Source organism: Branchiostoma belcheri, unplaced genomic scaffold (genome assembly GCF_001625305.1).
Source record: "Branchiostoma belcheri isolate BF01 breed outbred unplaced genomic scaffold, Haploidv18h27 scaffold2, whole genome shotgun sequence".
In the NCBI taxonomy this organism is placed as follows: Eukaryota; Metazoa; Chordata; class Leptocardii; order Amphioxiformes; family Branchiostomatidae; genus Branchiostoma; species Branchiostoma belcheri.
This window is the reverse complement of record NW_017803490.1, coordinates 10,327,774-10,392,655: the sequence shown is the minus strand read 5'-3', so window position 1 is coordinate 10,392,655 and position 64,882 is coordinate 10,327,774. Positions and strand designations below refer to the sequence as shown.

Below are 64,882 nucleotides of genomic sequence, written 5' to 3'. Positions count from 1 at the left end.
ATAAGTGCGCATTGTGCTTTACAAAAGACTGTCTCCTAGGGGTGTCCCTACCTGACATGTGAAGAGACTATGGATATAAAATGTCCACCTTGGGTTACTAGTATTTCAATGTCGTTTTTCAGTAACTATGTCTACATGTACTTGATGTTCTCCCGACTGGCCTTTGTTCAGCAATGTCTAAATCATGTCCAGGGCTCGAAATACTTTTTTCAGCCAGGTGGCGCATGTTGCCACCTGAGTCAAAAGCCAGGTGGCGCCATCAGTATTCAAGTGGCAACACTTCCAAGTTATCATTTTCTTCAAATCTGCTACTTATATCTATTACATTTTCTTCTAGTTAACTATTTAAGTTTTATGTTATAAAATAAAGTAATGTAAAGAACACAAAAGCTCTCAAACAACGTTTTAATAAAGGATGCCACCTTTACATGTCTTCATCACAGGGCTGCCGCCGTGGGAATGCCACGCCTCTACATGGCGGCACACTTATGCGGGTGGTGTTATGTGCGCCATGTTCTTTGTTTGCCCAAGGATAATGTTACTCTCATCTGCCAAATAAACATACCCCCCGGAATAAACATACCCCCCGGACAAATCTTCAAAATCTAATAAAAAATGGTATTAGCTCCCTTGATTTAAAAAAAAATTGGGCATAGGTTCCCCGGATGACCCCTAACCGGGGGCCAACGGTGCTTCCACAACTTCAACAAGTGAAAAATACATGATACAAATTGTACATGTATCTATTACCTGGAACTTGGAGCAAGTATTCCTAAGGTGTTATGGACATTAATATAAACCAAACTTTTTAACCCAATCATATTTCCCAAACAAAATCACATATTGACACAGCTGAAACAAATAAAAATGTGATTATGTCTATAAACTCCTACTAAAAAAAATTTGAAAGACACTCAATAAAGAAAGTAAGAAAGAAAGAAAGCATGCTCTTAATATCTGATTCTCCCAATTGTAAAAGCCCCCACAGCATCCAACCGCACATTCATATAAACAACATTATATTCTGACACTAGAAACCAATAAATTCGGAAAATTTCAGGACCTGTACCTGGTTCTGGATACCAGAGTATCAGTACCGAATAATTTTTTGCTAAATGATCATTGCTGAATGCTAATGTATAAGTAACCAGTACAAAATTTTTATTTTATTTTTTTATAATTTTTTTTATTTTATCCTATTTTTATTGTACAATTTTATTCTATTTAATCCGTTCTATACATCATCAAACTTCTCCTCTACTCCTAGGGCTACCAAAACCAAAACCTCAGAACCGAATATATTAATATATTAAACTGTCCAACCAATCACATCGCAGGATTTTCAATTTGCTCCCTCTAGCGGTTTTGGCCAAATTGCAGGTCTCGCGCGAACTCTCGCGAGCTTCCGCGTGGTTTTGCAACAATCAACATGGCGGCGGCTCGGCTCGGCGATTGCCGAAGTTTCTATGTTTTTCCTTGGTATTTTACACGATTCAAGCAAAGAAAACAAGTTTATCACAAGACCAAAAGAGTAATACAGCACTGGAAACCTAATGGTCCGTTTTGTTGGGCAGTAATTTCTCATTTCGAGTGAAAATTTACGTGCGTCACAGTGACCATGTGGTGTAAAAATCGGTGATTTTTCGGCTCGATACAAACCAAAAATGGCCCGTAAACTTGTTCTTTATGATTTCTAGATGACTTTCGGTAGCAAAAATATGGGAAAATATTGTTTCAAAATGAGAGAGACGGAGACTAAGGTAAACTTCTTTTATTTGAAGGCTGGATTTTCATTTCCTTGTACTATGTAACAGTGGATAAAGCAAACTTGCACCACGTGCATGTCGGCAAAAAATTAGTTGCACAACACGGTGTCGCAGCAGTGACGTCCCTGCCGCAAATTATAGGTGGCGCGCTGCGCCACCTGAGTTTAGGAATAAGTGGCGCCAAGCAAAATCAGGTGGCGCCGCGCCAGTGCGCCACCGGGTATTTCGAGCCCTGTACCATATTCTTATCCCACTGTACATTACTGTAACAGTGTTCCATTCATGCAGATTCATGATTGATTATACTAACTTATTGATTGTTGTTCTTTTCATACCCAGAACAAGTCAAAACGTTCAGGGTCTGCGAACACACCTGTTGCCATGCCCAGTCCTGCTGTACCCAACATGATGGCAGTGCTCAAAGACATGAGCAATGTGAAGCTGCGATCCGTGGAGAGGTGAGTTTTCTGTAGGCTCAGGTTTGTGCAGTCCTTAATCTTAAGACAAGCAACAAGTGAAAGATGTTGTACAAAGTGCCATGTGTTCGAACTAGTAACTTTTGAGAGGATATTATTGTCTTTTGAATATCTGCAACATTGTGTAGTGTTTTCAAGTTCTCCAGTTCTCCCTTAACCTTGTCTGATGTCCAGGACCAGTGTGTTGAGAACCCCCATGCTGACCCTTAGCCTTGTTTACAGGAACCCCCATAGTGACCCTTAGCCTTGTGTTCAGGTCCCCTGGAGGCACCCCCATCAGGCAGAAACTAAAGGAGTCTGATGTCCAGGACCAGTGTGTTGAGAACCCCCATACTGACCCTTAGCCTTGTTCGCAGGTCCCCTGGAGGCACCCCGATCAGGCAGAAGCCTAAAGAGTCTGATGCCCAGAACCCGGCCGCACTAATCGCCCAGGCACTGAGGAGGAAATTTGCTCACAGGAACCCCATACACATCCTTACGCAGGTTCACAGAACCCCCATACTGACCCTTAGCCTTGTTTGCGGGTCCCCAGGAACCACCATACTGACCCTTAGCCTTGTTCGCAGGTCCCCTGGAGGCACCCCCATCAGGCAGAAGCCTAAGGAGTCTGATGCCCAGGACCCGGCCGCTCTAATCGCCCAGGCACTGCGGAGGAAATTTGCCCACAGGAAACAGATCGGTTCGCCTGACCAACTGGACAAGGAGAATGACTGGCCGTCACCGGAGACTAGCGGCAGCCCGAAGGTACCTACATCATTGTTAGTGATAGTTTAATCATCAGACAATATAAATTTTTATTTGTGTTATGATGTTTCCAACATTGAAGTTGTGGGTGTAAAGATTCAAAACAGGTCATTGTAAGCTTAAGTTTTTTGGTGAGTTTGATCTCCTCTATTAGCCCCAAGAGAATGAAGTTTTATTTTTGGCTTGTCTGTGTTTTTGTGTGTGTGTCACGTGTGAGTGAGTGTGTGTGGATAGTGTTCAGCACCAAGGACAGACATGTGTATCTGTGTGTGGGTGCAATTCCTACAATACACAATACAGCATTGCCATATATATCCACATATGAACTGCTGTCTGTGGTTCAAAAAGCAGTATGGGTAAGGGGGTGAAGTCTGCCACCTCTGATTTCCTAGAATAATTATAAGTTGTTGCCATTTGTTTGTACAGTTTGGGCGTTCGCTCCTGAAGCCTGTGAACAGGAGAAGAAGCAGCCACAGCAACTCTCGATCCAGACTCCACTCCGCACCGTCAGCAGTACAAGTCTGATAGCAACCTGCTCAAGTAACCATTTGCCACCAAATTTATACTAGTTAGGCCTAGGGAAAAATGCTGTGTTTCCTGTTTCAGTCCTGAAAAAAAATTAATGTCAATGTTGGAAAACTGATTGTAGTCAGATGTCAGATCATGGAGCTAGAAATGGTCGATAAGCTGGAAAAAGTTATGTTCCTTGGAGGGGTTCACCCCCAAAAAGGCTAGTGTCGGTTGGGATACATGAAACACAACAATTTTTCCCTAGGTACTAGGTAGCAACAAATTTGTACCAGTTATGGGTCTAAACAGCAGATCAAAGGTTAACTCTGCTCACTGTGTATTTAGATACATGTACCTTGGAAATTCGGGAAACTTTACAATGGGACTGAAAGGGGCATAATGCAGTATTTGCAAGTCATTGCAAGTAGTTCATTAGATTTTCCAAATTCTCTTTGTGTCTCTCTACATGTAACTACCCTGGTAGTGTCGTCACTTGCTGCCAAACATACTCGGGACAATCTGTTAGTATTCCTAATCATGATCTGATTATGATGTACTGACCTGACTGTAACATAAGTCTTTTTTACAAGCCATGGGATCACTTAAAAATGTAGTTTTTTCCAGTCCCTTAGTGGGACATAGTTTGCTATTTTGTTGTTTTTCTTCCAACGAAGTGGAACTTTCTCAACAATCCTTTACTTTTGATAAGATGACTTGGCATCCAAGATGGAAAGTGTTTTTGCCGTAATGTTTTAACTGCGAAGCTTTAGTAATAATATCTTCTTCCTGTCTCGTAGGACATTTTGGTGTTTTTTTTTCCAAACAAATGTATCCTTCTCAACAATCCTTTATTTTTGGAATCAGTTGAAACCTTGATGGAAAGTGTTTTTGCTGTAATGTTTTAACCATGAAGCTTTAGTTATAATATCTTTTTTCTGCTGTCAGCTTGTCATTTTACCAAATATTGTTTGGTTCCTACAAGTTCAAGCAGGCTTAAACTGTACTTTCATGCTTTGTGCTTTCTTTTAAATCTCAAACTCTTTCAATCTGTCCATTTCTGTACAAATGTTGAACAGAAAAATGTTGTTCTGGTGGTCGGATGTACCATCATGTTTTTTAATGGTTTCGCTCAATTTGTTTCCTGACAAAAAATCAGAGAATGAAGGAATCGACTGAGTTGGATTTTTGCATGACTAACGGTTATGAAATGATGTATATTGAATAAAGTATACCCAAAACCTTGCATGATGTTGGGTCAAGTCTTTTATTTTTTCTTTTTTAATTCAGTAACGATACAGGATTCAAAGTAAGACAGGAGGCTTCACATATCTGTAACTTAAATACATTTTAGTCACCAGAATTTTACAGCAATACACCAGAAAGCCTTTATCCACTCTGATATCTCAATTCTTTTCAATTCTTTATTATTATTACCAACATTGCAGACATACATTATAGAATAATAGTGTTGCCTGAATGGCATTGGTATTAACAATCATTACATTAAAAAAACACAACATAACATTGAATTACATAGTATTACATATATACATGAATATATACACACTACTGATATGAACTGTATATCCCAGGCATAGCAAGTTCTGATTATACAGTCTGATGGACTGATGTAGGAAAGAGTTCTGGTCTTTTTGTTCTGGCTGGGGGATGGAGGTGGTTTTGTTTCTAAGAGAGCTTCCAGTAGTATTAGCTCTGGAGACAGGGACAATGTCATCACTGATCTTGCCTCCTTTGAGATTTGAAACAGAAGCTAACACTATACATTCATTACCTTTGCCAAGAAGGTTATGTTTTCAGTAGCGTTTGTGTGTGTGTGTGTGTTTTAGCAACATAACTCGAGAAGCAGTGGATGGATTGGAATGAAACTTGGTAGGTGGGTAGGTCTTTATGAGACCTAAAAATGATTAGATTTGGGCCCCCCTGGCGGCTTTCCTAGGTACTGCAGCAGAACTTCCGGTTTTGATATCTCGTGATCTGGAAATGCTAGGGTCACGAATTTTGTATGGCAGATAGCTCTTGGGATAGGGAAGAAGTGACATGAGTTTGGGTCCCCTAGCGGCTTGTTCTGGAACTGCACGAGCATTTGTTGAAAATTTTTCGAAGGAGGATAACTCAAGAACCGGTTAACGTATTGTCGTGATTTTTGGTATGTAGGTAGTTGAAGTGATGTTTGACATAATAAGATGACAATTATGCAAATCATGTGCTAATTTGCATAATTAATGAGGAAATCCTATAAATCTGTTCGATAGTAGAACTATGAAACACTTGTGACATGTACCTGAGCATGAGAAAACATCTGAGGATATAGATTATGTCCTCAAATTATGAGGACCAAATTTGCATAATTGATAGCATATTTTTATAATTTCATAGTTGTAACTGCTGGGAATTTCATACTTGCCACATTTGGAAGTTAAGTGAAGGTGAACATCAATAAACATAAATTATTCAAATTATGACCTCATTTGCATAATTTATGAGGAAGTGCTATGATAGGCCTTTTTGTTAAGATAAGGCTGTCTTTGGGTGGAGAATATGATCAACTGATATAATCCATGCAACTGAGGCTCTTATTTACAAAATCAGTGATTAAAATTGTATAATAACCCGCAAGGGTTGACATCATTTGGCGAAGGTATGAGATCGTGGAACTCTTGTTTCTATATATAGTAACATCACCAAGTTTGCATAACCAGTCAAGAGGAGCACACATAGAGTACAGACTATTATGACGGCCGTGTTCCATAAGGTGAGGTTCCATGATGTTTCCCCAAGGAAAGGTATACAGCAAATTCCCATTAAGAGGTTGAAAATACTTATCAAGGCTGTGTTCACTACATTTAAATACCCATATTCCTCAGGAAATGAGGAACCAAATATACATGTGACTACATGTATGTGTAGACAAGCTTCAGTGACGTCATCATTGCATATTTTTTTTACTGTGCATAATGCCATCACCAGCCAGTGTAGTCCCATGGGAAGCAAAACCCACTGTTTATAAATAGATGAAAACACCCCAATGACCAATACACGAACACTCAATCCACACAAGTTCTCAATGGTTAACACGATGACTCGAATGGTACCTCCCATATAAGTTAAACATTTGTCATAGTACACATATGTGACCACAGCCTTGACTGCTGCCAGCAGTGATATCACCATGGTGATGACCTTCAGGACACTGACCTGCTCATGTGTGGAGAAAATGATGCAAATTTGCAGACACAGCTGAGGGAGGCTTTCCAACGTGACTTCAACCAGGTGGAAGCGGTGGAGGTTTTTCTTTAAACTTTCTTTTACTTCTTTGCCACCATCTAACAGATTAATAATTTCAACATACTTCATTACAGGCAGAGCAAAACATGAGAAGTTCAACAGGCACTTCTCCCACTTCCTCAGTGACAGTTTGATATCTAGAAGGTCAATGTCATACACTAATAATAGAATGTTCATTACAGCTGGTGGGGCCATTACGAACCCTATTGTCCAGCCAAACCAGTGATAATCACCATTGCTATAATACTGCTTTGCCAGCATGATGTCTGTGATAACATCAGCCATGTACAAGAGCAGAGAGATCAGCACAAGACGCATCTGCACCGGGTTGGAGTTCCAGGCTGACAGAAAGCGGCTGCACAGTCCCGTACGTGCAGGTGGAGTAGCAACCTCTGGAATTTGGTTGGCTGCAGGTGGTGTATCGGTTTCTGGATGGTCCATGGTCAAATGGCCTTCTGAGGTGGAGAGACAAAAGTGAAAAAAAAAAACGTCAAAAGATTTCATTACACAAACCCTATTTTTTAATGCACACCAGGTTGAGTTGAATGTACAAACAGTTTCATCACTTGTCTGTGAGTATGGTTAAAACAAGAAAAGGTTCAAATCGTATAGCAAGTACGGTCTCATGGTATGCATTGGCGGTTCCTGCCGTTCGTCCTCTCTTTTTAACCTCATTGGTTCACCGAAATAAATGTAAATGATGCACTGATTGTAACTGATAATCCAGTCATTACATATACTTAACCCGCCAAATGCTCCGAGCTTGACCGTACATAACAGTTGATGTATTTTCCTTCCAAGCTCCAATTATAGGTCACTTTCTGAACACAATTTTAGCATTTTTTATTCATAACGCCTTGTAGTTGAAATCCAGAAAAAATATGAAGTGAAAGCATCTGTCACGAAAACTGATCAAGTCTTTTCAAACACAATACATAGGCTAGGTATCTAGACGTTTTCCCGTCATGCACTATGAGTCATATAAACGACTGTACGTAGCGTGGTAAACCTTCAGAGATAGTCTCGTCTCCGGTTTGTCTTAACGTTGCGTTGAGTCAATCCATCCACAAATGTGGAATATCGATGGTTAAATAACTACACGGGTTATTGACCTCAGTATTACCGGGTATTCTTTTTTCCAAGGGATATCCGACGTGCCTTTAAGCAGCAGCAAACCATTACAATTATACCTGTCCATTTGTGTTTACTTGGCCCACACGAAAATGCAACACTGTCATTGGGCATGACTCCCTTTGAAGATAGTAATACACAGAATGGAGAGACTATAGAAGCGCCAGGCTCATGTTGTAAAGCACTTGTTTTATAATGGAACTTTGACGACGCAAAAATTTCAAGAAACATCCATGATCTCTAGTTTCATAGTCATCACATAATAAAAACGGTCACAGGGTCTACTAACAGTCGTCAAATTTCCCTGCAACAGGTATGCACCACTGCGCTAATTTCCCTTTGAATATTTTATGAACCCTTTCAACCAGTGGCTGTAATTACTGTGGGCATCATTGTTACAACTGAACCATTTTTGCGACGAATTTTGCTCATGTTTCAGACAGATGTAGCTTTTTTGGTGACTCTTTTGGTAATTCATGTACATGCATTGTTTCACCAATGTACGAGGGACATTTTGACACAGTAAATTGTAAACAGTAATGATCAGTATTATAATCTAATCACAATTGATGAAAACCACAATTTGAGTTAAAACTAGCTTTCTTTCAAAAAATACATATTTTAGTTTTCTAAAAAACTGCAAGTTGTTCCTATGATCAAACTGACAAGAAAGGTATGTTATCAAACAATGATTGTCAGATAAATGTGAAACAACAAGGAATATAAGTACATTTTTGTTGGGGGCCCGTTTAAACCCCACTGGACCACACACACACCAATATAAACAGCAATGAGCCATCCCGACGAAAAGCTAAATTGTATGGCATATATTCCTTACAAACTCATGAAAAGAGTTTGTTTCCGATCAAAAAATTTGGCACATACACATATACCCATGGGGTCCATTTAGTCGCATGAGCGTTAATAGGTAACCTACGTTCTCTCACGGGCTGAAGTTACTAGTGGGGTGTCCGCAGACTTCAACGGTAGGTTTTGAAGATTCTGCTTCTGTTCTTCTCAAGACGTCCAGAAGATGAAAACTGTGAAAGTGATCACAATTCAATGATGTCACGCTTGTATTGCATGTCTTGGACTAAACCAATACGGAGAGTAAAGGGGTGTTCATTAACATTGAGTGGCCAATAAAGACCACAATAGGTGCAAGAACTGGATTAATTTTCCTTTCTCATTGATGGGCACCCCTTTGTGCGCTGTGGAGTGGCCAGGCATTACGCTCTGACATCATCATGAGTCATACCTTACTTAAAATTTTCCATCACGCAAGCCTGTTATTGTTTGACATACATCAGGTGACAATGCCTCACTCGTCTTCAACCCTATCTATAGACCAGGCTTTTTTTTGGCATTCGTGGGACGGGAGGGGGAGGGGGGTTTCATTCGCCCCCCCCTCAAAAGTCATGAAGTGTATATCGTATGACGTAATATGACGTGACGGTCATAATGTGATTTTATTGGCCAAAACCGTAATTGTATGCAACGTAACTTATTACATGGATACGAAATTGTTGACAACTATAACAAGAAGCCATAGGTGACAATTCTCCGTGAAGTATTATATATTGCAACAAAAAGAAGTAGCCATTGGCGACAATTCTCTGTGAAGTGTGATAAATCGAACAAAGAAAAATTGTTTAAACGCGCGTCGGCTCAGTCATCTTAAGACGCAACAACCAATCAGAGATGCGAGATGCCTACACGTGACGCGGGAAGGGCGCGCGATGCCCGAAATATTTTTGCGTCAATATTCAGCGCCGTGATTCAAGAGATTAATACCCGGAAACAATTTTTTCTTGTTTTGAACGCATTAACATGCATTTACGCTAATCTAGTATGATTCAGGGTTACCTTTTTTTTAACCTGCCATGGCCAGATTATCTAAAGATGTGTGTATTGTGTGTACAATCTATAGAAAGAGAAATGTACATCAGGTCCGATCATCCGATTTTCACGTTTCGGTTTTTTGGACTCGGTTCATGAACGTATTTTGGTTTGGCTCCTGGAATGTGCAAAAAAATGACTCCCGGGACTGTCTACAGGGAACACTCGCACATTCGCGGTGTATCAGGACAGCGCGACTGGTCGTCATTAGCGCAGTAACAGTTGCATAAACGGACGAAACCATTTCAAAGAAATGGGGATGTTTCGAAAATAAGCATTTACTCCAATATCAAAACAGCTACGGTAAAAATAAAAAGACGTGCATCATCCCGGACATAATGCAACACCACATGCGAAATTACACAGAAATGTGACGTACGGAAGAATGCGTTTTGGCTGCGAACATCTTCCAAAAAACTTGGCATCTCTTAACCATGGGCAAACACATCTGGAACCACTTATAAAAACCACCCCGTATCTGCATGAACTTTTTTGAACCCCACTGCTATTCCAAACAACGCGTTTTTCTGGACCATTCCAATTCGCCTCGTAATTGTAGGGGTGCGTCTGCGATATTACATTGACCGCGAAAGCAGCAACGGCAAAAATACACATTCGTGCATCAACACGGGCATGCCCGCAGACGGCGTATAAAATTGCGTGCCGATTACACAAAGAGAACCCAGTGTTTTGACTGCGAACATGAAAATTCAGCCGATTACAACACTCCGTCCGGAGGTCCTGACCTCCTTCACGGAGTAATAAACTTTAGGAAAAGTCACCTAGTTTGGTGGTTCTAGCGCAAGCCGAAATTTTTCCTTTTTTTACCAATAAAGAAATAAAGCTATGTTAAATATTGATAGCTAAGCCGACAAAGGGTTACCAGATACGATTTTTTTCTGCTTCCGTATCATCACAATCATCTTCTATCCCCTGGCCCTGCAGTTGGTCAATTTTTCGAAAGATGGCGCTTTGAAATGGTCATTCCAACACCTTTATGTCACACGTGACGTCAGATTCAGACAATCGAGACGCCCATATAAGTCAGACAAATCAGGCGTTGTGTCAATTCTTTTACTTTTTTTTTCAATTCAGTACATCATGCAAGTTTCAAAGCGAGACAATATCTGTAACATCTAAACATTACATTCACCAGAATATTTCAATTCAGTACATACAAGTTTCAAAGCAAGACAGGAGTCTTAACACATTATGTAACTTCCATCATATTCACCAGAATTCTAAAGCATTACATCTGCAAGCCTTCATCCAGTTTTGCACATGCCTCCATTTTGAGAATTTGTAACATATATTAGAACTATACATTCTTGACAAACATATATAAAGCGATCTGATTCATAGAACTGCTCAAAATCCAAAATACAGCATTCCAGTCCAAATCATTATTTACCGAGAAAGAATACATGACTATATTAGAAAGACATGTCAAGGCTAGGTTTAGTAATAATGCACGCCTATAAACCTTGTCCTTTGGAAATATTATCATGAATATACATGTGGCCAGGAGTAAATAAGCTTCAGTGACATCTTTATAGCGTATTTGGTGGATTTCTATTACTATGCAGAAAGCCATAATCAGCCAGTGTAGCCCAATGGGAAGCAAAACCCACTGTTTAAAAATAGAAGCAAACAGTCCAATGACCTGCACACGGAGACTCAGTTCACACACCTTCCCAATGGTTAACAAGATGACCAATTTAAGTCTACTCCCCTTATAAGTTGAACATCTGTCATAGTACATATATGTGACAGCAGCCTTGACTGCTGCCAGCAGTGATATCACCATGGTGATGACCTTCAGGACACTGACCTGCTCATGTGTGGAGTGAATGATGTAAATTTGCAGACACAGCTGAGGGAGGCTTTCAAATGTGGCTTCAAACAAGTGCCATCGATGAAGTTTTTTCTTTAAACTTTCTTTCACGTCTTTGCCACCATCTAACAGATTAATAAATTCAACATACTTTATCAGAGGCGGAGCAAAACATGTGAAGTTCAACAGGAACTTCTCCCATGTCCTCAGGGACAGTTTGATATCTAGAAGGTCAATGTCATACACTAATAATACATTATGTTATTATATTTAATTATATTTAGTTAATTATAATAATGTTCATTGCAGCTGATGTTCCCATCACAAACCCTATTGTCCAGCCAAACCAGTAATAATCCCCATTGTTGTAGTACTGTTTTGCCAGCATGATGTCTGTGATAACATCAGCCATGTACAAGAGAAGAGAGATCAGCGCCAGACGCATCTGTACAAGGTTGGAGTTCCAGGCTGACAGAAAGCGGCTCCACAGTCCGGTGGGTGCATCTGGAGTAGCAATGTCTTCGTCCGTCAGACTAGTGGCTTCGTCCGTCAGACTAGTGGCTTCGTCTGTCAAACTAGAGGTTTCGTCTGTCAAACTAGAGGTTTCGTCCGTCAGAGAAGTGGCTTCGTCCATCGTCTAAAAAGGACGTCTTCTGTGAAAGGCACAGAAAGTTGAATTGATGTGATGCTCAATAAAACCTAACACTGCCCTGACACTTACCATATCCCGTGCATACAAATATGTAAATTACATACATTAACGTTTAATACGCAAGAGGTACAACGTATTCGTTGTTGTAGTGCACCTTCTGATATAAAAAGAAAATAACGATATCAGAATTGAATTTTCAACGCCTCGAACTTGTGATGACGTGTCCCTGCTTTATAAAGCTACGACGCCGCACCTTGTACCCGAGTACAGTATAACCAGGCGCCACTATCGCCATTCTTGTTGGGTATGCTGTAACAACAGCACCTGTTACAACTCACCTTTCTCAGTTCACAAATGAAAATAGGAAATCAGCGGACTATTGTGTCCTGAAGATGGATCCGCTTCGAAAGATGTTGAGAGTGAAGGAATGGAGCACCCCTGTCTGATCAAGGCCTCTGATGGCGCAATACACTTACCAAATGATTGTACCTTGTACCTATTGTTTTTGCTCACGGGGGCAGTGAGTGCAAATGGATTATCTATTAAACTGTACCTCTAGATTACAACTGGTGGAGGGGCACTGTTTTTAAAGGGTTGTACAACGCATGGACTTTGTCGAACCTGCGGAGGCCCACTCCTCTACTCCAGAGTTTGTAACATTAAGGCAAAGAAGACAAGGGCAGGTCTACTTTTGTGTTTAACTTCGTTAATTTGCCCCCCCCCCCTCTGTGTAGTGGGCGATACCCGCACTGAGTCATTGACTGTATAATTATGACTCAGCTTACTAAAAATATCCATGACGAAACGTACACTTCCCACTTTTTTTATTCCGAAACATGTAATCACAAGACGTGATGACGACACACTCAAGTTTTTTCAACTTATATTAATGCCGCCACCAACACAGGGGACAATACAATACTCATTTACATCTGAGCTAAGTGAGGAAAGTCGTGTGAAGTGCCTTTCCCAAGGGCACAAGATCGGTGGCATGTCAGGACTCGAACCCGGGGCCTCTGGTTCCGAGTCGAGAACGCTGCCGCTACGCCACACGACCCCACTTCCCACTTGTGTCACCTATTTCACGTTGTACATGGTTCAAAGTGCAACAGGTGGCATAAAGTTCATCGAGATTAACAGAGTTTGCAGACCTTAAAATACTGATAATGAAAGTCCAGTGTTGCCACAATGTTTACATCCGGTTTGTTTAATGGATCCGACAGACTGAGTTACATCATAGTACATGCTTCATTCTGTATGTAAACACGGCGTGGAACAACTATGTCATTCATTATACATTCTTACAAACTCTCTCTTCCCCCTTATAATAAATTTATCGGGATTCACAGAATTTTTGTTGTACAATCTTGAAATCTTACATACCACATTGCAGATCTGAATTGAGTAAGTATTTAGTAATTTACAATCGGTGCGGTTTATGTAGCAAGTCGTTCTTTAAAACACAACATCATTGTCTCTTAAGCAAAAATGGAGATACACACTAAAAGACTTGCATAGGATATAGGACACAGGCCTGACTAAACATGTCCATGTAAGGTGTACAATGTTGTCAAAATATGTACAAATAACATCAGAGGTATCACACATTGAAAAAAGCTATAAGAAAGGTTACTGTGAAATTGGCGTCTGTGCCCCAGACTTACATTAATTTTCTATTTCCTGGGAGAACATCCTACTCGGAAAGTCTCCCAAAAGGATGTACTGCATTGTGGATACAATTGACTCCACACTATTGGCATTGTAAATATCACCGTAAGTAGAGCAACGATAATGGGTGGTACCGGTATCATGTGTAGTGATTCTAAATCGAAAGCGACCCATATAGCTCCCACCATAATGTTAGAAATCAATGTGATCGCCATACTTACTGCGTCCCCATTTCCCTTAACAGGGAATGTGCAGAATACACATGTGGCGAACTGTAGACAAGTTTCTAAAATGCCATCTTCTTTGTACTTGTTTCCGTCGGTTGTGTATACTATGCAAAATGCTGTCACTAGCCAGTGTATGCCAATGTGAATGAAAACCCACTGTTTATAAACAGATGCAAACAACACAATGACCAGCACACGGAGACTCAGTTCAAGCGCCTTCCAAATGAATAACATGATGACCAATTTAAGGCTACTCCCCTTATAAGTTGAACTTCTGTCATAGTACATATATGTATCCACAGCCTTGACTGCTGCCAGCAGTGATATCACCATGGTGATGACCTTCAGAACACTGAACTGCTCATGTGTGGAGCGAATGATGTAAAGTTGTAGACACAGCTGAGGGAGGCTCTCCAAAATGGCTTCAACCAGGTGGAAGTGGTGGAGTTTTTTCTTTAAACTTTCTTTCACGTCTTTGCCACCATCTAACAGATTAATGATTTCAACATACTTCATAAGAGGCATAGCAAAACATGTGAAGTTCCATAGGAACTTCTCCCACTTTCTCAGTGACAGTTTGATATCTAGAAGGTCAATGCCAAACACTAATATAATGTTCATTAAAATTGGTGGTGTCATTACGAACCCCAGTGTACAGCCAAGCCAGTAATGATCCCCATTGCTATAGTACTGCACTGCCAGCATGATATCTGTGATAACATCAGCCATGTACAAGAGCAGAGAGATCAGCGCCAGACGCATCTGCCACGGGTTGGCGTCCCAGGCTGACATCGAGCGTCTCCACAGTCTGGTGGCTGCATTTGGGGTAGCAGCGTCGCCCATCCAAACAGTCACTGTGGTTTCCATCGTCTAAAAGGGACGTCTTCTGTGAGGCGTACACAAAGTTGAATTGATGTGATACTCAACGAAACTTGACACTTCCCCTGAATTTTTCCATATCCCATGCATACAAAAAAGGAAATCACATAGTTACATTGATGCATCCTTTAGTAGTCGTATCGTTTTATTCACTAAGCAGGAGAATCAACGTATTGGTCGTGCACCTTCTAATCCGATATAAAAAACGATATCAGAATTGAATTTTCAACGCCTCGATCTTGTGATGTCGTGTTTCTGTTTTAGAAAGCTACGACGCCGCACCTTGTACCCAAGAACGCTATTATATAATATTAACCACGCACAAATGTGTTCACGTCTCACTCTTCTGGTATTGTTGGCAGTAATTAACAACTGCACCTATTACACAACTCACCTTTCTTTTCACAACTGTAAATAGGAAAGCAGCGGACGATTGAGCCCCGAAGATCAACCGATCGTTCGAAGAATGTTGAGACAGAGACAATGGCGAACCCCGTCAGCTGAAGCCCTGTGAATGCGATGACTGTACCTTTTTCCTGTTTATATCTTTGCTCACTCGGGCAGTGGGTGGAAATAGATCATCTATTATGTTGTAATTCAAGATTACAATTGGTGGAGAGGCACTGTTATTTATGGGTTGTGCAACGCATTGACTGTTATAGTGATCCTGCGGGAGCCCACTCCAAATAGATCATCTATTATGTTGTAATTCAAGATTACAACTGGTGGAGGGGCACTGTTATTTCTGGATTGTACAACTTACATGTATTGACTATATTGAGCCTGTGGATGACAACTCCTCTACTCCAGAGTTTGTAACATTAAGGCAATGAAGACAAGGGCAGGTCTAGTTTTGAGTTTAACTTGGTTAATTTGACCCCCCCCCCTCTGTGTAGTGGGTCATGTCCGCACTGAGTCAGACTGTTTCATTATGACTCACCTTTACTAAAAATATCCATGACGAAACGTAAACTTCCCACTTGTACATGGTTCAAAGTGCAACAGGTGGCATAGAGTTCATGGAGATTAAGAGAGCTTGCAGACCTTAAAATACTGATAATGAAAGTCCAGTGTTGCTTCAATGTTTACATCCAGTTTGTTTAATGATCCAACAGACTGAGCTACATCATAGTACATGCTTCATTCTGTATGTAAACACGGCGTGGAACAACTATGTCATTCATTATACATTCTTACAAACTGTCTCTTCCCCCTAATAATAGATTTATCGGAATTCACAGAATTTTTGTTGTACAATCTTGAAATCTTACATACCACATTGCAGATCTGAATTGAGTAAGTATTTAGTACTTTACAATCAATACGGTTTATGTAGCAAGTCGTTCTTTAAAACACAACATCAATATCTCTTAAGCAAAAATTGAGATACACACTAAAAGACTTGCATAGGATATAGGACACAGGCCTGACTAAACATGTCCATGTAAGGTGTACAATGTTGTCAAAATATGTACAAATAACATCAGAGGTATCACACATTGAAAAAAGCTCAAAGAAAGGTTACTGTGAAATTGGCGTCTGTGCCCCAGACTAACATTTCTATTTCCTGGGAGAACATCCGACTCGGAAAGTCTCCCAAATGGATGTGCTGCATTGTGGATACAATTGACCCCACACTATTGGCATTGTAAATATCACCGTAAGTAGAGCAACGATAATGGGTGGTATCATGTGTAGTGATTCTAAATCGAAAGCGACCCATATAGTTCCCACCATAATGTTAGAAATCAATGTGATCGCCATACTGACTGCGTCCCCATTTCCCTTAACAGGGAATGTGCAGAATACACATGTGGCGAACTGTAGACAAGTTTCTAAAATGCCATCTTCTTTGTACTTGTTTCCGTCGGTTGTGTATACTATGCAAAATGCTGTCACTAGCCAGTGTATTCCAATGTGAATGAAAACCCACTGTTTATAAACAGATGCAAACAACACAATGACCAGCACACGGAGACTCAGTTCAAGCGCCTTCCAAATGAATAACATGATGACCAATTTAAGGCTACTCCCCTTATAAGTTGAACTTCTGTCATAGTACATATATGTAACCACAGCCTTGACTGCTGCCAGCAGTGATATCACCATGGTGATGACCTTCAGAACACTGAACTGCTCATGTGTGGAGCGAATGATATAAAGTTGTAGACAGAGCTGAGGGAGGCTCTCCAAAATGGCTTCAACCAGGTGGAAGCGGTAGAGTTTTTCCTTTAAACTCTCTTTCACGACTTTGCGACCATCTAACAGATTAATGATTTCAACATACTTCATAAGAGGCATAGCAAAACATGTGAAGTTCAACAGGAACTTCTCCCACTTTCTCAGTGACAGTTTGATATCTAGAAGGTCAATGTCATACACTAATAATAGAATGTTCATTACAGCTGGTGGTGCCATTATACATACGAACCCTATTGTCCAGCCAAACCAGTGATAATCCCCATTGTTGTAGTACTGCTTTGCCAACATGGCCAAACCAGTGATAATCAACCTTTTTGTAGTACTGCACTACCAACATATTAAAATCTGTGAAAACATCAGCCATGTACAAGAGCAGAGAGATAAGCACAAGACGCATCTGTTCAGGATTGGAGTTCCAGGCTGACAGAAAGCGGCTCCACAGTTGGGTGGCTGGCCCCATATAAGTTGAACGTCTGTCATAGTACATACATGTGACTACAGCCTTGACTGCTGCCAGCAGTGATATCACCATGGTGATGACCTTCAGGACACTGACCTGCTCATGTGTGGAGCGAATGATGTAAATTTGCAGACACAGCTGAGGGAGGCTCTCCAACATGGCTTCAACCAGGTGGAAGCGGCGGAGGTTTTTCTTTAAACTTTCTTTTACTTCTTTGCCACCATCTAACAGATTAATAATTTCAACATACTTCATTACAGGCAGAGCAAAACATGAGAAGTTCAACAGGCACTTCTCCCACTTCCTCAGTGACAGTTTGATATCTAGGAGATCAATGTCATACACTAATAACATAAAGTTCATTACAGCTGGTGGTGCCATCACAAACCCTATTGTCCAGCCAAACCAGTGATAATCACCATTGCTATAATACTGCTTTGCCAGCATGATGTCTGTGATAATGTCAGCCATGTACAAGAGCAGAGAGATCAGCACCAGACGCATCTGTACAAGGTTGGAGTTCCAGGCTGACAGAAGCTTCTTCCAGCCACAGGCTGCAGCTGACAGAAATCGGCTCCACAGTCCGGTGACTGGAGTAGCAACTTCTTCGATCATCAGACTAGTGGTTTCGTCCATCGTCTAACTTGTAGGACGTCTTCTGTGAGACGTACAGAAATTTGAAGTTGATGTGATGCTCAATGAAACCTAAAACTTTCCATATCTCATGCATACAATGAATTAAATTGCATACATCAAACCTACATTGCAACAGTGTTTTAATCAAAAACGTTGTTCACAAAGCAGGACGTGCAACGTATTTATCCGACAATAGAAAACAACACTAATCAAAGCAGAGGCTGCCACCGAACTTTCATATTTCATTGACTTTTCCCTCCATAAGTCATACGTTTTTTCAAGGAGCCCCTCTGATGACGTGTCCCTGCTTTATAAAAAAAAACGCTGCAACTTGTATCCGAGTACTTACAGTATAACCAGGCACCACTGTGCCGACTTCGCATTCTTGTATGCAGTAACAACGGCAGCTGCTACAACTCACCTTTCTTTCCTAGTGACGACTGAAAATAGGAAAGCAGCGGACGATTGTGTCCTGAAGGTGGATCCGCTTCGAAAGATGTTGAGGGTGAAGGAATGGAGTACCCCTGTCCGCTCAAGCCCTCTGATGGCGTAATGCACTTAGTCTACCAAATGATTGTACCTTGTACCTATTGTTTTTGCTCACGGGGGCAGCGGTTGGGCAAATAAATCATATATTAAACTGTACCTCCAGATTAAAATTGGCGGAGGGGCACTGTTATTTCTGGGTTGTGCAACGCATTGACTTTGTCGAACCTGCGGAAGCCCACTCCTCTACTCCAGAGTTTGTAACATTAAGGCAATGCAGACAAGGGCAGGTCTAGTTTTGTGTTTAACTTCGTTAATTTGACCCCCCCCCCTCTGTGTAGTGGGCGATACCCACACTAAGTCATTGACCGTATCACAATGACTCAGCTTTAGTAAAAATATCCATGACGAAACTTAAACTTCCCACTTGTACATGGTTCAAAGTGCAACAGGTGACATAAAGTTCATGGAGATTAATAGAGTTTGCAGACCTTAAAATAATGATAATGAAAGTCCAGTGTTGCCACAATGTTTACATCCAGTTTGTTTAATGATCCAACAGACTGAGCTACATCATAGTACATGCTTCATTCTGTATGTAAACACGGCGTGGAACAACTAGGCATTCGTGATACATTCTTACAAACTGTCTCTTCCCCCTTATAACAAATTTATCGGGATTCACAGAATTTTTGTTCTACAATCTTGAAATCTTACATACCACATTGCAGATCTGAATTAAGTATTTAGTAATTTAGAATCAATACGGTTTTATGTAGCAAGTTGTTCTTACAAACACAACATCAATATCTTGACCCTAAAAGTCTTGCATAGGATATAGGACACAGGCCTGACTAAACATGTCCATGTAAGGTGTACAATGTTGTCAAAATATGTACAAATAACATCAGAGGTATCACACATTGAAAAAAGCTCAAAGAAAGGTTACTGTGAAATTGACGTCTGTTCCCCAGACTTACATTTCTTTTTCCTGGAAGAACATCCGACTCCGAAAGTCTCCCAAATGGATGTGCTGCATTGTGCAATCTTTTGGGTTAGAATCAACCATGGCCTTGATATAGAGGATTTATACAATTGACTCCACACTATTGGCATTGTCCATATCACCGTAACTGGAGCAATCATAATGACGACTCCTATCATGTCCATTTTCTGTGCTGATTGCCTTATTCCGTGATGATCCTGAATTGGAAGCGTGGCATTGAAAACCATATCCCATGATGATTCTGAATTGAAAGCGACCCCTACAATTGCTGGGGCCATCACCAGCAATGTGATCGCTATGTTCATACTTACACAATGCATTGCATCCCTATTTTCCTTATCAGGAAATGTGCAGAATACACATGTGACCAACTGTAGACAAGCTTCTGAAATGCCGTCTTCATACTTGAGTGTGATTACTATGCAAAACGCTATCACCAGCCAGTGTATTCCAATGTGAAGCATGACCCATTCTTTAAAAATAGATGCAAACAGCACAATGACAAACACACGATGACTCAGTTCACTCACCTTCCAAATAAATAACTTGATGACCAATTTAAGTATACTCCCCTTATAAGTTGAATATCTGTCATAGTACATATATGTGACTACAGCCTTGACTGCTGCCAGCAGTGATATCATAATGGAGATGACCTTCAGAACACTGAACTGCTCATGTGTGGAGCGAATGATGTAAAGTTGTAGACACAGCTGAGGGAGGCTCTCCAAAATGACTTCAACCAGGTGGAAGCGGTAGAGTTTTTCCTTTAAACTTTCTTTCACGACTTTGCGACCATCTAACAGATTAATGATTTCAACATACTTCATAAGAGGCATAGCAAAGCATGTGAAGTTCAACAGGAACTTCTCCCACTTCCTCAGTGACAGTTTGATATCTAGAAGGTCAATGCCAAACACTAATATAATGTTCATTAAAGTTGGTGGTGCCATCACAAACCCCAGTGTACAGCCAAGCCAGTAATAATCCCCATAGCTATAGTACTGCACTGCCAGCATAATGTCTGTGATAACATCAGCCATGTACAAGAGCAGAGAGATCAGCGCCAGACGCATCTGCCACGGGTTGGCGTCCCAGGCTGACACCGAGCGTCTCCACAGTCTGGTGGCTGCATTTGGAGTAGCAGCGTCACCCATCCAAACAGTCACTGTGGTTTCCATCGTCTAAAAAGGACGTCTTCTGTTAGCCGTACACAAATTTGAATTGATATGATACTCAACGAAACTTAACACTTCCCCTGAATTTTTCCATATCCCATGCATACAAAGAAGGAAATCACATAGTTACATTGATGCATCCTTTAGTAGTCGTATCGTTTTATTCACTAAGCAGGAGAATCAACGTATTCGTCGTGCACCTTCTAATTCGATATAAAAAAAAACGATAACAGAATTGAATTTTCAACGCCTCGATCTTGTGATGACGTGTCACTGTTTTAGAAAGCTACGACGCCGCACCTTGTACCCAAGAACGCTATATCAACCACGCACAAATGTGTTGACGTCTCACTCTTCTCGTATCGTTAGCAGTAATTAACAACTGCACCTATTACACAACTCACCTTTCTTTTCACAACTGTAAATAGGAAAGCAGCGGAAGATTGAGCCCTGAAGATCGACGGATCGTTCGAAGGATGTTGAGACAGAGACAATGGTGTACCCCGCCAACTGAAGCACTGTGAATACGATGACTGTACCTTTTTCCTGTTTATATCTTTGCTCACTCGGGCAGTGGGTGGAAATAGATCATCTATTATGTTGTAATTCAAGATTACAATTGGTGGAGAGGCACTGTTATTTATGGGGTGTGCAACTTATAGACTGTTATAGTGATCCTGCGGGAGCCCACTCCAAATAGATCATCTATTATGTTGTAATTCAAGATTACAACTGGTGGAGGGGCACTGTTATTTCTGGGTTGTACAACTTACATGTATTGACTATATTGAGCCTGCGGAGGCCCACTCCTCTACTCCAGAGTTTGTAACATTAAGGCATTGAAGACAAGGGCAGGTGTAGTTTTGAGTTTAACTTGGTTAATTTGACCCCCCCCCCTCTGTGTAGTGGGTCATGTCCGCACTGAGTCAGACTGTATCATTATGACTCACCTTTACTAGAAATATCCATGACGAAACTTAAACTTCCCACTTGTATATGGTTCAATGTGCAACAGGTGGCATAAAGTTCAGACTAGGATAAAAGGATTAGTTTAGCCTCCTGTGCAGGCCTCCGGGCAGGTGGGAGTTTTGATACTGCGTTTTGTAGAATTTTTAACACGTTCTTTTGCCGGCCATCCTACATCCCAGAGAAGGTTTGTACCCGCCACGGGCCTTCTTTAGACGGCTATTTTTTTGTAATCACCAGATTACATCACCAGGTGATATAATCACCAGACGTGGTGACGGCACACTCAAGTTTTTCAACTTATATTAATGCCGCCACCGACACGGGACAAATACATGACAGGACAGTACTCACCTGAGTTAAGTGACGAAAGTCGTGTAAAGTGCCCTTCCCAAGGGCACAATATCGGTGGCATGTCAGAACTCGAACCCGGGACCTCTTAGTTCCGAGTCGCGCACTCTGCCGCTACGCCACACGACCCCACAAACGAAGACGGCTGGTTGTAAGATGGCCGGCAAAAGAACGCGTTAAAAATCTACAAAACGCAGTATCAAAACTCCGACCAGCCCGGAGGCCTGCACAGGACGCCTGCACAAGAGGCTATGATCAGCGTATCAAACTGAAATGCGACGTTCCAGTTACCTCTCTTTTTTATTTCAACATAAGGCCACACCGACGTAATTTTATGGATGACATCCTCTGAAGACCACCAAACTAGATACCATGTCCTTAGTAAAATTTTAATACAGCAAGTTCTTCCACGACAAAATTATACATACGACAAATTATACATTTGCAGATAATTAAATTGGTGTGGCCTAAGTCTCCACAATGTTCCTTTATACAACACTGAGACAAGAAAATGTAAATGCCCTCGGTAATTAAGTCCTTTAGTAAAGCAAGTTCTTCCACCACAAAATCGTACATATGTTATTATATATAAGAAATATAAAGCTTCAAAGCAACCATTTGACAAAAGTGTCATTCCCTAACAGTGAACATTCATGAACAAAAAATCATCCAAAACTTCATCTGATTTCCTTTACAGATCTTGAAATCACAAAATAATGAAGTTCAACCATTGTTGTTGTCTTGTAACTAAATAACTGATAATTCGTGCTACTTACAAATGTTTTTTAAACATATTTACACATAAATTGTAACACATAACAGTGACTTGTTTTTTTTATTGAATAAAGCAATACAAATACAAGGACGAAGTGGGGCTGAACTCAAGTTATACAACTTATTTTACAGCCCCACTTAACATTTAACATAAATACAATATTCATACAGATAGTCATAAACATAAAGTAGTACGCTGAAAACTAAACCCCTATACATACAGCAATATATCAACAAGAGAAGTATTATATTATTTATATGTTACAAACAAAACGGAGTATACTATATAACAAAGAAACGTTTAGTGACATGTTACTATAAGAGAAATTATTCCAGATTGAATACTTGAAATGTCCTGACAACAAAGTACCTGACACTGAACCTATCAAAGCCACATTAACTACATTGTAGATTATATTTTGGGAAATACGTCGATGAAGGTTAGACATCCAGGTTATACGATACGCCAAAAAGCAGTTACTCAAGCAACTGGATATGATTTTGGAAACGGTTAAACGTTTCAGCTAGTATCGACTACATTTTGTCAGTGGCTGAGAGACCAGAGGACATGTTGACACTTGGCCTCCCCACTTCACACTCCTTGTAGTAATAATACTTATAGTGAAAAACACGATTCAGATTCAGATCAATTTGGACTCTCTTGGCCGACTTCTTGCCACTTGTTTGGTGGCTTTCCTGGGTGTCCTATTTTGATGGAGACCCGGATGCCACCACCACTGGCGCCTTGCTGTCGGAGCAGATCGCTTGACTGCTGTCATCTGCACGGCTGTTTGGGGATGCAGGACGGACCGCGATGATGCGGCAGCCTCCTTTGGGGACATGAAGTTCCACTGCTGTAGCATCGGGAACATCTTTGACAGTCGGAACAAACTCGGGCTCTGCGGGGAGGTCTGCGTCCTTCATCCTGTGAGAATAGAGGTGTTTGAGTGAGTTTCTAAAATCTTGTATGTTGAATATATATTTTTAACAAATCAAGGCTATTTTAGATACTGTGCTCAATACCATTTTTTTTTGTAAAATGTGTACTTACTCGAGGTTGAAGAGCAACTGCCTCTGCAGCCACAGTTTCTCCACTTTAATCTCCACCTCGACCAGGCTGTCATGAAGAGTGTCCAATGAGTTGTTTTCTGTACCAATGTAAAGGGTTCAATCAGTGTTCTTTAATCACACATGAAATAAATTATTTAATAACAAATCTTAATACATGTTCATATTAAAAAAGAAAACATGCAGAGAAGGTCAGATACTTTTTCCAGGGCCTTCCTGTAACTGAGATTATGATAATTACTAATCATGATAACATACTTTGAGCAGCAGACAATATATGATAAAATTGAACAAAGGAGACAATAAAATTTGATAGCACATGCGGCAAAATATTATATATCAGCTTGTTTAAACACTAGATATGAATGAAGTTTTGAGTAAATAAAGGAATTCAGGGAGGGTGGTTCTGTAGCATTATAACTGGAGTGATGAAGCAAAGATCCTGGGTTCAAGTCCATAATTTGCCAACTAGTTCAGTGACCAAGCAAGTCACTTTCCAACAAAATTGAGACCCAAAAAATGATAGACTTTCTCGGTTGGTTAAACCGAGGGCTACGCTACCTGTGACTGGCACCTTCCAAAAGCCGAAGAAGGCCGTGAAGCGTTCCCACAACCCCTGGATGAAGTACTGGTCCTCCTCAGACATGATGTGGTTCCGCACATCGGTAAGGGCGCTGTCGATGATCGCCATGGCGATGTTCATCAGCACCAGGAAGATTATGCAAATGAAAGTGATGAAGAAGATGGGGCCGAGGATGGGGGATGCCTCCCGCAGTTCGTAGTAGTAGAAGTTTCCAAGAGACATCTGGAACAGGGTGGAGAAGGACTTGCTGATGGTGCTGAAAAAAGAAAACAAATCAAATCATTTTTACAGTCATGATAACCTAACTTGTATCATCATATTTCTAGAAGTCACAAGGTTTGTATCCCTACTGCAGTACTAAAACTAAGTTGAAAAAAGAGATATCATCCAAGTTTTCTAACTAAAAGTTTGAATTTGATGCAAAGAGGATCTATGTTTCCTTACCTGTACTCCTCAACAATAAGGCCGAACTTGAGATAACCGAAGACGCCGAATGCTGACATGGCGAGGAAGAGGTAGACGGCGAAGGAAGCGAACTCCACCGACATCCCTCGGATCATGGACATCAGCTTGGCGAGGAATGGGTTGAACCTCAGCAGCCGGAGGAACTTCATCATGTTGACAAACGTCAGGAAGGCCAGGAACCAGCCGTAAACCAGGCTCACGTTCACCGCATATCGGAAATGGTGGACTTCATCTTTAAAAGAAGAGCGTTGCATAATGTTAAATGATTACCTTCCATAATCTGTCCAAGAATGTTGCATGTTTTATAACAGTAAGCAAGTGAAATTTTTATGTGATATGTATGGTTTGTGCTACAGTTTTGCATAAATGTGAAACACACCTTTCCCAGCATTGATCGCTGCCAGAGCCATGGAGCTGTAGGTTCTCTTGAAGCCATACAAGGCGATGGCAGTGAATGCCAAGAAGAAATTAAAGATTTCCACAACCTTCCATGGCTCCCTCAGGTAGGCCAAGCCGGCGGCGCGTGCAGTTTTCGTCTCTTTCCACAGTGTGTAGAGGAGAACGATGACGTAAGTGATTTCCAGCAGGACGTAGATGTACCCGATCGTTCCTGGCCGTTGATGAAGTCGGAAGGCCTGCACGCGATGATGGGTAAAAACTCCGGCCGTCTCGGAGAATTCAAACACCATCGTCACCGATGTGAACAGATCCAGGTTCCCGTTGTAGAGCAACGCTTCCAAGAAGATGGCCCTCGTCCGCTTGTCGATCCAACGGTTGGCCTTCAGCTCTGCCAGGATGCTGCGCATCTCGTCTGCAGATTTTCCCAGGTTCAGCCCGAAGCCGTCTCCCCAGTACTGCGTCGTCAAACCGTAGATGGGGAGACTGGTGTATCCACTGTGGAGGTAGGTCCATCCAGGGGCTTCTGACTCCATCGCTGACGTATTCATGACCCTTTCCCAGCCCTTTCGAAACGCTCCGGTCTCCTTGGTGTGTTCATCGTACCCTGATGAACATTCGTCAAACGACTTCTGCATTGCTGCTGGCACTGTGCACAGCCCTGGGATGACAGGAGATGGAAAGGAAAAAAAGTCACAAATCAGAGGTTAACAGTTTTGTTATTTTGGCATCCTCTTAATTTTAGGTAGGTGTCTTGAAATATTTTTTGATGAATAAGGAGATCATAATGATCCTTTGAATTTGTCAAATTTAACTTTTCACCACTCATGTTTCCTCTAGTAATGTTTGCCATGTGAGCCCACAGCAAATGTTCTATGTGCAAAGTGGTTCCACCCACCTGGCTTTACTCGGACTTGGATCATGCTAGACGGGGCGACCAGGACTGACTGCATGTCTGCCGTGAAGCCCTTATCCTGCCAGCGAAGCTTGTTGTCATTGTAGGAAGTCTCCGGGTAGAAGTTCTCCAGAGCGGTCCCGTTCAGCCAGGACCAGAAGGTATCAGCATCATCTACCTGTGGAGAAAAGAGAACTGGTGATTTTACTGAACAAAGAAATAATTTGAAAAGAATAATCTTGGGGAATAAGTAATTTAGCTGTTACCTGTGTCAACATGGCTAAAGGGTTTCCACTGGCTTGAAAGGATAATCTGGCCAATGCAATGATTTAGTGATCAGACACCAATGTACAATGTAAGGCCCTGTAATGATCTTACCTCGTCCAAGGACTGCACAAAGGTGTTGGTTGCGCTCTGTGTCTGATAGAAGGCCTGGGTGGTGCTGTGGTGTTCGTTGGTGATGCTGAGGACAAGCAGCACGTAAAAGCAAGACACCATGATGTCCCGAAGGATTTCGCCATTCCTCCTGTCCCTGCGCTGCTTCTTCCTTGCTTGTTTGATGTTGATAAGGGACGTCATCGAAAGTCGCTCCATCTTTCTCCTCGTGCGAAATGCATTCCCTGTAGTAAGCAAGAAAAATATAAATGAAGTCATTATGGTCTGTATTTGTTAGAAAAGTGGAAACAACACCACAAATGGAAGTCTTAGTTATTTTGTGACCTGGTGGAATTAACTTAGTATTTGATGTTACCAACTTACAGTTAAAGCCTGACACAGCATTGGCTTCCATCAAAACGGGGCTCCATTTCTCTTCAAAAATCTTCTTGACGGCTTGTGTCTTGCGAAGAGATGAAGTGAAGATGGCAAGAAGAAATATCTGTAAGATAAAAGACTTGGTTGTTAGGGTGGCTACTACAACAAACATGTAATCACGAAATTGATATCCAAGCTTGAATGGTGCTGACAGTTGGCATTTTCAGGTGTTTAACAATAAAAGTAATTATTTAAATATCCAACCTGAAACAAACATAATAATTGAAAGTGTTAAAACGATAACCACCTATTAGTAGACAATGTTCTTACCTTCCCTGGTTGCATAAGGAAGACGTCTGCCAGAAAGGAGATGATGAATGCAGACAGCCACTTGTTGGTCTTGTCCTTGCCCCACTGCATGCTGAACAGCGTGGTGAAGACAGCTGACCCCAGGAAAGACAGCATCACCAGCATCCATGCCACGTACCTGCACCCGTGTGGCAGGCGCTTGGCTGGACCCCTCTGGGTGGGTGCCTCAGGTGGGCCGCCCGTCTCCACGTCTCGGACCCGGCGGTCGCCCTTGCTGCTCGGCCGGCTGTACTGGAACAGCAGCACTATGGCTGTTGCCACGGGAAGGCAGGTGATGCTGGCCATGAACCCCGTGTAGACTCCGTTCAAGGTGAAGGAGAACGGCCCCAGGCTGAAGACCCGCACGATTTCGGTTTCTACTTCATCCCTCAGCCACATGGCGCTGGACACCATGGACATAGCGAAGAAACTCAGGCAGCAGCCAAGCCTCTCGATGCGGGTGAACGTGCTACCTGTAGAGGAAACATAATGGGGGACATTTTTTATCAAGAGAAGTTGGTCTTAATAATAAACAATGAAAGCAACACTCCAGATGAAACGCAGCCAGCAAGAAGCAATAACAAAATATGCAAAAAAAAAATAGAATGACTAGTGTGAGGGGAATTTTAGACATACACATCTAGAGACTACCTCAGATCAGCCAAGATAAACATTTTGCAGTAAAGTTGAAAAAGCAAAATGATACCTTCAGGCTTGAAGGCGACGGACAGAAGTAGGTGTTCCTCTGTCAGGTTATGGCGCAAACTTGCCGGGAACAGGAACCCGAAGGATCGCAGGTCCTCCTCAGAGGCGACGGGAAAGGTCTTCACGACCTGCCCGTCCCCGCGGTCGGCTGCCAGCCACTCGTCGCAGAAGAAATAGAACCTGCAGTTCCAAGAGAAAGAAATGTAACTCTTCCAAAAGACCTGGAAGTGGGTCAGGTGAAAACTTTATTGAACAACCCTCCCATGATTATGATTGGATGAAAGTAGACAGCGCTTGGCTGGACTCACAGTTTGCCTGTGGTGAGATCCTGCACGGCTGCTCGGTCCACGTGCCACGATGCGCGGCTCCCCTCCCCACTGTTGTCGTGCATGAGCTGCAGCAGCTCCACCTTACCCAGCTGTTCTGCTGTGCTGAAGGTCAGGGTCACCTGGCTGGTTCGGGTGAAAACCTAAACAGCAACAGAAATTCAACCTGTTAGGACATACTGTGAGTTAAAACATCTGCAGAGAAAAGTTGGGTGATGAAATTGCAATAGGAGTGGTCAGTGCCAAATTTGATGGTCTAACCTTCTCTGTGAGGTCGACCAGTCTCACATCAGAGTTTGCTGCATCTCCGAACAGCTTGAAGGCAACTGTAGACTCTGTCCCAGCATGCTTAGCTGCACCTGTCCAGATGAGGAGGCGGTACCGGAAGTTGTCCTGAAGGTTGTCCAACCTTACAGCTCCACTTAACTGTAGCAATGTACGAAGAGATAGAACATAAATGTTCACATACATGTACATACTGACCTTGACCTCTCACAGTAGATTGACTGAAGAATAAAAAAGCAGCCTTTACGTTAGGTTATACAGATACATTGCAAGTATGGTAGCTATTTAAACTTTTTAGACTTTATTTATATGTACATGCAGGGCAGGGTTTAGAGCCTTTGAGATATAGGCTAGTTGGAAAAACTAATGATAGATATTAAACATGTGCTGATTCAGATAAATCTACCAGAAAATCCATTAGAAATAACAAGTCCACAGAGCAAAGACTCGACATTACACATGGCCACTTCTGTTGGCCTGATATGGGTGACTGGTGATGCCCACTTACCTTCCCTTTTCCTCTACGCTCAGCAATCTTGATCGCGACTGATGCGAACGAGAAGAGACAGAGCCCCGCAATGATGGTCGCCACGACGGCACCGTTGTCTGCAAGATCACTGAAGTTCAACGCCTCGAACACGATGGTGTTTGGCGGTGTGGCGAAGTCACTCCCGAAGGCTGTCAGATGGTTGCAGTGACAGATAGTGCTGGTAATGGTGGACTGATTGCTTATCTGTAGAAAGCAGTAAAGAGACATGTGATCACATTAAGTCCAAACATGGGTCCTTTGACATAATTTGGAAAACCTATCTTCAAAATCATGCTAGAAAATAGGTTTTCCAAATGATTCTAACAATCGTGAATACTAAGAATGAAGGCGTCCCCAAAGCAAGGAGAGCCTGTACCCACCGAGCAGCCGTCCGTTCTCCAGGCTTCCTGCGTCTCGCTCCAGAAGACACAGCCCAAACGGGCCCATTCCATCTGGTAGGCGTAGAAGTCAGCGGCGTGTGGCTTCTTCACGTCGGTTCTTTTCTCACTGCCACACTCAGTCACTGGTCCTGAAAAAAGGGACATTGAAAACAGACCTGAGAAGTGAAAAAATACTCAAATATTGTAACATGTTGTTACAATGTACCTTGTAAAGTTACACAATACAAAATACGTGTTTTGTATTAAAAGAACAGATATAACCAAAAGAACAGATATCACCAAACCAAGTTAAGTGATCATTATGGACAAGGCAATCCCACTTTATCTGGCACACACATTCACCTTCTAGTTCTGTCAAGCATGTTTGTGTTTGAAAACTACTCACCAAGTATTTCGACCTTGATGTAGTAATCCACAGGACCATCCTCTCCCGAGATGAACATTCTTGTCTCTGTCTTCTCTGTGTCTTCCTCGCCACTCAGAGTTTTCATCAAGGCACACTCCTCGGGTAGGATGTACGTCTCTGTGGACATGTTGTAGTTTTGGTCACCAGGGCGGCCGCCGTACCTGCCCGACACACGGTAAACCACGCTGGTGTTCAGCGGGGTGATTGTGACCAGGAAGCCTTCTGCGGCGTTGGTGAGGTTCAGCAAATGGTAGCTGGAACTTCCGTTTCCTTGGGCAGGGATGGTGACGGTTGTTGTCGCTGGTTTGTTTCCGGATTTGGCCGGAATGGTGATGTTGAAATCTTCAGTCAAGTTGTTGAAGGCCACGGGGAAGTTGTTCTGTTGGAGTGACAGTTCCATGACAGACGAACGTGGTTGGTACTCCCCGCGCCCCCAGGTAAAAGGGTTCTGTTGAAACTGTGTCAACTGGAACACAACAAAATTAAATTATCAATAACTCCTGTTGTTTTGTAACATTCTGTCATAAACAAAATAAATAAATTTCTGTACTGCATGTTCGATTCAAGCACCAAAAAGAAAATGTTGTTAAGCAGTGGGGTAACCTGTAAAGAGAAAATTCCTCTGCAATGATTCAATTTTCATAACTATGAGGATGTGAAAAGCTACGCAAAAGACCTGGCTATTTTCAGGAATTCTGGAATGTTTCCTCAAAGGATATTATGATGTTAAGGATCATTGATGACCCGAGGACTTGACATGTACCTTCATAGCGACGTTGTGTGGTGTATAGTCTGCGAAAAGCGCTGCTTTAGACGGAAGTTGGAAGCTCCCATCCTCCGTCTGCACGACCTGGCCTCCAAACTGGTTGCCCCAGATCCTCTGGGCAAGCAGCGTGATGCCGCCCCTCTCGATGGTGACCGCCGGGGCTCCTGGCCTCGTGGCGCTGATGATGGCGTTGAACAGACCGTCCAGGACCTGGCGGCCTTCCTGGACAAATCTTCGTCTCTGTAAAGAACCAACAAGACATCACGATCAGTTACTCTCACTCAGATGATTCTGTTCTTTTTAAATATCATGAGATGTTACAAAACATGTATATTTAAAACACAATATTCATTATAGCTAATGACATTCTATTTAAGAAAATAGTTGCTTGGTTAGATCAACCATGAAAAATCAAGACTCTCCCTGCTGTATAACCATGTAAGCAATACAGATTTGATGCCAAATGGCTGGCTTAGCAGGCTAACAGTTAATGGCTCTGTCCCTAGTGCTGAAACTGTGATCGTTATTAACCTCCATGCAGCTTAACCCCATAACCAATACAAGTTTGGTACCAAAGGGCTAATCCAGAGTTGGTGTATATTATATACATGTACGTTGTGGTCAGTATACATAGGTTTGAAAGTCTTTTGGGGGTTTTAAGAACCAAATGCATCTATGGTGAACAATTATATATTTGAGACAGATTTTTTTCAGTCTATAGATTTGAAATGAAGCAAAGAAGGAAAGCTTGTAATGTGTTTTTGAAAAAATCTAGGGTGGAAGATAAACTCTAACAAAGGATACTCGAATGTATAGTAGAGTAAAATAAAGCATTAAAGAAATCATTTTCATAAAGGACTTTTTGTTACCTTAGCTTGGTTCTCCTGCTTCTTTTCTTCTGCCTTTTGAATGCGCTCCTTTGGAGAGAGACTCTGGTCCTCCTCAAGATCAGAAGTAAGCTTCACATCAGCCTCTTTTTCATCTCTCTCTGGGTCCTCAAGCAGAGAACCAATGGACTCCACCAGAGCTGCAGTAGAACAGAAACAAGTGTTATCAAAGTAATGAACACAGAACCAACTGACTCCACCAGAGCTGCAGTACAACAGAAGAAACAGTTTCATTTGATATTTCTTTCTTTCTGTTATATGTTAGTCTTTGTTTGATGTTTTCTGACAGGAACCATTGAGAAATACCTTCAAAAGTTTTGTGACATGTTTCTCCTGGATTTAAAGAAACAGTCAAACAAAAAAAACTTGAGGATACATTACATGAGGAACCATATGACTGGTGAACATGACATTGTACTCACATCCTCCCACAGACTGGACAGTAGACGGGTCAGACATGTCCAGCTGGTCCAGGTTGTTGGTGATGGACTTCAGAACACCCATGGCCATATCCTATAGGACAGCATCAATTTGTTGTTTTAAAACTAGACCTCTAAGTCTTAAAGCAACACTTTTGTTGCTAAACCAGCATCTAAATATGCAAACATGTTGGGCAGTATTCCACTTAAAATGCATTTGTAGTGAAAACATTATGTGAGAAAAGACTTTGAAATGGATTACGTAAAAATGAAATGTTTTTGTTCAGCACATTTAAGTTTCAGATATAAACATTGCAAAAGGATGCCCACACAATAAAGTAAAGGCTCAGGCCATACATGAAAAAAGGCACAATCATATAGAATTAGAGAAAGATCATAGTTTTCTGCACAGCTGCAAGTGTAGCTCCATGAGTAGTCAAGATTGTAGATGTAGGTGAGGAGTCAAACGGTTCAGCTTTGTAAAACTCCCATCAGAGACTTGTACCTTATCCTCCTGTGGAATGCCAGGGCAGGACTTAATGACAAGTGATGATAACTCAGACATCCTTTGCAGACCTTGCGGTGTCTGGGCCCGACCCATTTCAGAGGTCAATGTTTCAATTGCCTTCCTGCACATCTACAACAACGGATTATAAAAACAAGATTGAACACCTTTGTTCCTTAACCTGGTCCAGACAGCGTTCCCAAATGTTTTCCAATGTTTAACATCCATAGACTATCAAAGATGGCTTACCTGCGCCTTTTCCTCAGCAGGTGAAGTCTGCTGCCCCAACACAACATCATCTCCAGAGACATCTGCAGCCTTCTCATTACAGAACGACAAAGTTACAGAAAAGGTTGGTAGTTAGCGACTATGTTCATGTAAATGTAACATTCTACAGTAACTCTGATAATACAAACACACCACCATATGTTCATGGCAATTTCTTATGATACTAATTTAGCAAAGAAGTATACTTTTCTACCAGTTTCTTTCCTTCTTATAGAACCTTATAGTTTGCTACTATGTGTTTTTATAGACTCTATAGACTAATAATAGAATATGGAACAGAAATGTTAATTGGCATAAAATATATGGTCAGTGTGCACAAATACATCTAACCACCGTGAGCCCCCTTGGGTGGTTTAACCATCATACTCCACATTACTGGGGAGAACCCTGTGACATAATGTTGTTGTGAGAATAGCTGACAGAAAGTTTTTAGTGTGACTAAACCTGAGCCAGAATCTGGAGCACATCCTGTGGGCTTGAGCTGACGGATTCTGCATAGATGCTCTCCAGACTGTTACCAAGTCAACCATGGGTCAACAATACAAATCCACTAAAATCCCCTCAGCTGTAGAACTGCACAGTTTACCTGATCAGCTGGCGTTGCCCTGTTGCCGCCCGGCGGCCTGCTGATGGTCTCTGTGGTTCCTGCACAACAGAAAATAGAATCCTTCAATTACTAATTATAACCACATCTTACCTTCGCAATGACATCAAAGCACAGCATTCTTTTACTTGATCTTAGACATTGAAGGACATGATGGGTTTGCAATTTAGATCAGATTCTACTGTCAAAGGAACAGCATAGTTTCAAAAGCCTCCTCCAATCTTTGATCACTGAAAAGAAGACAGTTATGGGACTATGTACACATTTACACCTGTCCAGTCTAAAACATACGTTATATCACACTAGATAAGTTGTTGGTATGTTGACTATGTCATATGTTGCACAACCTTGTAAAAAGTGACCAGGTTGCGCCATGAATTTGCTCAAAGGCAAACAGACCTACCATCGGTATCCGATCCGAGTTGTGCAGTTGGAGTTGATGGTCTGGTGGACATGGATGTGGGCATCACGCTTGTCTGCTTAGTTGTTTCAGCAGCTGATGGTGTGGTGGCTGTAGATAAAAACATTAGCATCAAAACACCAATATCTAAAGATGATTTTCTTAAGTTTTGAGGTATATAACAATACTAACACTACAGCTGATATCATTGGAACACCAGATTTCATCAAGCAAACCATAATTATCATGATTTTGTACTGACTGAATTGTTGGGATGTTGAATAGCAACATCATAGACTCTAAAAGTGTCCACTACATTTAATTAATGATGGTCTCTCCAGTGTTTCAATGCTGGGAACCTACCGTCATCAGATGATTCCTCGTCCCACCCAGCTTCAGGTGCATGTTGTACGGTCGAAGTTGCAGGTTTGGTGGAAATGCGGGTGGTCATTCGACCTGTCTGCTGGGTTGTAGCAGCAGGAATTGTGGTTGGTATGGCGGCTGGCAGAGAAAAGACTCAGGTTAAGAGATTCACTGAATTCTTCTTAATCTTTTGTTAGAAGAACAGTACTGATAAAAACAAAACAAGAGACTGTATCTGTACATGCACTCTGATACAAATCTAATTTTAAGGTTTTAGCATGTATCTGGACTAAATCCAATATTTTCTTTTTGGAGGACAAAATAATATGGAATAAGCAAGTGAAATAAACATAGTACATTAGATCAAGTGCTTCTCCCATAGCTTTTAAATACAACCAGGATGAACCCTTTGATTAGTTAGTACATAGTTATGGGTATGGCTGTGGTTCACAGTTCCGCATGTGCAAAAACGCGCTTAAAAAAACTAGATTCTCTTAAAAATGTTTTTATTCATCATGAATCCAGCAATGCACAACCTGGCAATGTTCTGGTACCAATAAAGAGTCAGCATAAGTTCCATCTTTGGATATATCAACAGTCAACAGCAGCTAGACTCTCCCTACCCGTGGTTGCCAGTATCACTGTCGCCTCGCTCTGTGACCTCCAAGCACCTGAAGAGAACAGGGCCGTCACCCTGATGATGTAAGCAGTCTCCGGGAACAGGCCGACCACCGGAAACCACGCCTCGTCAGTGCTCTGATTGACAGCTGTCGTCATGTTCAGGTTGGAGACCACCACACGGTACCCCTGAAGGTCAGGGTCAGGGGATGGAGACCAGGTGACCTTAAACCCTTCGTCCATGATGTCAGTTACGGCCAGGTCCATTGGTGGATCCACAGCTGCAAGAATAAGGATCAAAACAGGAGTTAAGAAATGCACGCTTTTAACATAGATGTAAATAGAGCACCAAACATGTGATTATAACCTCATTATAACTTCATTGATCAGATATGTTTAAATTACAGGCATTTCTAAAACAATGCTGAAACATGATAATGTAAACCCAGGTCACAAAATTATGCAGCTTCATTTTTTAAAAATAATTCAGAGTTTAGGGATAACAATTAAAGCATAATTTCTGAAAGAGAACACTCAGTCAACTACATACGATACCTTTATCACAAAGCTGTGTTTTCCATCCATCCCGGCAGCCAGCCGAGCAGACACCCGATACTGGGTCACAGTTCACGTCCCCGCCCAGGCAGTGGCCGCACACTGTGAAACAAAGAACTCAGTATTAACACAACAAGAGGTAACGTCATGTTCCTTTGACTAGACTTTCATTTTACATGTTACATCAAAATTCTAATTACACCTGCATTTCAAAACTTAAAAAGGTAAAGCTGGTATTCAAATTGGGCAGTTAGAAATGTATAATATTATGTAAAAGTTACTTGAAAGAATAGCTGCTAATGATAAATAATTGTCATACATGTAATATTAATCCAGAACTGATGTGAAGAAGACCTGTACATGACATTGCGTTTAGGTTAAAGTCAAAGGAGAAGGGCTTTGTGTATTTACACTGTGTGGCAAACTACAATCCTGAAACGACACTTTTTTTACCTTGACAGCCGTGGGCGTCTTCCATCAGCACGAAGCCCTGTCGGCAGAAGCAGCTGTAGCTCCCGGGGACGTTGGTGCAGATCTGGTCACACCGGCCGTTCTCGGTCGCACATTTGTTGAGCTCTGCAAAGACATTATAATACAGAGGCAACTTCAGGATCTGAAGCAACTATTGTTACATCTAAATACAATGGCTACAATTTTAAAAGTTAAAATTTCTTATCTAAAAGCTGAATGGTTAATAATTTGTAAGGCAAATGTTTGATCACATTCCTTCAGCTGTGTTACTATCATATTAGCCAAGCAATAACAATTTTAATTTTAACCTCCATTTTGTGTTATTTTAACCAGTATTTTTAATAATTCTGTTGCTTATGAATCAAATGTAAAATCAATCACAATACAATTAACTAATACCTTCACAACCATGGCCGTCAGCCGTCAACACGAAGCCCTGTTGACAGGAACAGGTGTAACTTCCTTGGGTGTTGGTGCAGGTTTGGGCACATCCACCGTTGTCTGTTGCACATTCGTCAATATCTGCAAAGAGTTTAGAAATAACAGACGTGACAATCGTTATTGTCCGAAAGTCATGCAAAGAAATTTTGACGTTTGTTGGATGTGAAATAAGAAATCCATTAGTAAGATTAGACATGGAAATCTAAATCTACAGTAATTATATAGCTCTTCCTGGATCCATACAAGTGAGGGGTCAACACCTTTAAAATGATCATGAGCGGTTCACCAGATCGCTTAAACTAAATTGGAGCATGCAAAAAAAAGTACAATCCAGTCTTACCTTCACATCCATGTCCGTCTGTCTTCAACACGAAGCCCTGTGGGCAGGAACAGGTGTAACTTCCTGGGACGTTGGTGCAGGTTTGGGCACATCCACCGTTGTCTGTTGCACACTCATCCTCTGCAGGGATTAAAAATGTTATTGGCTGAAAATCCTCAAATTAACACATTCAAGTCCATAATGGTTGACTTCAGTGGTTAGAGGTAATAATAACCTTAGTTTATATACTTTGGTTATGGCAGTTCTATGTTTCTAATTTCAGCTTCTAATTTTTGGTTTGTTTATCATACATGGACATTTAATGTCTTTCTTAAAGGGTGGCTGATATTTCTTTTACATGATATCATAATCCATAATCCATAATACAATAGTTACAGCTACTGATTCTAGCAGCACAGACGAGCTTTCATTCAAACACAGCATGCTGTGGCAAAGGTTCCATAACATGAACAGAAACGTGAACAAATATCGGTTGCACCTTTGCTAAATTGGTATGATCACTTGAGAAATTGCCCATAAGCATGCTAGTATTATGAGGGATGTTATTTGCATTACGTATTCATAAATCTGCATTTTGGTTTCAGGGCATCAGGAATTCAAAGTTGTTTGCTAAGCAGCCCTACTATCTGGGATACTACATACATACATACATACAGATGTGGAAGGAAAATGACAAGGCAACAGTTCCCTACCATCACAGCCATGGCCATCCTCCATTAGAACGAACCCCGGCCGACAGGAACAGTTGTAACCTCCCCCCGAGAGTTTGTTCCGAATCTGGGCACAGCCGCTGTTATCTGGTCAAGGTAAGGAACACAGACAACAGGAATGTTATATTTTATACTAACTCCAGGCCTACGTGTTTGACCAGCTAAACACATCTGGCTCCCACCATAAACGTTAACAGAGATACTGGTATTGAATTTGGTTATTTAGAAAAAGCAATGTCTGACAAGGCTCTGTGGAGAGATTTTTTTTTTGGTTCTGGCATGATACCCATGGTATTGAAAAAATGCAGCTTTTACAAAATCATGCAGTTAAATAATATATATAATAACATAAAATGGCAATTTATTTACAAACTTCAACAACCTAACACATTAAAAACATTAGATTTTGATCAATCCAGAAACAAGTGCAGCTTTTGTGTGATTTTTGAATGGTTGTTAATTTCTGTGATATTTTACATTTAGACAATAGTACCAGTGCTTAATTTTAAGATAACTGAAGTCCCACCGAATGCAAGGCGAACGTTAATTATTACTATTAATAAAACATAATACCTGCTGAGCCCGCGCACACGGTGTACACAATCCTGTCTCCGCTCCCATCTGAGCCAAAGGCTGCTTCTGTGTTGTATAGACTCTGATCACTCTCGCGTATCCCACGTTGGCAGCGGATGGTGTCACAGTTGGCAAAGCCGAAACTCCTGGCCCATGTATCCCCGGCTGAGAAAGCCAAGTTCGCCACCTCAGCTACACCCTCGGACGGGTCACAGCCGAGCACGTTGTTGATGTAGGGGTCAGAGTTGTACTCAGTCACGCACCTGGAAACAACAACATTTGTAAGACATCTCAACCATTGCTAACTCTTCACCCCTCCTTCGATAACAAAAGTAAGAAAATACTGGCTGCACAGATTAACTTTGTCTAGCCTGCCTAAGGACTGTGAACTTTATAATACATGTACGACATACTGGATTCATACCAAATTTTTTGTGTGGAACAATGGTCATTCTAAATGGTACATGTTGTATCATGAGCTCAAATTTCATAGTCATGAAAATTCCAAGATTTAGTAAAATAACTTTTATATAATCTAAAAAACAATTAATAAGCACTAGTGCTGTATAACAATATACACTATATTATGAAGACCAAAAATGTATAACATGGTCATAGAAATGTAACATCATCCCACCTGAGTTATGTATTATGGAATAAAATTAAAATCTAGATGATTTTATCAGTACTTATACACACTTATGACTTTAGTTTCTGCACTTCAGATCACAAGACAGGATTAACCAGTGTGCACTATGACATGATTAACCAGCGTGCACTATGACAGCTTTAACCAGTGTGCACTATAACAGGATTACCCAGCATGCACTATGACTGCCCTGAATGTCACACGTCCTACCGGATAGCGCCGGGGTGGCGATTGCTCCCGCCCTCGGTTGCCCTGTCCTCTCCACATCCCGTCGGCCTCAGTCCGTAGCCAGCACACAGGTTCTGGTAATCATTGCACCACCCAGAACTGACAGACAGACCGTCAGCTGGCAACTTTGCCTCGATGGCGAAGAAGTCGACTCCCTCATACGCCTGGTTTGCCGTACGGAGGACCTCAAAGGCATGGTTTACTGGTGAGAAAATGGAACTTGAGTTCATATAAACAGCGACATTGACCATGATCACATCAGACACTGCTTCAGGATCAATCTGATTACTAGTAGATGTATGATAGAATCACTGGAGATGACTATAATCATCATTACTACTTACTTCTACTATTTATCATCATTATATATAAAAACAATCAGATCAGCCAATAACAAGGAAACTCTGAAAAGAGTTTAGAAATTACAGACAAGACAAGCCTTATTGGATGAAGAAATACAGTCAAGAAATTTTGATGTTTGTTGCATGTTTTTATAAGAAATCCATTACATGAGAGGTTCACCAGATTGCTTTTAAGCATGTAAAAAAAGTAGAATTCAGTCTTACCTTCACAGCCATGCTCATCTACCTTCAACACGAAGCTCTGTTGACAGGAACAGGTGTAACTTCCTGGGACGTTGGTGCAGGTTTGGGCACATCCACCGTTGTCTGTTGCACACTCGTCAATATCTGCAAAGAGTTTAGAAATAACAGACGTGACAATCGTTATTGGCTGAAAGTCCTGTGAAGAAATCTTGATATTTGTTGGATGTTTTATTAGAAGTCCATTAGGTTAGACTTGAAAATCTAAACCTACAGTAACTATATACAGTAACTCTTCCTGGATCCATACAAGTGAGGGGTCAACACCTTTAAAATGATCTTGATAAGTTCGCCAGATTGCTTAAACTAAATTTGAGCATGTGAAAAAAGTACAATCCAGTTTTACCTTCGCATCCATGTCCGTCTGTCTTCAAAACGAAGCCCCGGTGACAGGAACAGGTGTAGCTTCCTGGTACTTTGGTGCAGGTTTGGGCACATCCACCGTTGTCTGTTGCACACTCATCTTCTGCAGAGATTAAAAAATGAGAAATGTTATTGGCTGAAAATCCTCAAATTTACACAGTCAGTCCATAATGGTTGACTTCAGTGGTTAGAGTTCATAATAACCTTAGTTTATATACTTTGGTTATGGCAGTTCTAATTTCAGCTTCCAATTTTTGGTTTGTTTATTATACATATTTCAGCTTCCAATTTTTGGTTTGTTTATTATACATGGACATTTAATGTCTTTCTTAAAGGGTGGCTGATATTTCTTATACATGATATCATAATCCTTAATAGTTACAATTACTGATTCTAACACAGACATTCAAACACAGCATGCTGTGGCAAAGGTTCCATGACATGGACAGAAACTTGAACAAATATCGGTTGCACCTTTGCTAAATTGGTATCACTTGGGAAATTGCCCATAAGCATGCTAGTATTATGAGGGATGTTATTTGCATTACGTATTCATAAATCTGCATTTTGGTTTTAGGGTATCAGGAATTCAATTTTTGCTAAGCAGCCCTACTACCCGGGATACCACATACATACATACATACATACATACAGATGTGGACGGAAAATGACAAGGCAGCAGTTCCCTACCTTCACAGCCATGGCCATCCTCCATTAGAACAAATTCCGCCCGACAGGAACAGTTGTAACCTCCCCCCGGGAGTTTGTTCCGAATCTGGGCACAGCCGCTGTTATCTGGTCAAGGTAAGGAACACAGACAACAGGAATATTATATTTTATACTAAGTCCAGACCTACGTGTTTGACCAGCTAAACACATCTGGCTCCCACCATAAACTATTAATTATAAATTAATTTATTACTATTAATAAAAAATAGTATTTACCTACTGAGCCCGCGCACACGGTGTACACAATCCTGTCTCCGCTCCCGTCCGAGCCAAAGGCTGCTTTCGTATTGTACAGACTGAAACGACTCTCAAGTATCCCACGTTGGCATTTGCTGGTGGCACATTTGCCAAAGCCGAAACTCCTGTCCGCTTTAGCCCCGGCGGACAAAGCCAAGTTCGCCACGGTAGCTACACTTTTGGCCGGGAGACAGCCGAGCACGTTGTTGATGTACGGGTCGGAGTTATACTCAGTCACACACCTGGAAACACGACAACATTTGTGACAGGATTATTAACCAGTGTACACTATGACAGGATTACCCAGTATACACTATGGCAGGATTACCCAGTGTGCACTATGACAGGATTAACCAGTGTGCACTATGACAGGATTAACCATTGTGCACTATGACAGGATTACCCAGTGTGCACTATGACAGGATTACCCAGTGTGCACTATGACAGGATTACCCAGTGTGCACTATGACAGGATTACCCAGTGTGCACTATGACAGGATTACCCAGTGTGCACTATGACAGGATTACCCAGTGTGCACTATGACAGGATTACCCAGCGTGCACTATGACAGGATTAACCAGCGTGCCCTATGACAGGATTAACCAGCGTGCACTATGACAGGATTAACCAGCATGCACTATGACAGGATTAACCAACGTGCACTATGACAGGATTAAGCAGCATGCACTATGACAGGATTACCCAGTGTGCACTATGACAGGATTGCCCAGCGTGCCCTATGACAGGATTAACCAGCGTGCACTATGACAGGATTAACCAGCATGCACTATGACAGGATTAACCAGCGTGCACTATGACAGGATTAACCAGCATGCACTATGACAGGATTACCCAGTGTGCACTATGACAGGATTGCCCAGCGTGCCCTATGACAGGATTACCCAGCATGCACTATGACTGCCCTGAATGTCACACGTCCTACCGGATACGGTCGGGGTGGCTGTTGTTCCCACCCTCGACTGCATAGTCCTCTCCACATCCCGTCGGCCTCAGTCCGTAGCCAGCACACAGGTTCTGGTAATCCCTGCACCAGTCTGAAGAGGCAGACAGGCCGTCAGCTGGTAACTTTGCCTCGATGGCAAAGAAGTCGACTCCATTATACGCCTGGTTTGCCGTACGGAGGACCTCGAAGGCATGGTTTCCTGGTGAGAAAATGACACTAGATGATCGAAGTAACAGTGCATTATAAACCATGTAACACCTTTAGTGCACTATGCACCAAGTAACATCTAGCGTCAGTGCACTGTAAACCAGTCAGAATTGCCCACATGAAGATGACAGACGGTCATCGAAACGTCGGCTCGTAAAAAATAAATGGTTGTGATCAAAGAACTTTGCTATTCAATTATCCAGACTGATTACAAGATACACCATTTCATGGAGTTTAAAAACCGCCGCCATTACTCAGGGATCGAATTACCACAAATTGTCCCGGCATCCCTTGCGCGCGTTCTATCTGCGATAAAGGCTATGTATTCACCAATTTCACACTTCCCATGATGCCTAGTAAAGATCACGGATATGGATGGGATATGACGTAAGAAGGGGATATACGTAATGCGACCGAGGGAGTAGGAGAGTCTTCGGTAGAAGGTAGTACAAAAGAAGGTACATCATTTTCTCTAATTTAAAAAAAAAGAAATTATGGCATACTAGTTAAATAATTCAAAACAATAGTTGACCAGTTTGTTGATAGAACTTGTTGGAAATATTACATCGAGGAAGGGGGAGGGGGGATGGTCTTACGTCATATCCGTGATCTTTACAAGGCATTATGGGAAGTGTGAAATTGGTGAATATATACGAGAAATTTTTCTTAGTAGAAACGAGGTTAAAGCGACCGGCTACGATTAACAGCAGGTGGGCTCCTTGAAACTACTTTGGTTTAATTGTGGAGACTGTTTTGATCTAGTGTAAGACTCGCCGCCCTGAATTCTATGAGACGTTGTTACAGCAGGTGTTATGAACCAGTCACTGGTGCCCCCATGCGGTGCCATGGTATACTGCACAAGCCACGTTGTTTTGATCTAGTGTAAGACTCGCCGCCCTGAATTCTATGAAACGTTGTTACAACAGGTGTTATGAACCAGTCACTGGTGCCCCCATGCGGTGCCATGATGTACTGCACAAGCCACGGTGCACAAGCATATCTTACACTATGTATCCGTCACTAGAGCGAAAGCGAGCAACAACTTTCTTAGCTGTAAAACCACCACCATTGTCATGCCACCTGTGGTTTTTGTTGTCAAGCCGCCGCTAGGAATTACATAGAGGCCCACAAAAGCCACAGGTGACAGGACAATGTTGATGGTATTACAGCTAAGAAACTTGTTGCTCGCTTTCGCAGTCTTGAGGATTAATACTTGAGGTTTAATATCGCAAAATTTCATTTCTTAGCTGTAAAACCATCAACATTCATCGCGTTCAGACGCAAATCGCGATGCGGGAAAACCGATTCGAAACCACCTCTAGAAGTGGTTTGGGATCAAGGCGCTTTCAATGTGATTCACATGGAGCGTTCACATGGAGCCACTTGAAACCGGCTTCGGGTTAAACCACATGTAAACCGCCTTGGGTGATTCCACATAGGCACGGCCTAAGACTCGCCTCCATGAATTCCATGCAACATTGTTACAGCAGGAGTCATGAACCAGTCACTGGTGCCCCCATGCGGTGCCATGATGTACTGCACAAGCCACGGTGCACAAGCATATCTTACACTATGTATCCGTCACTAGAGCGAAAGCGAGCAACAACTTTCTTAGCTGTAAAACCACCACCATTGTGATGCCACCTGTGGTTTTTGTTGTCAAGCCGCCGCTAGGAATTAGACAGGACAATGTTGATGGTATTACAGCTAAGAAAGTTGTTGCTCGCTTTCGCTCTAGTGACGGATACATAGTGTAAGATATGCTTGTGCACCGTTAATACTTGAGGATTAATATCGCAACAGTTCATTTCTTAGCTGTAAAACCATCAACATTGTCCTGCCACCTGTGGGTTTTGTTGTTAGGCCGTCGCTAGCAATAACATAGAGGCCCACAAAACCACAGGTGGCAGAACAATGATGATGGTTTCACAGCTATCCTCATACAATGTTTGAGGATTAACTAGAAACGTGTGTCACTCACGCACCGCTCCGTAATTTAGCTCGCTGGCACGCTCTTAGAGTGGCGTTTTCGAGAAAATGAAATGTAGGATAAACATTTCTTTCTCGATTTTGAAAAAAAATCAGTTAACTACTAGTATGGTGGTCCTGTATGAAATAAGAAAGTTGTTGCTCGCTTTCGCAGTCTTGAGGATTACTGCTTGAGGATTATATCGCAAAATTTCATTTCTTAGCTGTAAAACCATCAACATTGTCCTGCCACCTGTGGGTTTTGTTGTCAGGCCGTCGCTAGGAATTACATAGGGACCCACAAAAGACACAGGTGGCAGGACAATGTTGATGGTTTCACAGCTATCCTCGTACAATGTTTGAGGATTAATTGGAGATATGCGTCACTCACGCACCGTTCCGTAATTTAGCTCGCTGACACGCTCTTAGAGTGGCGTTTTCGAGAAAATGAAATGTAGCATATCCATTTCGTGTTATCATCAAACAGCAATAAATGTAGCTCAAGCGAATTGTGATCGGACACGGTTTCACAGGAGTGTGTGGCACGTGGACCAGATGTGAGGAATGTGAGTTACCCGAATTGCGGTTTGGGTGACTTCACTTAAACACGGCCTTTCTTAGCTGTAAAACCATCAACATTGTGATGCCACCTGTGGGTTTTGTTGTCAGGCCGTCGTTAGCAATAACATAGAGGCCCACAAAAGTCACAGGTGGTAGGACAATGCTGATGGTATTAGAGCTAAGAAAGTTGTTATTTATTTTATTTTATTTTATTTTATTCACATGGATTTTTGAGCATTGGATAGGAAGCACTTGTTGTGCTTATGTGAATCCGCTGCTCATAAACATAATACAAATGTTAACATAAAGATGACATAAAGTATAACATAAACATAAATAGAATTGGCTGGCGCACCAATACCTATAGCATAACATTAATGAGAAAGTTGTTGCTCGCTTTCGCAGTCTTCAGGATTAATGCTTGAGGATTGATATCGCAAAATTTCATTTCTTAGCTGTAAAACCATCAACATTGTCATGCCACCTGTGGGTTTTGTTGTCAGGCCGTCGCTAGCAATAACATAGAGGCCCACAAAAGCCACAGGTGGCAGAACAATGGTGATGGTTTCACAGCTATCCTCGTACAATGTTTGAGGATTAATTGGAGATATGCGTCACTCACGCACCGTTCCGTAATTTAGCTCGCTGACACGCTCTTAGAGTGGCGTTTTCGAGAAAATGAAATGTAGCATAAACATTTCTTTCTCGATTTTGACAAAAAATCAGTTAAGTACTGGTATGGTGGTGCTGTATGAAACAAGAAAGTTGTTGCTCGCTTTCGCAGTCTGGTCTAATGGCGGGTCCATGTAAAATTGCTCAACTAGCATCATGTCAGGTTAACATATCACACCCATTTTCTTGTTACATTTTTTTTGTGCTGTCAAATTTCTCAATTTCTTCTTCTATGTCTCCAGAATTTTGTCCTCCACTCTCGTATCCGGGGATTTTTTTCTGAAAGATTTCTGAAAGATGTAATATTAATCGGGTAATGATGAAATTATTGGCCACAAATATCACACTCCGTCACAAAGAGTGCCCAGCCAAATTACATGTTCAGCTAAAATTAACAGAACACTGTTAAATAAGATACATAGTATTCAAAGCTTTGGGCGCTGAAGTTACTGCGATAAAATGATGGCTTGCGACAAAATGCGATGCGTGTTTATCTGTTCTAAAAATCGACGTGGCGTCGTGTGGCGTAATGGCAGGGCATTCGGCCCGGAATTCATGCCCCGACGTTGTGCCCTTCGGAAATGTATTTTACACATTTATAGTCAACTTTCCTCACTTTACTCAGGTAAAAATGAGCACCTATAGCTTCGGTTAGGGACGTCCCTCGGAGAGGACGTTAAATAGAGGCCCCGTGTTTGGGGAGAGCAACACCCCACGCACATTAAAGAACCCACCACACCAAAAAAAGAGTAGGGGCATGCCCCGGTGTGCGATGGTCCAACTACTAACTGTGCGATGCACTTCAAATTACCCGAACAGAGTAGCGATGCATGTTCATCTGTTTTATAAATCGTCTTACCTTGTCCATGTCCATGTCTGATGGTGAAGAGTATGAGCACAAGGCTGCAGAGTAGACGCAGACTTGCAGACATTTTCCTCGGCTTCCTTCGGAGTAGATTTTCTCACAAAGGACAATAAGCGTAGATATCACCGACTGCTTGTCTTATAACTGGATATCCTATTGGTACTAGTATTAATATGGACATGAGGCAGCGATGGCGAAACCATTACAACAATGGGTAGGAACATTTTTCATGAAACACCAGAACAGAGTTGCTGACATTGCTGAAACTTTATGCTGTTTACTACAAAATAGATATATTGAAACGAATCATTGTGTCACGCATGAACGCAATAGAGCTAATCTTCATGGTGTAAAATAATTTTCACCTCTTCCTCCCCCCCGTTACAATATTAAAGTGACCCAACTGTTGCTGGGTGAAGTGTTGAAACGCAAACGGAGAAAGGCGACGTGGTAATCTTGGTAACCTAGCAACGGAGTCGCCTAGCAACGGGGCTTGTTTACCTCTTCGCCTCCTGTTTTCCTTTCTCGCAACTTCCTTGGTGTCTACAATCGAGTCACAACTTCTATAGTGTCTACAGTACTTATGAAGGGAAAAATATTAACTTATTAATGTTTATCGGTGCTGTTGGCTGAAAATTCTCCCATATTTTTTCTCCGTAGAGCTAAAGCCCTAGTACTCTAAATCTAATACTACGGATTAGCACTCAGGGAGGAGGTTTGAATTATTTATGAGGGCGGCTACACTGAGAGCACAGTTAACAATAGACGGGATTACTTTAAGTGCTTCTTCTAATTTTCCATGTGATGCAGTATGGTAGAAATTGTATGATTATTTTTCCTTGTCAATATACGTTCTCTTATTTGACCAATAAAGAAAAGAAATAACTCGAAACGCCCTTCTAGCTGCGGTAAACTAGCAAACTTTGTTGATACATTTGTTGCAGGGTTTGTTTGTTTGTTTGTCTTCTTCAACATCAATTTCTGATTTACAAGGGGCAAAAATAAATAGAAAAATAAAAGAATGTATCCTAAAGTATCATTCTCCGTAGTTACCACTGGCTCTACCTTTTCACTTGCTTCTCCAAAGTGACGAGCGGCAGTTGGTCTTATTCTCGACAGGTGGCGCTTTGAAATGCTCATTCCTTTATGTCACACGTAACGTCATATTGAGACACGCCCATATACATCAGACTAATCAGGCGTTGTTTGTCACACTCCGTTGCGCAACAGCCACACAGAGCTCGGCGCTGAGAGAAACAACTGCAACAAGACGACTGAAGGACGCTCTTCAGGCCTTCTTAGTCCAGAAAGAGAGTGCCCACTGAAGATATCCTGACCAGCTTGGAAGGTAAGTTGTGATAAACGTTAAGGTGTTTTCTTAAGTCAAATCACCTCGTGGTCGTAATTGTAAGTCGTTAAAGGTTCGACATCCAGGTAAAACATTATGTACAAAATAGATTAAACAAATAAAGCAACTGGATTTTAAATTTTAAAAAAATTTGGAGGCTTCAGAAAGCATCCAGTGATGACTGAGAATGTGAATAGAAGTGTAACTTGTATAACTTGTGTATATACAACAGAATGCCTGTTCGGTTTTATTTTACTCGCCCGCTCAAACATCATTCTGTAAAAAGTCCGAGAAACAAGAAATCAAACTATCGTAGCCTAATCTTGAGATACTTTTGCTAAAACAAGAAAATGTCAGCAAAAAGGAAAACAAGTAAACAACCTCCGTGTTAATATTAAACAGCCAACTTCAAACAGCAGCTTCAGACAATCAACACAGCTCTTGTAAACACCTGTCCAGCTTTTCCTAACGCTGGCCTCTGCCTACATTACAATAAATGTTATAATTATTAAGCTGTAACAAAGCAGTAACAAGTTGCGTAAGACCAGGCTATCCACTTTCCATGGGACGGACGTCTACTCTTTTCTTATTAGTGTGCTGGGTTCTTTAACGTGCTCATATCCCCTCCGAATGAGAGAAGGTTTCGTCCTTCTAGATGTAAAATATTTCTTAAACAGAAAGGAGCTCTTTAAGATGTAATACTAATGATTCGGTTTTCGCTGTTCTGTCAATAAGTGAAGTTGCACAGAATATTGAAAGCTAATGAAAAAAAACTCTATCCTTAGTATCATTCTTCGTAGTTACCGCTAGCTTTTCGCTTTCTTCTCCAAAGTGACGAGCGGCAGTTGGTCCATTTCTCGACAGATGGCGCTTTGAAAAGTGTTCTTTCGAGCACGCGGGTCACACGCCTACGTGACGTCAGAATAAGTCAGACTAATCAGGCGTTGTTTGTCACACTCCGTTGCGCAACAGCCACGCAGAGCTCGGCTCTGAGAGGTACAACTGCAACAAAACGACTGAGGACCGCTCTTCAGGCCTTCTTGGTCCAGAAAGAGAGTGCCAACTGAAGATATCCTGACCAGCTTGGAAGGTAAGTTGTGATTAAGGTAAGTCAAATCTTGTGTTCATTACAAGTCACCGAATGTAAGGTATCCAGGTAGAACATTATGTACTACAAAATAAATCTGAATGTTAAATTCTATGACATTTTATGAAAATTCAGACATTTCAAATAGCATGGAGTGGCTGGGAATGAGAAGATTAACTAACCTGTGTATAAATAAGTATCTGAATTGATATGCAAATGCGGAAAATCAAGTAGATACAGTTACACATGTGCCCCTTGTCTGCATCTACATTTTGCCCTAATAAAGGACACTAAAAGCTGAAAAAAATTGGTAAGAAAATATGTAGTTGTGAAAAATGAAGTATTCTCAAATTAAGTCTCAAATCCATGAAATACTCTCAAATTAGCCAGATGAACACCTGTCAAGCCCCGGTGTTGCACAATAATATACCAAGCCACACTAGATAAATCATATACAGCAAATCTAGTTCGTCAGGAATACAGTCAGCATAAGGTGGGTGCTAAAATTCGTTGTTTGAAACACCAGCCAGCCTAGTGTGTTTACGTTATGGCTCCTGTGGCGGAATTTGGCTGTTCTATCACAGAATGCCTGCTTCTCTTTTAGTGACTTTTCTCGTGCACTATGATATTCTTCAACAGTATTGGAACCACTGAATTAAATTATTGTGGCCTTGTCTTGAGATCCTTATATCTTAAAGGCCCAAAAGGCGTCATGAAAATATCAGTGAAAAGAAAAACAAGTAAACAACCTCCGTGTTAATATTCAAACAGCAAACTTCAAACGGCATCTCCAGACAATCAACTCAACTCACACGCTTTTGCTGACGCAGACCTCTGGCTACAGACGTTATCTGTACATACCACGCTCCACGTATTTTTATGTTTACCGAAGGAAAACATATTGTTTCTACTCAGTTTCTTCCTCCTCTTCTGTTCCAAACACTAACCTCTTACCTGGCCCATGACATGATTCGTTGACGTCTGTCACCATGGTGACTGGTGTTGGGTTACATAATGTTGCAATTTCATGGTCTTCTCTACTCCTGTCACCATATACTCGTAGTACAAGTCATGTATGTCACGCTATTGGGTCTTACCAGGTGCCTTCTGTAGTAACACCTTGACGGGGCTTGTCTGAAGTGTGAAGAGTTTGAAGAATTTTTTAACTTTACACATTGTAGCTACCAACACCGATGGACGTGTGAACTTTAATGATAAAGGGGCTTCTCGCTTTTTTTGGTTGGCAGGACAACATGGGAAGAAAGCTGAGACACGTGCTGGTTTTCCTTCTCATCATCCTGAAGGAGCCCAGCATGCCAGAAGCTGCCTGCAGGAGTAAGTGCGAGCCCCATTCCTGCAGATGCAGGGCAATGGGCCTCACCAGCATCCCTCAGGACCTGCCCAAAACTATATCTGACTTGTATTTGATATATAACAGAATTACAACTGTAAGCCAGCCCGATCTGGTGAGGTATAGGGATGTGATAAAGGTTACCTTGTCTTACAGCCAGATAACAAATATTCATACAGGTACATTTGAAAAACTGCCAGGGCTACAAGAGTTGTACCTGTCCGAAAACCAGATTACAAAGATTGAGTCTGGTACATTGGTGAATCTACCAGCGCTACAAAAGCTGTCTCTGCGCTCCAACCAGATAACAATGATTCAGCCTGGTGCATTTGTAAATCTGCCACGGCTACAATGGTTGGACCTGTCCTACAACCAGATTACAAAGATTGAGTCTGGTACACTTGCAAATCTACCGCTGCTACAAACGTTGTACCTTAGCGGTAACCAGATAACAATGATTCAGCCTGGCGCACTTGTGAATCTGCCCCAGCTAAAAAAGTTGTACCTGTACCACAACCAGCTAACAATGATTCGGACTGGTACATTTGAAAATCTACCAGGGCTACAAGACTTGTCCCTGTCCTGGAACAATATAACAATGATTCAGTCTGGTACTTTTGCAAATCTGACTCAGCTACAAAAGTTGTACTTGAGCTACAACCTGATAACAACGATTCGGGCTGATGCACTTGTAAATCTGCCCCAGCTACAAAAGTTGTACCTGTACTGCAACCAGCTAACAATGATTCAGTCTGGTACATTTGAAAATCTGTCACGGCTACAAGAGTTGTCCCTGAAGTCAAACCAGATAAAAATGATTCAGCTGGATACATTTGAAAATGTTCCTAACGTAAGACTTGAAGATAACCCCTGGCAGTGTGACTGCAGAATGGCTCCCTTTAGGCTGGAGAGGAAATTTAAAGACCAGATAATTTGTGCCCAACCCGCCAAATTCCAAGGACAGAAGCTTAAAGATATTAATCCTGAAGAATTGATATGTGAGGGCCCAACGACATTAACACCAAGTGTTGATGCACAGAACACGTTTGTTTCAACTGCTAACAAACCAGAAATCACCCGTTACGGTTCCCACGAATCTTCTCCCAGTGTTTCCATTCCTGCTCTCATCGGCTCTGTCTGTGGTGCATCGGCCCTCTCTATTGTTGCCACCGTCCTCATCACAATCTGGTGCAAACGGAACACCAAGAACCCTCCCTCTGGCCCAACTTCTAACATAGCGTTGAGTAACATCAACACCACAGCTACTGTACCGACTAGTGGTTCCCTTCATGATCAGACAGGGCAGGGCCAGTCTTTGGCGTCCACTCAACCCTCGAATATCAAACATCCATCGCACGTTAGAGGGCCGGCTGTCTCGCAGACTGATTACTATGAAGACGCAGGCACACCACCAAACCCTAAGAAAACTACAGGTGCAGTTACAGGGTCCCTTGCTCCCCATAGAGATGGCCCCCCTCCCAGTGATGATGATGAGCCCACTTATGTGGAGCCAGACGGTGCCCACTATATGACGCCAAAAGACGTACTGTATGAGATGCCGGCCAACAGTTATTGCGAGGATGACAACCGGCACTACTACCAACCTCTGAAAAAAGAACAAAATTTACCCACTGATGCCTCTGGCTACATACTGGTAGTACCCAATAACCCAAACGGCCAGTGTTAAAGAATGGAATTTTCATTACGATTCACGAAATATTGTGACAGACTTGATTTCAAAGACTTATTAATTTTTGCCTGAAATTACACGAAAGCTGATACCTAACCACTTTTCCTAAAAACCTTTCTTCGTGGGGGTAACAAAGTGGAATTGCTTACTGAGCATTGAAGCATTGAAAAGGGCCAAGCAGAACACATAATGGTCTGAGACCACAGGCAGCGTATAAAATATTATTTATTTAACCACTGTTGCCCGGACCAGGAGGTTATAGATGTCTAATTGGCAGCAGTATTCTGGTACATTGATATGATAATTATATCATCGTCCGTGAGTCAATTTCTTCTTGGGGGGGGATGAAGTTGTCTGTCATCCACAAAATCATTAAAGTGTATACATTTATTATTGAGTAACAACTTGGTAAGCAACGTAGGCAACGTGGTAAGCAATATAACTAGTAGGTGTAATATAAAATGTAGAGAAGACAAAAAGTAGGTCTGGAAGTTATTTAAGGTAACTCCTGTAATCAATACATATCTTAGGTGTCTTATGTCATTTTCTTTATCACTTAAAGAATTATTTATCATCTTTTGAATGTATTATTGATATAAGCATGATGCACAATGTAACTGGTTCTTTATTGTTCATTATGTGGCGTGGCTAATATTTGCTGTACATACAGCAGATCTAATGAACATGATTACAGTAGCAAATCACACATTGAGATCGATGTACCAATGTAAGATCGTGCAAGGAACAAATTGTTCAGGAGTCTATCTCCACAGTTTTCGTACCTGTGGTACATACCTAGTCTCTAACCATTATAGCAGTCGAATTTGTAATGCTTTCAGTGAACTTTTAGCCAAATAATGATTAATAATTCGACCCAAACATAGAAGGTCAATGACCTGGACTAGACGTCTGTTACCATGGCAACTGGGTCTGTAGCAGACACCCAGTGATGTTGGATTACTTAATGTAGAAAGTGGATGACTACCACATATATAAATGTGATGGAGTAGGAACAAACAGAGTAGTTTGCTGGGCAATGCCATGTGAAGGTTATACGTTAACATTATGCATTTGCTTTGCAAATGTTGCCTTTGTAGTATGTTGCTCTTTTCATTTGGCAACTTTACATGTAGCAGTATTTTCAAGTAAATGTCTTCTTTGTCTATGAAATTCACTCAGCGATCTGTCAAATATGGCCGCTCTGCCTCTTGTGAAAGGGGGTGTAATGTACAAAGTATGAGGTAAATATAGTTGGAAAGTTTTACAATGATCACTGGCGATATTTAACCAGGAACGTTAAAAGAATAATAGAAATTTTGTGTTCCTTTATCATACTTCAAAATCCTTTAAATTTATGCGTGAAATCAACGGAAACCTTTGTACCAACACTCCAAACTGCGTGATGTGATGATGATTTAAATAAAGCATATTACATGTGATAAAAACTTGTCTGAAAGCTTGTTTTAATGAGTACCTTCTATGCAATATATGAATCAATTTAAGAAAGAAGCTACATTACCAGTAAACCACCTTCAGTTGTAACTCATCAGTTTTGTACAGTAAACCAGAACTGTAATTTTGTATTCTTTGATGATCTAGATATGGAATCTTTCTTAGAAAGGAGCTCGTAACGTATCAATATCTGCTACTTTAATGTTTTAAGTTTTCACTGTTCTGCAAAAAAACAGAATATTGAAAGCTAAGGAAAAAGATTTTAGCCTAAGTATCATTCTCCGTAGTTACCACTGGCTTTCTTTTCGCTTGCATCTCCAAAGTGTCGCGGGGCAGTTGGTCCATGTCTCGACAGGTGGCGCTTTGAAAAGTGTTCTTTCGAGCACGCGCGTCACACGCCTAAGTGACGTTACAATGAACACACCCATATAAGTCAGACTAATCAGGCGTTGTTTGTCACACCCCGTTGCGCAACAGCCACACAGAGCTCGGCTCTTAGAGGCACAACTGCAACAAGACGGCTGAGGGCCGCTCTTCTGGCTTTCTTAGGCCAGATAGAGAGTGTCAACTGAAGATATCCTGACCAGCTTGGAAGGTAAGTTGTGATAAACGTTAATGTGTTGTCTTAAGTCAAATCACCCCTTGGTCATTGCAGGACGTTGAAGGTTCGACATCCAGGTAAAACATTATGTAATACAAAATCAATCAAATAAATAAAGAAAACAATCAGATTTTAAATCTTATAAAAATTTGGAGGCTTCAAAAAGTATACAGTCACTGAGAATGTGAATAGAAGTGTAACTTGTGTATTAATGCGTATCTGAATTGATATGTAAATGTTCTACAAAAGAATGCCTGCTTTGTTTTATTTTACTCGCCCGCTCAACCATCACCCTGTAAAAAGGCTGGGAAATACGAAATCAAACTATATGAAGACTAATCTTGAGATACTTTTGCTAAAACGCCGTAAAAATATCAGTGAAAAGAAAAACAAGTAAACAACCTCCGTGTTAATATTAAACAGCCAACTTCAAACAGCAGCTTCAGACAATCAACCCCTGTCCAGCTTTTGCTGACGCAGGCCTCTGCCTACATCCATAAATGTTATAATTATTCAGCTGTAACAAAGCAGTTAGTACAAGTTGTGTAAGACCAGGCTTTTTCACTTTCCTTGGGACGGACCTCTACCATTTTCTTTATTAATGTGCTGGGTTTTTAACGTGCTCATGTCCCCTCCGAATGAGTGTAAGGTTTCGTCCTTCTAGATCTAAAATCTTTCTTTGGACAGAAATGGGCTCTGTAAGTATAAAGATGGAATACTTTAATTTTTCGGTTTTTGCTGTTCTGCCAAAAAGGGAAGTTGTACAGGATATTGATAGCTAACTAAAAGAACTCTACGAGTGATGCGCGGCAGTTGGTCCGTTTCTCGACAGATGGCGCTTTGAAAAGTGTTCTTTCGAGCACGCGCGTACGTGACGTCAGAATCAGCTAACCAACCCGCCCATATAAGTCAGACTAATCAGGCGTTGTTTGCCACACCCCGTTGCGCAACAGCCACACAGAGCTCGGCTCTGAGAGGCACAACTGCAACAAGACGGCTGAGGACCGCTCTTCTGGCCTTTTTAGTCCAGAAAGTGTGAACTGAAGATATTTTGACCAGCTTGGAAGGTAAGTTGTGATTAAGGTAAGTCAAATCTTGTGTTAATTAAAAGTCACTGAAAGTTCGACATTCAGGTAGAACATTATGTACTTCAAAATAAATCAAGTAACTGAATGTTGAATTCTATGAAATTCTATGAAAATTCAGACGTTTAAGGTAGCATGGAGTGACTGGGGATGAGAATATTGACTAACCTGAGTATAAATAAGTATCTGAATTGATATGCAAATGCGGAAAATCTACAGTTTCACACCTTGTGTACATTTTGCACAAGTCGGGTGCTAAAATTCGTTGTTTGAACCAGCCAGCCTAGTGTGTTGACGTTTTGGCTCCTGTGGCGGAATTTGGTTTCTATCACAGAATGTCGGCTTTTCTTTTAGTGCTACTTATATTTTTAGCGCTCCGATATCATCCTGCAAAAAAGAAACGAGAACCACTAAGTCAAATAATTGTGGCCTTGTTTTAAAATCCTTATGTTTAAAAGGTCCAAACAGTGTCATGAAAATGTCAGTGGAAAGAAAAACAAGTAAACAACCTTCTTCTTAATATTCAAACGGCAAACTTCAAACGGCAGCTTCAGACAATCAACACAGCTCTTGTTAACACCTGTGAAGCTTTTGCTAACGCAGACCTCTGGCTACTTTAACTGTACATAACACGTTCCATGTATTCAAACTGTTCTGTTGTTACCTCTCACTGCAACTCGTACTGTTGCGTTTCACTATTGGTCACAGATTATTTTCACTGCATGTATACTGCAAATGGAGTGAGGCTACTGGGCTATTGGTCTTACCACATGCCTTTTTGTAATATATATATATATATATATATATGGTTAGAAATAGAACCAAACGGTATTCTGCAAGTTCAACGAATTGAGAATGTGTTACATATTGGAATTTTAACTTAAGAGACGGTCGTCTAAAGGCTTTTTGTTTCAAGTTAAATCTTCTGTTCCAACACAAAGGGATTGTTCTCACCCAAAACTTTGGACCAGTCACTTCGATCTTCTTCAATAGACTGACCCGGTAGGACTTGTGAGATTTGTCAAGTGGCTTGTCTGAAGTTTGAAACGTTTGGACAAAGTTTTAACTCTGAACATGTATCTACCAACACAGATGAACGTTTGAAGTAATGATAGAGGGGCTTCTCGCTTTTTTTTGGTTGGCAGGACAACATGGGAAGAAAGCTGAGACACGTGCTGGTTTTCCTTCTCATCATCCTGAAGGAGCCCAGCATGCCAGAAGCTGCCTGCAGGAATAAGTGCAAACCCCATTCCTGCAGCTGCAGTGGAATGCGCCTCACCAGCATCCCTCAGGACCTGCCAAAAACTATATCTGACTTGGATTTGGCATATAGTATAATTACAACTGTTAGCCAGTCCGACCTGTTGAGGTATAGGAATGTGATAAAAGTTGACTTGGCTTTCAACAGGATAACAACGATTCAGCCTGGTTCATTTGCAAATCTACCCAGGCTACTACAGTTGATCCTGTACAAAAACCAGATTAGAATGATTCAGCCTGGTGCATTTGACAATCTACTAGAGCTAAAAATTCTGAATCTTGGAAAGAACCGGATAACAACGGTTCAGGTTGGAAAATTTGAAAATCTGCCACGGCTCCAAGAGTTGTCTCTATTCCAAAACCGGATAACAACAATTCAGCCTGGTACATTTGCAAATCTGCCAGAGATACAAAAGTTGTACCTGTACTCCAATCAGATAACAACGATTCAGCCTGGTTCATTTGTAAATCTGCCAGGGCTACAAAAGTTAGACCTGCAGCAAAACCAGCTAACAAAGATTCAGTCAGGTACATTTGTAAATCTGGCACGGCTACAACAGTTGTACCTGTCCCGCAACCAGATAAAAATGATTCAGGCTGGTTCATTTGCAAATCTACCAGGGCTACAAGAGTTGTACCTGTCGAACAACCAGCTAATAATGATTCAGACTGGTACATTTGCAAATCTGCCACAGCTACAAGCCTTGTCCCTGTCCTACAACAATATAACAATGATTCAGGCTGGTACTTTTGAAAATCTGCCCCTGCTACAAAGGTTGTACCTGAACAACAACCAGCTAACAAAGATTCAGTCAGGTACATTTGTAAATCTACCACGGCTACAGCAGTTGTACCTGTCCCGCAACCAGATAAAAATGATTCAGGCTGGTTCATTTAAAAATCTGCCAGAGCTACAAAGGTTGTTCCTGTCCCACAACCAGATAACAATGATTGAGTCTCATGCATTTGCAAATATGCCCAAACTCCGAGATTTGGACCTTCGGTTCAACAAGATGTCCTTCATTCCCCCATTCGGTTATGGCCTGTTAACCTCTGTTCCTACCGTAAAACTTGGCGGGAACCCCTGGCAGTGTGACTGTCACATGGCTCCCTTCAGGCTAATTCATGCATTTAACGACCAGATAATTTGTGCCAAACCCGCCAAATTCCAAGGACAGAAGCTTAAAGATATCAATCCTGAAGAATTGATGTGTGAAGGTCCAACGACATCAACACCACATGTTGATGCCCAGAACACGTTTGCTTCAACTGCAATGTCAAAATCTTCTTCATTTCGCAAAACAGAAACCAACCCAGGTCCCACAGCACATGCTGTAGGTTCCACACTGCCCATACAGACCCAAGCCCCGTTTATATCATCTGCAGTGTCAGTGTCTTCATTTGGCGACACAGAAAGCCCTCCTGGTCCAAGAGAAAAACCTCTTGGTTCTACGTTCCCTCCATTTCCGTCCGCTACTCCGCAGAAAGTCAAAACAGCCGCTACAATGGCTTTCCCGTTTCCCACCACCGGCACTTCTTCTATTCTGTTCCCTGCTAACAAACCTGAAATCACCCGTTACGGTTCCCACGAATCTTCTCCCAGTTTCTCCCTACCTGTTCTCATCGGCTCTGTCTGTGGTGCAGCGGCCCTCTCTATTGTTGCCGCCGTCCTCATCACAATCTGGTGCAAACGGAACACCAAGAATCCTCCCTCTGGCCCAACTTCTAACATAGCGTTGAGTAACATCAACACCACAGCTACTGTACCGACTAGTGGTTCCCTTCATGATCAGACAGGGCAGGGCCAGTCTTTGGCGTCCACTCAACCCTTGAATATCAAACATCCATCGCGGGTTAGAGGGCCACCAAACCCCAAGACACCTAAAGGCCTCCCCCCTCTCCGTGATGATGATGAGCCCACTTATGTGGAGCCAGACGGTGCCCACTATATGACTCCAGAAGACGTCCTGTATGAAATGCCGGCAAACAGTCATTGCGAGGATGACAACCGGCACTACTACCAACCTCTGAAAAAAGAACAAAATTTACCCACTGATGCTTCTGGTTACATACTGGTAGTGCCCAATAACCCAAAAGCCCAGTGTTAAAGAATGGAATTTTCATTACGATTCACGAAGTATTGTGACAGACTTAATTTCAAAGGCTCATTAATTTTTGCCTAAAATTCATGAAAAGCTGATACCTTACCACTTTTCCTAAAAACCTTTCTTGATGGGGGTGCGAAAGTGGCATTGCTTCCTGAACAGAACACGTGCGCTTGAAACATTGAAAAAGGCCTATCAGAAAACATAATCGCTTGAGAATGAATAACATTGTTTAACCATTTTTCACAACCCAAAAGAGATTATAGATTTGGACCATATCTCATTGGCAACAGTATTCTGCAACACTTGAATCCATTGGTACATTGATATCATAATAATTTATCAATCTTCTTGGGAGGGGATCTGTCATCCACAAAATCATGAAAGTCTATACATTGATTTTTGAGTAACAATGTGAGCTTGGTAACCAACTTAGGCCCTTTACAATGTAACTAGTAGGCGATAATGAAGTATAATGTAGGAGTGACAAACAAGTACATGTAGGCCTTGAAGTTTTGAATGGATGAAAGAATGAATGAATGAATGAATGGTTTACTTGTAGTAAGAAAAACCAGAAGCATTTCACAGTCTGAGGACTGAATTATACACTGATTTACATGTACTTAATTACACTAAAACAACCAGAATTATTTAAAAAAAAACAAAGGTTTTTAGAGGTACATGTAGTAGTTTTGATCCACTCCAGTAAATACTCTATATTTTAGCTGTCTTGTGTGAATAATCATGTGAAGTTTGAAACCGACGTAGTCCCTAAAATATAACTAGTACTAGATGTAATATATCCATGTAATGCAGAAAGACAAAAAAAAAGTAGGCCTGGAAGTTTTTAAGGGACGTTTGATCCACTCCTGTAAAATACTCTATATTTTAGCTGTCTTGTGAGATTTATTTTATTTATTATCATAAATGATTTTATCACCTTCTGCATGTAATATTTATATATTTTAGTCATGATATACAATGATATAATCATGATATACAATGTAACTGATTTCTTATTGCTCATTATGGCAGCCTTAAGCTTGCTACTGTAGTTGCTCTACTGGTAAGTACTATCATAATGGTACTGATTTGAGTTGCATATTTTGTGAATATCTCACATACAGCAGATCTAATGAACATGATTACAGTAGCAAATCAGATTTCTGTAACAGTTCAAGTAGTTGTACTAAGCAGTACTGTAGGTCTGCTAAAAGAAATTGTCTTTTGTAATTGAGATGGATGCACCAATGTAAGATCGTGCACGGACCAAAGTTTTCGGGAGTCTATCTCCACACTTTTAGTACCTGTGGTACATGTCTAGTCTCTAACCATTATACATGTAGCTGTATAGAACTCAAGACATAATAATGCTTCTAGTGAACAATGAGCCACATAATACTTAATAATATATTATCTTCACCTTCGCAGAAGGAAACATATTGTTTTGTTCTGTGTCTTCTTCTTACGTTCCAAACATAGAGGGTCAATGACCCGGACCAAAGGTCTGTCACCATGGTCACTAGATCTGTAGCAGACATGCAGTGCCAGTGATGTTGGATTACATAATGTAGCAAGTGGCAGACCACCATATATTTGAATGTGATTGAGTAAGAACAAACAAAGTAGTAGTTTGTTGGGCAATGCCATTTGTCATTCTTCATTTTCTTTGCAAATGTTACCTTTTCTGGTATGTTTCTCTTTTCATGACAACTTTGCATGTTACAAGTTTTTAAAGTTATTTACACATGTATGTATCTTATTATCATGTGGTTTTATTTTGATGTTCTTTCACAAGCCACAAGCAGTTTTAGACAGAACTCCTAAAATCGTTCAAGAAACAACATAGACGAAATGGCCCTAAGTTGAGTTCTAAGACAATGATAATAATGATAATGAAACAAACAAAGGGACTTAATATGAGTTCTAGAAGCAGAAGTAACAGCATTGTTTTCTTCATGTAGTGCCATTGGTCTATTATGTAATTCCATAATGTGCGTTCTGTGGTATGTTTTGAATATTTATCATGGTACATGAAAGACTGATTGGAGTCCACAACTGAGGCCACCTTTTTACAAAACAGCCATCGCCGAGGGACCAAAATGAAATCTAATGTTATATCACTATATGGCCCTTGATTTTCTTTGGAATGCGAAAGTATTTTAAAAAGACAATAAGCACCAAAAATGTAAAAATCTTCTTTGTTCATGAAATTCACTCAGTGATCTGTCAAATATGGCCGCTCTGCCTCTTGTGAAAGGGGGTATAATGTACAAGGTATGAAGTACGTAAGTATAGTTGGCAAGTTTGTCATTTTTACAATTATGATCATTGACAAAATTTTACCAGGAAAGATGTATCAAATTAAAAAAGGTAGACGTTCTTTTCCCTTTATTATATATACTTCAAAGCCTTTGAATACATGAATGAAATCAACTGAAAACTTTGTGCAAAAAGACTCAAACTGCAAGAGTAATGTAATGATGATTGAAACGAAAATAAAACATTGCATGGTACCATGATGAACAGTGTCCTGAAAGCTTGTTTTATTGACTACCATCTATGCAATATGAATCAACAAAGAAGATACATTAGCAGTAATTGGTACATTACCAGGTTTTCTTGCTTAATGATAATTTCATATACTAGTATTGTATCTGTATCGGTATACAGATACAGTACTTGTATATGGAATTAGTAGTTCTTTGGGCGACAGATCAAAGAAATTAATTAGATGCATAGAATACGAACCCTGACCTCACTTGACCCAGAGGTCATCTTCTGTCTATTGTCATCACATGTAGCGTAGCGGGCGGTGGGAGCTCACGCACTTGAGTTCATCCGAATTTTCTGAGCTTTCTACCGCGCTACTGTCGTCCAGTCCGTGATTCCTACGATCTGATTAGTTCTACCATGCAGTCCTTCTGATGGAGCCTCTTTCCCACCGCGTGGAGGACTGGATTCCCCGCCTCGAGAAGGGAGTTCGCCCCGCGTCACGGCCCGCCAGGCTCCGGCCAGAACGCCTGCAGGGCCCCGCCAAATTTTCAGGTCTTCACGTGGCGGATAGCTCATGCGACAAGCCTGCCTCAGCTTTCTACCGGCGACACAGAGAGCGATCCGGACAGTGAGTAAATTTCGCTTCGGGCTCGCCCCAGTTATTTTGACGCGCAGGCACCGTGAGTACAGATTCGTTTAACACTTCATTTCGCACGATCTGTAACTCTATAGACTATGGCTTCACCGCGCCGACCGTGACCGTTATATTTCGACTTCGTCTCTATGTGGACACGATTACTGGTGAATTGCAAGTCGGCGACGTCGCAACGGATTATGCCACACGAAATAAATAGGTTCTAATAGTTCGATCAAGTTTGGTGCACTCTGCTACAAATCCCACTCCCCAGCTGGGTACCAGATGTTGCACTACGCCGGCGGACCCCCCACGCGTCCCGGTTCGATCACGCGCGGAGAGCGTGGTCAGCTTGTACTGTTGTAGCCCTGTTCCTCGTTAGCGTTCCGCTTCAGAGCAAGGCAGCCAGACGGGCGGTCGCCCTGGCAACGGCCGCTCGGCTTGACGCCTCATGCCGCGTGTTTACGTTATCTGTGAGTTCGGACTTGTTCACATCCAACCGTTCACGCAGTATTGGAAACACAGGTCAGTAACGGACATACGGCTTGCCACTGCATCGGTTTACTCTAGGAGGTTAAAAAATATTCCTTGGCATAACCCATATCAAAGGACGTTGGCACATCAGGCTCTCGGTTTGATCAGACCCGACATAGCCTAGTTTAATCACAAACTCTCACTTCCTTCGACCTCATATCCGGCTCTAATAAGACGCCTGGCTATAGCTGGCCTCCCGTACAGGACGTACTTCCGCGACTGCGCTCCAGGCCTGAGTGAAGCTGAACTTATTTTGATGCGTTTTCTGTCCAATCAAGTGACTTTCGCGTTCCTCCGGCTCTGACCCTGAACTCGTGCCAGCCCGGCCCAGCCGCCGGCTTGTGTCATTCCGGCTCCAACGCAACGCTTACGTCAGCCCGGCGTGCCGACTTCATGTTAACCTGCCTCAGATGGATTAACCACTCGGCTCCAACGCCACACTCGTGTCATCCTGGTCCGGCGTGCCAGCTGTGTGTTATTCGCTTCGAACGCCGCCCTCGTGTCAACCCGGCCCCGTGTTCCGGCTACGTGTTATTCGGCTCATACGTCAGCCCTTTCCAGCAGTGTGCAGGCTTCGTGTTACTTGTATTCACCTCAAAGGCTACTCTCGTGTCAGCCCGGCCCAGCGAGCAGGTTTCCTGTTACTAGTAGTAGTCTTCCGCTCAAACACTGCCCTCGTGTCAGCCCGGCAAAGCGTGACAGTTTCGTGTAATCCGGCTCCTACGTCACCCTCGTGTCAGCCTGGTCTGGTGTGCCAGCTTCGTGTAATCCGGCTCCTACGCCACCCTCGTGTTAGCCTGGTCTGGTGTGCCAGCTTCGTGTACTTCGGCTCCTACGCCACCCTCGTGTCAGCCTGGTCTGGTGTGCCAGCTTCGTGTAATTCGGCTCCTACGCCACCCTCGTGTCAGCCTGGTCTGGTGTGCCAGCTTCGTGTAATTCGGCTCCTACGCCACCCTGTGTCATCCCGGTCCAGCCGCCGGCTTCGTATCATCTCGGCTCTAACGCCAACCTCGTGTCATCTCGACTCGACTGCCAAAACTCGTGTCATCTCGGCTCACCTGCCAAACACGCGTCATCTCGGCTCAACTGCCAAACTCGTGTCATCTCGGCTCAACGGCCAATCTCGTGTCATCTCGGCTCGACTGCCAAACTCGTGTCATCTCGGCTCAACTGCCAAACTCGTGTCATCTCGGCTCAACTGCGAAACTCGCGTCATCTCGGCTCAACTGCCAAACTCGTGTCATCCGGGATCAACTGACAAACTCGTGTCATCTCGGCTCCCCTGCCAAACTCGTGTCATCTCGGCTCAACCGCCAAAAGCCGTGTCATCTCGGCTCAACCGCTAAAAGCCGTGTCATTTCGGCTCAACTGCGAAACTCGCGTCATCTCTGCTCAACCGCCAAACACGCGTCATCTCGGCTCCACTGCCAAACTCGTGTCATCTCGGCTCAACTGCGAAACTCGCGTCATCTCTGCTCAACCGACAAACTCGCGTCATCTCGGCTCCACTGCCAAACTCGTATCACCTCAGCCCAACTGCAACACTCTTGTCCTCTCGGCTCAACCGTCGGCTTCGTATCGTCTCGGCTCAGACTCCGAACTCATGTCCCCTCGGCTCCACTGCCAAACTCGTGTCATCTCGGCTCAACTGCCAACCTCGTGTCATCCCGGGGATATCGGTTCAACCGCCAACCTCGTACCAGCCCGGTCCAGACGCCGGCTTCGTATCATCTCGGCTCTACCGCCAACCTCGTGTCATTTCGGCTCCACCGACGGTTTAGTATAATCTCGGCTCAACCGCCCGATTCGTGTCACCCGGCTCAACCCGCCGAACTCGTACCAGCCCGGCCCAGCGCGCCGGTTCAGTATCTTCTGGCGTCCACGCCTCCTTTGTGTCAGCCCGGCTCGCCGCCGCTTTCGCATTATTCTTGCTCAGACTCTAGTTTTTGCTCAGACTCTGGTTCACGTTCCACATGTTTCCTAACATCGCGTCCTCACACGCGCCTCCTGACTGAGTACATTGACTGTCAGACCAGCATCTCCCCGTGCCACCTGCGCCAGGAGACCGGGGCACCGCTTCCAGCCTAACAACCTCACAGGACTTGCTTTCCAGACTTTTGTATCACTTTCGTACAGTCCCAGTAGTATCATAACTTCACAGATTTGGAAGCAATGTGTGGGACGGTCTGCTACTCGTTTATGTCCCACTGTACTTCAGTCGGTAACACACAGCACTGTACTTATATAAGCTATATATATTTTTATCGCCTTTATTAGCATTTTAGACTCCCACAACATTGTTAGTTATCAATACTTTTCTCGCTGTTGTGTTGTCTGATACAAACCAGTATTTCAGTTGGTCTCACACAGCACTGTTACTTTTGAATATTTTATTGCTGTTGTTTTGTCCAATATAACCTAGCATTCTATACCGCCCCAAACAGCACTGTTACTTCTCAATATTTTTATCGCGGTTGTTTTTGTCCAGTAAAACCTAGTATCTTAGTCAGTCTCACTCAGCACTGTTCCTCATCAATATATTTATAGTTGTGGTTCTGGCTAGTACAATCTGGTATTTTAGTCAGTCTCAGTCCGCCCTCTCCTCCTAGCTGCGCCCCTTTACTACAGTTACCGCACTCTCCCCCTCATCGCCTCTCTCCTTCTCTCCTTCCCTCCGGGCTTGGTCTTGGTGGATTCTCATGGTTTAAAACATTAAACTTACCAAGCCCACCTCGCCTCCTTGTCTCTCTCTAATAAGCGTTGAGTGTGAGTGCAGATAATTGTAGTTCTTTGGGCGACAGATCAAAGAAATTAATTAGATGCATAGAATACGAACCCTGACCTCACTTGACCCAGAGGTCATCTTCTGTCTATTGTCATCACATGTAGCGTAGCGGGCGGTGGGAGCTCACGCACTTGAGTTCATCCGAATTTTCTCCCAC

General features: G+C 42.1%; 5 protein-coding genes across 5 annotated transcripts in view; 2 read left to right on the top strand and 3 right to left on the bottom strand.

Annotated features, from left to right (window-relative positions):
- Positions 1 to 4,739, top strand: part of LOC109468814 (mitochondrial fission regulator 1-like) — a 13,409-nt gene extending 8,670 nt beyond the window's left edge. Inside the window, 3 exon segments of the mRNA XM_019767154.1 lie at positions 2,106 to 2,224; positions 2,809 to 2,986; positions 3,413 to 4,739. Coding sequence (XP_019622713.1) covers positions 2,106 to 2,224; positions 2,809 to 2,986; positions 3,413 to 3,511 — 396 coding nt within the window. The 3' untranslated portion in view covers positions 3,512 to 4,739.
- Positions 4,740 to 6,477: 1,738 nt separating this feature from the next.
- Positions 6,478 to 7,251, bottom strand: LOC109468551 (XK-related protein 6-like). The gene is made up of 2 exons (XM_019766793.1): positions 6,642 to 7,251; positions 6,478 to 6,514 (listed from the first exon to the last, which is right to left on the bottom strand). The coding sequence occupies exons 1-2, from the start codon at positions 7,241 to 7,243 to the stop codon at positions 6,478 to 6,480; spliced, it is 639 nt and encodes a 212-aa protein (XP_019622352.1). The 5' UTR covers positions 7,244 to 7,251.
- A 9,394-nt stretch (positions 7,252 to 16,645) lies between these two features.
- Positions 16,646 to 18,947, bottom strand: LOC109468702 (XK-related protein 8-like). Its single transcript, XM_019767016.1, has 2 exons — positions 18,812 to 18,947; positions 16,646 to 18,412 (listed from the first exon to the last, which is right to left on the bottom strand). Exon 2 carries the CDS (start codon positions 18,388 to 18,390, stop codon positions 17,467 to 17,469), a length of 924 nt encoding a protein of 307 aa, XP_019622575.1. The 5' UTR covers positions 18,391 to 18,412; positions 18,812 to 18,947; the 3' UTR covers positions 16,646 to 17,466.
- A 4,060-nt stretch (positions 18,948 to 23,007) lies between these two features.
- On the bottom strand, positions 23,008 to 46,364 carry LOC109468550 (polycystic kidney disease protein 1-like 2). The gene is given in 35 exon segments (XM_019766792.1): positions 23,008 to 23,014; positions 23,822 to 24,076; positions 24,203 to 24,299; positions 24,781 to 25,058; positions 25,247 to 25,499; positions 25,647 to 26,324; positions 26,562 to 26,736; positions 26,937 to 27,178; positions 27,318 to 27,435; positions 27,642 to 28,132; positions 28,366 to 28,544; positions 28,673 to 28,833; positions 28,952 to 29,116; positions 29,484 to 29,708; positions 29,885 to 30,033; positions 30,291 to 30,777; positions 31,075 to 31,317; positions 31,947 to 32,104; positions 32,387 to 32,477; positions 32,883 to 33,020; positions 33,138 to 33,206; positions 33,627 to 33,687; positions 33,728 to 33,821; positions 34,184 to 34,291; positions 34,544 to 34,681; positions 35,167 to 35,442; positions 35,717 to 35,818; positions 38,252 to 38,514; positions 39,111 to 39,330; positions 39,695 to 39,817; positions 40,077 to 40,196; positions 40,784 to 40,888; positions 41,144 to 41,301; positions 42,004 to 42,223; positions 46,292 to 46,364. Coding segments are annotated over 35 exon segments (6,720 nt in total).
- A 9,698-nt stretch (positions 46,365 to 56,062) lies between these two features.
- The window catches only part of LOC109468549, an 80,764-nt gene continuing 71,944 nt past the window's right edge, over positions 56,063 to 64,882 (top strand). The window contains exons 1-3 of the mRNA XM_019766791.1: positions 56,063 to 56,223; positions 56,728 to 56,843; positions 57,816 to 58,246. Of these exons, the coding sequence (XP_019622350.1) occupies positions 56,063 to 56,223; positions 56,728 to 56,843; positions 57,816 to 58,246 (708 nt within the window). The remainder of the gene's footprint in view (positions 56,224 to 56,727; positions 56,844 to 57,815; positions 58,247 to 64,882) is intronic.

What these genes read in the sequence shown, in the direction of transcription:
- LOC109468551 (XM_019766793.1), bottom strand. Translation starts at nt 7,243, where the DNA reads ATGGACCATCCAGAAACCGATACACCACCTGCAGCCAACCAAATTCCA. An exon ending in AAGGCTGTGGTCACATATGT is followed by an intron (nt 6,515 to 6,641) that starts GTACTATGACAA and finishes ATTTATAAACAG; the next exon opens with TGGGTTTTGCTTCCCATGGG.
- LOC109468702 (XM_019767016.1), bottom strand. Translation starts at nt 18,390, where the DNA reads ATGGACGAAACCACTAGTCTGATGATCGAAGAAGTTGCTACTCCAGTC.